Source organism: Rana temporaria, assembly GCF_905171775.1.
Source record: "Rana temporaria chromosome 3 unlocalized genomic scaffold, aRanTem1.1 chr3e, whole genome shotgun sequence".
Taxonomy (NCBI): Eukaryota; Metazoa; Chordata; class Amphibia; order Anura; family Ranidae; genus Rana; species Rana temporaria.
In genome coordinates, this window is record NW_024404427.1 from 38,747 (window position 1) to 99,694 (window position 60,948).

The following is a 60,948-nucleotide window of genomic DNA, read 5'->3' on the forward strand; positions in this document are numbered from 1 at the left end:
GCCGGTGTCCCGCGATCGTGTCACAGATCTGAAGAATGGGAGATGTCAGTGTAAACACAAACATCTCTCCGTTCTTCCTAGTGACATGTCACTGATCGAATGTTCCCTCTCATCAGGAGCAGCGATCAGCGACATGTCACTCGTAGTCACACCCCCTAACAGTTAGAATCACTCCCTAGGGACACACTTAACCCCTTCAGTTGCCCCTAGTGGTTAACCCCTTCACTGCCAGTGTAATTTTTACAGTAAGCAGTGCATTTTTATAGCTCTGATCGCTGTATAAATGTGAATAGTCCCAAAATAGTGCCCCCAAATAGTGTCCGCCATAATATCACAGTCACGATAAAAATCGCTGATCGCCGCATTACTAGTAAAAAAAAAATATTAAGAAAAATGCCATAACACCATCCCCTATTTTGTAGACGCTAAAACTTTTGCGCAAACCAATCAATATATACTTATTACGATTTGTTTTACCATAAAATGGGGAGAAGAATACGTATCGGACTAAACTGAGGAAGAAATCGTTTTTTTTTTAAAGATTGGAATATTTATTATAGCAAAAAATACTAAATATTGTGGGTTTTTTTTTCAAATTGTCGCTCCTTTTTTTGTTTATAGCGCAAAAAAATAAAAGCTGCAGAGATGATCAAATACCACCAAAAGAAAGTTCTATTTGTGGGGAAAATAGGAAGTCAATTTTGTTTGGGTGCCACGTCGCACGACCCCGCAATTGTCAGTTAAAGCGACGCAGTACCGATCGCAAAATATGGCCCAGTCTGGAAGGGGAAAATCCTTCCGAGGCTGAAGTGGTTAAAGACTAATAGCCGGATTCAGAAAGGACTTACGCCGACGTATCTACAGATACGCCGCGTAAGTGTAAATGTGCGCCGTCGTATCTATGCGCCGTACCCACAGACTAGAACGCCTGAAAAGAGGCTTCCTACGACCGACGTAACTTTCCTACGCTGGCGTATCGTGGGCACATATTTACGCTGGACGCAAGTGGCGCTCCCATTGTTTTTCTATTCACATATGCAAATGAGGGTGATATGGCGATTCACGAACGTACATGCGCCCAACGCAGGCTACTTCACGGTGCGCGTAAGTTGTACGTCTGGCCTAAAGATAGTCCATCAAAAAGCTGGTTTAACTCAGCAAAAGATGTGCGCAGGTCTGCTGGAGAGCAGCTGCAGCAGCACCGTTACGAACGAGCTTGAGCAACCACACTTGCAGGACAACACATCTGAATGCCAACATGCCAGGGGCAGCCATGGTCATAGCACTACTACTGTGTCCACAGGCACGTAGGAGGGCACGGGAGAGGATATACCGAACGCGCATAAACGTCTTTGGCATAGGGGATTCGGAGGTGTATCACATCTTCAGATTCAGCCCTGATGCCATCCTGGAATTAGCAGAACCCCGCATGATGAAATCACCAGCCAGACACGCCGCTCACATGCAGTTGCAGCCACTGATCAAGGTCCTGGCAACACTCCATTTCCTCGCCAGTGGATCTTTTCAGCGTACAAGTGGAGTCGTGTCTGGGATGTCACAATCCACCATGAGCAGATGTGGCACCAGGTTGTCCCCGCAATCCTCAGACGCATGTTCCACCACATCAATCAGACCCACCCAGGAGCATCTGCGGCAGAAGGCAATGCAGGATTTCAACAGAATTGCAGGATTCCTACGCACCGTGAGGGCCATTGATTGCACACATGTGGCACTACGCCCCCCCCTGTGCCACAGAGCACATATACCGCAATCGTAAGCACTGACATTCTATCAACGTACAGGTGATAGCCGATGCCCAATGCCTCATATGGCACGTCTGTGCCAAACACCCCGGGGCCAACTATCTCACATTGGATTAGCCCAAGTCCACCATGCAGGACTTGGGAGCAGCAACGCCAAGGCCCCAATGGTGTCGCTGTCCATTCATACCACATTCACACGGTCGTGGGGATAACTTCTCCCCGACGACCCAGGGTGACACGCAATACTGGCAGGTATGTCACCCTCACATTCACACACCAGTCACAACTGTAGCCTGCACTCCTCACCATGTGCATACACTACAAAATAAATGAGCTCATACTGTGAGCACATAAAAAACATAAAGAAGCTCATACTGTGAGCACAAAAGAAAAAAAATAAACAGCTCATACTTTGAGCACAAAATAAAAAAAATAAAAGGCACTCAGTTGCCCTGTCGTGGGCTGCGCCTGGTGCACGGCTCTGGCTCCTCAGCTGCCTGGGGGGAGCCTCGGGTGGGGGGGTGGGGCATCTGGAGGTGGATAATCTCCAGGTCTGCCACTCCTGGCAGGTGATGGCTGCCTGCCCTCCAATGCCACGGCAATGTGGCTGAGGAACAGATTTGTCTGTGCCTGCATTCTCAGCTGGCGGGTGGTGGTCTGCCGCTGGTGTTTCTGCATCTGCCTCCCCTCCGCCTCGATGGCAGCCCATGTTGGCCTGTACCGCCCACAGTCAGGGGTCTTAACCTCTGCCACAAGGTTTGCTGTGGTGGCCTGCAGCTCCCCAAGGCAGGTGACCACTGCAGCGCAATTGCCACTGACATTCCTGCAGGCAGTCTGAAATCTGTGCCGAGGAGGCCAGGCTGTCTGCCACCTGGTGCAGGTCCCCGGCTATCGCACCCATATGGCAGGTCTGGCGGGCCTGGTCCTTGCAAGATGTTCCTGCAGGGAATCAGGAACAACCCCTGGTATTCTGTGTTGCCTTCCTGGGGGCAGAAGAGGCTTGGGACCGTGTGTATGGGGAGGCCCTTGAGGGGCTTCCCCTGATGGGGGCGGAGCCTGAGGGGCTTCCCCTGATGGGGGCTGAGCCTGAGGGGCTTCCCCTGATGGGGGTGGAGCCTGAGGGGGTTCCCCTGATGGGGGCTGAGGGGCTTCCCCTGATGGTGGGAGGTCTGAGAGGGCCCAGCCAAAGCGGAAGAATCCTCAAAGTAGAGGCAAACCTGATCAATGTTGACTGTCTCCTCCTCAACCACCTCGAGAGGAGAGGTGTGGCCACTCCCCTCCACTGCTGGATCTTGGCTTTCCAGGGGGTCAGGCTGAGCCAGATGTTCCGGGGATAATGGTGTGGGAGGGCCACTGGCAGCAGATGGCCCAGCTCCCTCCAGCACATCTGTGGATGACACAAAGCATTCACATGTTGGTGGACCCACACACTTGTCAGATGTTCCCTTCCACCCCCACACATGCTACACACCAGATAGGGGATAAAAAACACCTACCTGTCCTCGAGGCCTGATCAAAGGAGTCAAAGCTCTCAAGGCCCTCCAAATGTCCTCCTCTGGGGGTCAACCGCACAGCACATGGTGGCCCACCCCCCGTCCCCCCTCTGGTGCTTCCTGATGGCGGCCACTTTATCCCGAACATGCCGCCGCACATCATTTATTTTTTCTTAATGTCCTTGGAGGTCTGGGGACTCATTGCCAAGGGCACTCACATCACTGGCGATCGTCTCCAGGATTACTTCTTTCCTGGCCCTGCTGGTATGGCGACTCTGGGCGCCATGGAGAAAGACATCATACCTCTCTATGGCCGAGATGAGGACAGCCTTCTCCTCTGGAGAGAATTTTTTCTTCCTCCTGTCTTTCTCTGACATCGCACAGCAAAAGTACCTTGCAGTAGGGGGAGAAATAAGCAGGATGTACTTTTGCGCCGGACGGGCGTATGGCTGGGAGTATTAATGCGCTCGGCATAAGCCGGTGGGTCGGTGTATCCCAGGAATTTTGCACCAGCGTAGTTGTGAGCATGCGCACAGGGGATGCGATCATACCTCTATGTCACTGCACATGCTCCGTTCATGATACGCCATGCGTAAGCCACTGCTCCACGCTCAAATCATCATTAGCATAAGGTCACTCCCACTTAACTTACGCCGGATTACGCCTTCAAATTTACGTTACGCCGGCGCAACGTTGGGAGCAAGTGCTTTGTGAATACTTTGCTTGCCTCTCTGTTTTACGTCGGTGTAGCGCATTTGAGCTGCGCTACGCCGGCATAAATATGCGCCGATCTATGTGAATCTGGGCCTGAGGCCTGGTACACACGATAGGATTGATCCGCGGATACGGTCCGCCGGACCGTATCCGTGGATAAATCCTCTGAGGATTTTAATCCGATGGAGTGTACACACCATCGGATTGAAATCCGCGCCGAATTCCCATCGCGGTGACGTGTCGCGCCGTCGCCGCGATGATGACGCGGCGACGTGCGCGACGCTGTCATATAAGGATATCCACGCATGCGTCAAATCATTACGACGCATGCGAGGGATGGGTTCGGACGGATCGATCCGGTGAATCTGTACAGACCACCGGATCGATCCGCTGGAGCCGATTCCAGCGGATAGATTTGTAAGCATGTCTTCAAATTTTTATCTGCTGGAATTCGGAAATATCCGCGGATAAATATCCGCTGGAACGTACACACCAGGGGATCTATCTGCTGAAACCGATCCGCTGAGATTTTTCAGCGGATGGATCCTCTCGTGTGTACGGGGGCCTAAGACTTTTTCTGACACTTGTTAGTTACAAGTTAAAAATCTGTATTTTTTTGCTAGGAAATTTCTTAGAACCCCCAAACATTATATATATATATATATATATATATATATATATATATATATATATATATATTTTAGCAGAGACCCTAGAGAATACAATGGCGGTTGTTGCAATTTTTTATGTCACACGGTATTTGCGCAGCGGTCTTTCAAACACATTTTTTTGGGAAAAAAGACACTTCCATGAATTAAAAAAAAATGAAATAGTAAAGTTGGCAAATTTTTTTTGTATAATGTGATGTTACGCTACAAGAATCGTGATCTTTATTCTAAGCAAAAAATATTGTGATTCTCATTTTATCCAGAAAATCTGAAGATAAATGTTGTCCCTTTATTTTTATTTATCACTTTTATTCCTATCGCAAGAAATGTAAACATCCCTTGTAATAAAAATAAGGGATGACAGGTCCTCTTTATGGAGACATCTGGGGGTCTATAAGACCCCACATTTCTCCTTTACCTTTGAAAGCATCAGATAAAAAAGAAAAAAAATCCTTTAATATGACTGTGTGAGGCTCCATTCACAAAAGTGCGGATTGGATGGATTTTGAAATGCATCCGAATGGCATGACATGTGAATCAAAGCGGGTTTCTATGGAGCTGGTCCACATGCAGTCTGTGTGGTGCCACGTCAGTGCAAATTAAAAAAGAGTCCTACGTGTTTTCTAAACACTGCGGTGCGAATCAGATGTGAATTCCAGGCTCATTGCCTTCTATGGAAACGCATCTGAATTTGATCCAAAAAAAAAACAGCATGGGCGTGGCCCCCCCCCCCCCCCCCCCAATACATACCAGGCCCTTTTGGGTCAGGTAAGAATTTTATGGGGTACCCCATGCCACAATAAAAAAAATTAAAACCGGCGTGAGGTCCCCTCCCGAATCAATACCAGACCTCTTTCCAAGCATGCAGGAAAGGTGGAGGGACGAGCGAGTGCCACCCCATCCTGAACCATACCAGGCCACATGCCCTCAACATAGGGGAGGTGCTTTGTAGCAGGGGGAATTTATCACTCATAAGGGTCTAGTATGGATTTGGGGAGGGACCCCACGCTGTTTTTTTTTTCTTTTAAATTTTGGCATGGGGTTCCCCTTAAAATCCGAACCTGACCCGAAAGAGCCTGGTATGTATTGGGGGGGGGGGGGGATCCCCACGTAATTTCTTTCAATTTTTCCGGCAATGTTTTATTTTTACATTCATCTGTCAGTGGGGGGGGGGGGGGGGGGGCCCACTAACAGCTGATAAGTCATACGTAGTTAGGGATGTAGTGGTCGGCTTCCCCGCCCGCTCCTTATCAACCAGCTAATGTTGAAGACGCCGGTGGTCGCCGGCTGCAAACATTCACATCTGAACCGCATCTAAAATCGCAGCTGAACCGCTAAACAGCTGCTTAGGAGATTTGGAGTGAAAACGGAGAGGAAATTCGCACCCGACATGTGTGATCTTATCCTAAGTGATTGTACTGACTGGAGGTGTCAGGAGGAAGATTGCTTACAGATAATGTGTTGGTGGTGGAAGATTAGATATCAGTGTGTGTATGTTGTTGTTTATTGGACACTACCAGTGTCTGGATCGGGAAACATTGGGGGTTTTACAATAATTTATCAGTGTGCTGGGTGATTTTGGAGAAATGTAACAAACTGCGATACATTGTGCCTCCTCCACCCCTCCCCCACCCATATACCCCCACCCTCCCCCACCCATATACCCCATGAGACCCACCCTCCACCCTCCCCCAGCCATTTACCCCATGAGACCCACCCTCCCCCAGCCATTTACCCCATGAGACCCATCCTCCACCCCTCCCCCACCCATATACCCCATCCTCCCCCACCCATATACCCCATGAGACCCATCCTCCACCCCTCCCCCACCCATATACTCCATGAGACCCACCCTCCACCCTCCCCTAGCCATATACCCCATGAGACCCATCCTCCACCCTCCCCCACCCATATACCCCATGAGACCCATCCTCCACCCTCCCCCACCCATATACCCCATGAGACCCATCCGTGATCCTTGACACCCAGTTATTTCCTTCTGTACTTCTCGCCCTTCCTTTTCTATGGAAAGCCCCCATGAGCAGCTCCTCCTAAGTCTCTTGTCTTCCATTATTTTGTCATTTTACCGTCTCCCTTTGTAGTGTAAATCACGGCACACCTTGTTGGCGCTCTATTAATCCTGAATAATAATAATGATGATAATAAGAGGGTTTTTTTTAAGCCATTATTTTATTCATGTAGTTTATCAAAAATTCAAGCTAAGAAAACATATATTTTTTTAAATAATTATGAGTTTATTCATAAACAATCATGGGGCGTGTCTTATTCTGACATGAAAAGGATTCTGAATAAGTAAACAGAGATCTGAGCTCAGCCTCACCCTGTGTAGGAGGATGTCACCCCTCCCCCATCCACATTCCTCTCCGGTGTCAGAGACTTTGAGTTTCGTTTCTCTTCTGCTGTGAGCGATGGCGTCTGCTGATCTGAGAGCTGAGCTGGAATGTTCCGTCTGTCTGAACATTTATACCGATCCTGTAACCAGGGATGGACTGGCCATAGGGACTACAGGGAGTTTCCCGGTGGGCCGATGGCTCAGTGGGCCATTTTTTAAAAGAGAGATGCTGCTTGGAGGACTTTTTTTAACGCCATGGCAGCACCCCAGTGTGAAAGCACTCAGGCTTTCACACTGGGACTGCAGCGGAAGCGTTTTTCAGTCGCTTTACAGGCGCTATTTTTTGCCCAAAAGCGCACAAAAACGCCTCAGTGTAAAAAGGGGTCCTACACTCACCCCCTCTCTTTTACACTCACTCTCTTTTTCTTACACTCACCCCCCCTCTCTCACCCCCTTTCCCTCAACCCTCCCTCTCTCTCACCCTTTCATGATATACAATAATGGATGTAGGGGCCTTTTGGTGGGCGTGATTTTTCGGGGGGGTGGGGTACAGCATTTTATTGAATTAAAGTGGGCCGGTCTGGATGAAGTCCAGGGCCACATTTTTGTCCCAGTCCAGCCCTGCCTGTAACCCTGAGATGTGGTCACAACTTCTGCCGGGTCTGTATTGATCGTGTGCTGGATACACAGGAGGGGTCTGGAGGATATTCCTGTCCTAAATGCAGAGAGAAATTTCCGGATCGTCCTGCACTGCACAGGAACATAACACTACGTAACATAGCAGAGACTTTCCTGTCTGCTCAGCCAGATCCAGAGGAGTCCGGGGTCTTCTGTACTTACTGTGTGGACTCTCCTGTACCTGCTGTTAGATCATGTCTACACTGTGAGGTTTCTCTGTGTGATAAACACCTGAGAGTCCACAAAAAGTCCCCAGAACACATCTTATGTGACCCCACCTTGTCCATGGAGAGCAGGAAATGCTCCGTCCATAAGAAGATCCTGGAGTATTACTGCACTGAGGATGGGACCTGTGTCTGTAAGTTTTGTGTTACTGGAGAACATCGGGGACATCAGGTGGAGACACTGGATGAGGCTTCTGAGAAGAAGAAGGAGACACTGAGGAATGTTCTGCAGAAACATCTGACAAAGAGAGAGGAGACGGAGGAAAGAGTCCAGAGTCTGCAGGAACACAGGAGGAAAGTAGAAGAAGAAGCAGCTGGTGACACCGAGAGAGTCACTGTCCTGTTTAGAGATCTCAGGAGACGTCTGGAAGATCTGGAGAAGAGAGCCCTGAGGGAAATCTCCGGGAGGGCAGAGCGGATCTCCATCTCCATCCGGGATCTGGAAATGAAGAAGGAGGAGCTGTCCAGGAAGATGCGTCACATTGAGGAGCTGTGTAACATGACGGATCCACTGACTGTCTTACAGGAATCAGACACAGGTGACTTGTGTGATACTGAGGATGGAGATAATGAGGACAGAGAGAGACATGAGAAGCTCCTCCATGATGGAAGGGGTCTGGGTGTGGCGGGGGTCTTACACACAGGTTTATCTGATATAATAACAGAGGTAAATGTATACTTCTATATACAGGGAGCTGCAGACATATTACTGGATGGAAACACAGCTAATTATTATCTACAGATATCAGATGACAGGAAAACTGTATCCTGGTCACATAGAAACCAGAATCACCCAGAAACACCAGAGAGATTCCAGTGGTATCCTCAGGTGATGAGCAGTCAGAGTTTCTCCTCAGGGAGACATTACTGGGATGTGGATGTCGGGGGGTCAAGTGGATGGAGAGTCGGGATGTGTTACTCCAGTATAGAGAGGAGAGGGGGGGAGTCATGGATTGGATATAATAAGAAGTCCTGGGGATTGGACAGGACTGGTAATCAGTATTATGTGAGACATGACAGTAAAGTGACCCCCTTACCTCCCAATCCCTGACAGAGGGGGGAGATGAGACATCACAGGGACAGTCAGTAGGATTGGTTGATTGTTCAGCCAATGATTGGAGAAAGTGGTGACTCCTGGGAGAAGTATTAGGGCTGCCATTGCAGGCCTCCTTCTGAAAATGCTAGTTCCCTGGCTTTGTACTTGTGCCGGGTCAAACACTGGGACAGTATCAAATCCAAAGCATAGACATGACAGCCAGGGAACTAGCATTCTCAAACGGAGAGTTTAGCAATGGCAGCCCCCATAATTCTCTCATGACAGATGTCCTTTTACCCCTTGCTGACCATCATCTGTATATATACAGCCAGTCAACAAGAGGTTATACCAAGGTCATGGCCACAGAAACCGGCGATCGATCGGCTGTTTTGTAAAAGTAATCTGGGTGGCTTTACAATGTCCAATCACTTTTACACAGTGAAAGACCATCCCCCCCTCCCGTCACTTCCCCCCGGCTCTCCCAGTCCTCCCAGAGCCCGGGACTGTGATAAGTGTCCAGGATGGGATCACACTGAGGAGATGGAGGAACATCAGTTCTGCGATCTCCTCTGGGATGAATGAATCCAGAAGTGATAATGATTTTGGGGCTGAAACGATTAATCAATAAAATCGATAATGAAAATCGTTGTCGATGATTTTCATTATCAATACGTTGGTCTGCACGCACCTTCCTCCCTGCCTGTCAGTCCTGCCTCCGTCCGAGTGTTACACAATCCCCTGTGTACAAGCCGCTTTCTCATAGTGTCGCTCATGTGACCGGACACGTCTGCCTCTCTCCTCCTCGCTGACATCAGCGGGGTATTCTCAGCTCCGCCCACTTTGCTGCCCCAAGGGAAAAGAGACAGGAGAGAAGCAGTGGTGAGCGCCGAGCTGCAATAAGGTAGTGGCAAAACATTCATACAATGGCAAAACATTGCTTTTTTTTGGGGGGGGGGGGGGAATAGTGCCCCATTATTGGTGTTGGGGGAGGAATAGTGCCCCATCATTGGAGTCCAGAGGGGAATAGTGCCTCATCATTGATGTTCTGGGGGGAAAAGTCCCCCTGTGTTTGGTGTTTTTGGGGGGTAGTGCCACATTATTGGTGTTCTGGGTGGAATAGTGCCCCATCTTTGGTGTTCTGGGGGCGAATAGTGTTCCGTGTTTGGTGTTTTGGGGGGGATAGTGCCCCACCATTGGTGTTCCTGGGTGGAGATAGACCCATCATTGGTGTTCTGGGGGGAATAGTTCCCCATTATTGGTGTTCTGGGGGGAATAGTTCCCCACCATTGGTGTTCCTGGGGGGGTTGTACTATAAACCCCATCATGACAGGATACCTGTATATGATCTGTGTATATCTGTGTAACACTCCGTTTTTTCATTACCATTTTAAATAAACAAAAAAATAGCTAATCCATTATGAAAATAATCGTTAGTTGCAGCCCTAAATGATTTCATCACTTCCAGTTTCAGAGCTTCTCTTCTGCCCTCTGGAGGTCAGGAGAGACATTGCAGGGTGGAATAGACCATAAAGAGGACCTGTCACCTGCCAAAAGCTATCACAAGGGGGCTCTCCGGTGACGGTTATTTTATTCCTCATTTTCTATGAATGTCGGCAGTTTTCAGTCCTGGAAATCCACGTCTCCTTCATACAGGAGAGAATTCTGGGAAATCTCTGGCAGGAAACATGATGAGGAATGAGTCTGCCCAATCTCCTGTTATATGATAATAGCAGACCATTAGCTGGGACTCTCCCTGGCTTGTCTTATGTTATCTCCGCTTTATCACATAATGATGATACAAAAGTCTACATTGTAATGTAAAGTGATGTTTTATTATATTATGGGGAGGGGGATGGGGGTGTAATATAGAGATATGGGGGGGGATACTGGAATGTTCTTGGGGATTCCTTTTGCTCACATCGTGTTGTTGGGTCATTTAACCCCTTCAAGACCAGAATGTTTCACCCCCTTCCTGCCCAGGACATTTCTCAGGTTTCAGCGTTGTCACACTTTGAATGACATCTACTCAGTCATACAACACTGTACCCAAATTATATGTTATGTATTTTTTTTAACCAGATAGAACTTTATTTTGGTTATATTTAATCACCATTGTTTTTCTTCTAAGTAATGGGAAAAAAAATAAAAACTTTCTTAATTTCTGTTATAAAATTTTGCAAATAAATAATCTTTTTACATTTCCGGTCAAAATGTATTCGGCTCCATTTCTTTGGTAAAAAGATCAGAATTCTTGTATATTATGTAGTCTGTGTCAGGCTGGGGTCACACCTAATACCGATGCGGCTCTCAGCAGGGGTCCGGTGTGGCCCCGTTCCCCGTTCTAGGTTCCGATTTCACCCCAAATTTCTGTCTGAATTCGGACCTGAAACGGCCCAAAAGACGCACAGGACCCCCCCTGTGCAAATTTCCCCCCGGAGCCACAGTGGAAATATGTGAAGCGGCTCCATAGAGAGTCGGTCAAAATCTCCTGCTATTACAAATTGGATGCGGGGAGCCCACATGCAATTCACAATGGTGTGAACCCAGCCTGAAAGATAAAGAGTCTACAGACTATGGCAGTGATGGAGAACCTTGGCACTCCAGATGTTTTGGAACTACGTTTCCTATGATGCTCAACTACACTGCAGAGGGCATGAGCATTATGGGAAATGTAGTTCCAAACCATCTGGGGTGTCAAGGTTCGCCATCACTGGACTATGGGATATATACGAGCAGAGGCGTATCTAGTGAAAATGGCGCCTATGGCGAGCACTGAAACTGCTATAAAAGAAAAAGGAGGGCGCACCGACCTAGTGCATTATCACTTAAAGGGATTTTATTAGCTAGAGTAAAACAATGGTCACACTCACAAACAGAGTTGAAAGACAGCGCTTATCAGACAATTGAACTGGTATACAGTATCGCCCAGCGACCACGGTAACGACACCGATCAGATGGCATCAGAGCGCCATCTATGGCTTACGCGTTTCAGAGGCGAACCTCTTTCATCAGAGCCTCGGTGGTCAGTAGTCGCTAGGTCGGTGCGCCCTTCTTTTTCTTTTCTTTTATAGCTTTATGAATTCCCGTGATTCTGAGGAGGGCTGAAAGATTTTAGACTTTACACTGAAACTGGATGACATTGCCCCATAGCGGGAAAACACCGGAGCGCAGGAGAATTTTTTGTGTGTTTTTAACCACTTCCCGCCCAAGGACGTCATATGACGTCCTGGACTTTCAGTGGGGATATCTGAATGATGGGGCAGCTACAGGCATCATTCAGATATCCATCTCTTCAGCGGCGATCCTGTGCACCATAAGAACGATCATAGCGGCAGTTCCGCCCCTTGATCGTTCTTATAGGCGACGGGAGGGGACACCCCCCCTCCCGCCGCGATCCGGTGCTTCTCTGGGCTCTCCTGTGCCATCAGAGACCCGGAGAAACGATCTGCCGGTGCCGGATGGGAGGCATAGAGATGACTGGTGACCAGACGGTCACCGGTCATCTGTATGATCGTCGGAGGCCTGGGCGCGATTTTATGACTTCACGCCCGGGTACCGGAATGTAAACAAAGCTGCAATTGCAATCGAGATCCGTGATTTGTTTTTTCTCACAATCTCATGCTTTCCAGCCTGGAGGAGAGATGTGGGGTCTTATTGACCATCTCTCAATAAAGAGGACCTGTCACGAACCATTCCTAATTTCAAAGGATGTTTACATTCCTTGTAATAGGAATAAAAGTGATCAAAAAAAATGAATTAAAAAAAAGTGTAAAAATAAAATAAATTAAGTAAAATAAAAAAGAAAATAATTAAAACATTTTTTTAAACGCCCCTATCCCCAGTAGCTCGGGCCCAAAAGCGAACACACACATAAGTCCGGCCCACATATCTAAACGCCGTTCAAACAACACATGTGAGGTATCACCGCGTGCGTTTGAGCGCCAGCAACAATTCTAGCACTAGATCTCCTCTGTAACTCTAAACTGGTAACCTGTAAAAAAAAACATTAAGCGACACCTATTGAGATTTTTAAGTACTGAAGTTTGGCGTCATTTCAATGAGTGTGCGCAATTATAAAGCGTGACATGTTGGGTATCTATTTACTTGGCGTAACATCATCTTTCACATTATACAAAAAAATTGGGCTAACTTTACTGTTTTTGTTATTTTTTGATTCATGAAACCGTTTTTTTCCCCCCAAAAAAAGGCGTTTAAAAAATTATTGCGCAAATACCGTGCGAGATAAAAAGTTGCAATGACCGCCATTTTATTCTGCTAAAAAAAAAACATATATAGTGTTTGGGGGTTCTGAGTAATTTTCTAGCAAAACACTTTAAGTGTACAGGGCGGTGTTTTCACTGCGAGAAATGCACACAGATATTCAGGACATCCACAGGCAAGCAGACCAATTCATATCAATTGGGATCCAGCAGCTGCATGAACACAGCCCCTGCTTTCACCTTGATATGTGTTTGGGTGGCGGAAGTAAAAGGCCCCCGAGCACAGACAGTGTGCATTCAAGGACACGCACCCGCACCCAAATGGATGTCATATTGGGAAAAATAACCCTCCCTTCCCCCATCCAACAACTCTAGTTCTACATGAAAGTATGAAGGAGACCTGCCCCCACCCCAGGGAAGGTGCCCTCCATGACGGGTACCTGAGCAGGGTTTGGAGATCTCAAAGAGCACAGCGCCAGTCTCCAGGTCCTGGGTCTTGAAGCAAGTGAAGTCAATGCTGAACACATTCTCCTCAGGTCTGCACAGATAATCTGATGACAGAAGACGAGGGCTGCAACTAACCGTTATTTTCAGAATCAATTCGTTGGCCGATTATTGTTTCCATTAATCGGATAATAGCCTTAAAAAAAATTTGCATTTTTAAATTTTTTTTGGGCCAATTTGTTGCTGGGCAGATTACAAAACACAAATTGCCGCAAAAACACATTCCACGCTTTTCTGCAGCTTCTCCATTGAAGTATATTGAACCAAAAAACAAACAAAATAGCACCGTTTTGCGTTAAAAAGTCCCCGCCCCTTTCCAAATACGCAGCAGCTGAAAAAAAAATCCCGGATGTGAACGTGTCCCATAGGAAAACATGGAACTGAACTGTAGTGTGTTTCTGCAAAAAGCACCAAAACACAGAGGTGTGACCCAGGCCTGAGATGTTTAGTTACATAATGGGGGGTAAAAAAAACAAAAATTAGTACAAAAAGCGCAAATAATCGCTACTGTAAGGGGCTCATTTTGTTACTGTGGGACAGTGAAAGTGATATTTACAGGAGCCATTTGCTTTTTTGTACTATAAAGGGCTAATTTTAGTTTTTTTAACCCCATTATGTTACTGGCCGATTAATCGATTATGAAAATTGTAATCGATTAATTTCATAATCGATTAGATGTTTCGGCCCTACAAGTGACGTTAATGACGCACAGCGCCTAGCACAGGCCGGTGACAGGTCTCCTGACAGTAAGAGCGTTCTATTACACTGCCAGCGCCTGAAAAACGCTGGTAAAGCGCTGATAAAACTCGCAGCACTTTACCAGCGTTTTTCGAACCCTAGCAGGGCGCTTTTACCCCCCGCTAGTGGCTGAATAAAGGGTTAAAAGCATGGCTGCCAAGGCGTTTTGCAGGCGCTTCCCTTTGATTTCAATGGGAAGGGACACTTTAGGAGCCGTGTATTCACCGCACCAAAAGCGCTGCAAAGAAGCGGCTCGCAGGACTTTTTTTGACACCCTGCCAGCGCAGCGCCTCGGTGTGAAAGCACTCGGGCCTTCACATTGGGATTGCAGATGCGGCTTCTTTCAGGTGCTATTTTTAGCGCTAAAGCGCCTGAAAAACGCCCCAGTGTGAAAGGGGTGTAACTTATTCTCTGTGATCCGGCTCAGGCCTAGGACATGCTTCCGGTCTCGGCTCCTTCAGGCCTAACAACTCCTGTTTGATTGACCGCAGCCACCCCCGGAGCTCCCCATCACCCCCCTCCCTCCCATGCATGCGCCTTTCTCACCGTCACACAAGGACTGCCATCAGCAGGGTCACAACAAAGCTGCCAGTGGGTCCCTCTGGAATCACTCCCATCGCTAGTGACCAACATTCTGTAGTATTCTGAGAGGAGGAAATTCCACAGAGGTAGGTGGAAGGTTCTGTGCCACTGAACCTTTGTCACCTAGCAACAGAGTCTCCCACCTGACATGAGCCTGAGAGGAAGGGGCTTCTCTGAGAAATGATACTGTGAGGAAACAGGAATCATTCATACAGACTGTGAGGTAGAATGGAAGCTCTGACCCTATCACTGCCTACCTGAGTCTCTGTCCCTCTCTGTCCTCCTCAGTTCAGGACCTCCAGGATTCTGCTAGGAAGACAAGTTCCAGCGGGTCTATGGCTGGCTCAGTCATATCTGTGGGGGGGTCTATGGCTGGCTCAGTCATATCTGTGGGGGGGTCTATGGCTGGGTCAGTCATATCTGTGGGGGGGTCTATGGCTGGGTCACTCATATCTGTGGGGGGGGTCTATGGCTGGGTCAGTCATATCTGTGGGGGGGGGGGGGGGGGGTCTATGGCTGGGTCAGTCATATCTGTGGGGGGGGGTCTATGGCTGGGTCAGTCATATCTGTGGGGGGGGGTCTATGGCTGGGTCAGTCATATCTGTGGGGGGGTCTATGGCTGGGTCAGTCATATCTGTGGGGGGGTCTATGGCTGGGTCAGTCATATCTGTGGGGGGGTCTATGGCTGGGTCAGTCATATCTGTGGGGGGGTCTATGGCTGGGTCAGTCATATCTGTGGGGGGGGGGGTCTATGGCTGGGTCAGTCATATCTGTGGGGGGGTCTATGGCTGGGTCAGTCATATCTGTGGGGGGGTCTATGGCTGGGTCAGTCATATCTGTGGGGGGGTCTATGGCTGGGTCAGTCATATCTGTGGGGGGGGTCTATGGCTGGGTCAGTCATATCTGTGGGGGGGGTCTATGGCTGGGTCAGTCATATCTGTGGGGGGGTCTATGTACACATAACTTTGTGGCCCAGAGCAGCCTCAGCCGTGGAGTGATAAGCAGGCACATCTAGAGGGATCCCGGGATGCCAAGCTCCATATAAACTGGGCAGTGTTGTCACTGATTGTATCCCGTCCTGCTGCTCTGTGTGTGCGGGGGATGCCAGATTTTCTCTCACCGGCTTTATTACCCCCCTCTCCTTCCTCCGATATCGGCCTCCCTGCACACACAGCGCCCACAACTTTACATTAACAGCCGGGACACCCTGCAGACTGACCGTCTCCACTGCCAATCTGTGTGGAGCTCGGCACGTGCCGCCCCGGCCGCTTTCCTCCGCCTGTTACTTGTCAGAAGCATGCCACCCAGGCCCATCGCAACAGGACAGGCAAACCAAGCAATTGCTTGGGGCCCCGAGCTAGGAAAGGGCCCCCAAGCTGGCTCGTCTGTCTGCCTGCTGCTACGGAGAGCCGCACAGCTGAATCCTGGAGTTCAGTGCCGAAGCGCGCAGTTGCACTGAACTCCAGGATTCAGCTGTGCGGCTCTCCATGCGGGAGGAGGGGGGTTCGCAAAGTGGCGCGGTCACCCGGGACATCTGCCGCCCAGGGTCCCGCAGCGTCATTTGGCTACAGTGCAGCCGTCCCTCTCTCCACTGACTGCAATACACAGTCACACTTTGGCTCCTTCCCCCCTCTTGGCTCAATGTGTACACAGGAGAGACACGAGTGACTGAGAGAGCCGTGCTGCACACAGTAACCAGGAGGTAAGGGGGGGGGGGGAGCAGATTCGAGGTGAACGAATGAAGTGATGGGAGAGGAGAGGGTGGTATGGGGATATGTGCTGGGGAGTGATTTGAGAGGGAAGATATGTGCTAGTGGGGGGTCCGATCCCCCCCCCCCCCACACTAGCACAACCTCTCCTCATCCCACCCTCTGCTCATCCCACCCTGTACTCATCCCACCCTCTGCTCATCCCACCCTGTACTCATCCCACCCTGTACTCATCCCACCCTCTGCTCATCCCACCCTGTACTCATCCCACCCTGTACTCATCCCACCCTGTACTCATCCCACCCTCTGCTCATCCCACCCTGTACTCATCCCACCCTCTGCTCATCCCACCCTGTACTCATCCCAACCTCTGCTCATCCCACCCTCTGCTCATCCCACCCTGTACTCATCCCACCCTCTGCTCATCCCACCCTGTACTCATCCCACCCTGTACTCATCCCACCCTGTACTCATCCCACCCTCTGCTCATCCCACCCTGTACTCATCCCACCCTGTACTCATCCCACCCTCTGCTCATCCCACCCTGTACTCATCCCAACCTCTGCTCATCCCACCCTCTGCTCATCCCACCCTGTACTCATCCCACCCTGTACTCATCCCACCCTCTGCTCATCCCACCCTGTACTCATCCCACCCTGTACTCATCCCACCCTCTGCTCATCCCACCCTGTACTCATCCCACCCTCTGCTCATCCCACCCTGTACTCATCCCACCCTGTACTCATCCCACCCTCTGCTCATCCCACCCTGTACTCATCCCAACCTCTGCTCATCCCACCCTCTGCTCATCCCACCCTGTACTCATCCCACCCTGTACTCATCCCACCCTCTGCTCATCCCACCCTGTACTCATCCCACCCTGTACTCATCCCACCCTCTGCTCATCCCACCCTGTACTCATCCCACCCTCTGCTCATCCCACCCTGTACTCATCCCACCCTCTGCTCATCCCACCCTGTACTCATCCCACCCTGTACTCATCCCACCCTGTACTCATCCCAACCTCTGCTCATCCCACCCTGTACTCATCCCACCCTGTACTCATCCCAACCTCTGCTCATCCCACCCTGTACTCATCCCACCCTCTGCTCATCCCACCCTGTACTCATCCCACCCTCTGCTCATCCCACCCTGTACTCATCCCAACCTCTGCTCATCCCACCCTGTACTCATCCCACCCTCTGCTCATCCCACCCTGTACTCATCCCAACCTCTGCTCATCCCACCCTGTACTCATCCCACCCTGTACTCATCCCACCCTGTACTCATCCCACCCTCTGCTCATCCCACCCTGTACTCATCCCACCCTCTGCTCATCCCACCCTGTACTCATCCCAACCTCTGCTCATCCCACCCTGTACTCATACCACCCTCTGCTCATCCCACCCTGTACTCATCCCACCCTCTGCTCATCCCACCCTGTACTCATCCCAACCTCTGCTCATCCCCACCCTGTACTCATCCCACCCTGTACTCATCCCCCCTGTGCTCATCCCACCCTGTACTCATCCCACCCTGTACTCATCCCAACCTCTGCTCATCCCACCCTGTACTCATCCCACCCTCTGCTCATCCCACCCTGTACTCATCCCAACCTCTGCTCATCCCACCCTGTACTCATCCCACCCTGTACTCATCCCACCCTGTACTCATCCCACCCTCTGCTCATCCCACCCTGTACTCATCCCACCCTCTGCTCATCCCACCCTGTACTCATCCCAACCTCTGCTCATCCCACCCTGTACTCATACCACCCTCTGCTCATCCCACCCTGTACTCATCCCACCCTCTGCTCATCCCACCCTGTACTCATCCCAACCTCTGCTCATCCCACCCTGTACTCATCCCACCCTGTACTCATCCCACCCTGTACTCATCCCACCCTCTGCTCATCCCACCCTGTACTCATCCCACCCTCTGCTCATCCCACCCTGTACTCATCCCACCCTCTGCTCATCCCACCCTGTACTCATCCCAACCTCTGCTCATCCCACCCTGTACTCATCCCACCCTGTACATCCCACTCATCCCACCCTGTACATCCCACCCTGTGCTCATCCCCCCCTGTGCTCATCCCACCCTGTACTCATCCCACCCTGTACTCATCCCACCCTGTGCTCATCCCACCCTGTACTCATCCCACCCTGTCCCCCTGTGCTCATCCCACCCTGTGCTCATCCCACCCTGTCCCCCTGTACTCATCCCACCCTGTGCTCATCCCACCCTGTCCCCCTGTGCTCATCCCACCTTGCCCTCATCCCACCCTGTCCCTCTGTCCTCATCCCACCCTGTCCCTCTGTCCTCTTCCCATGAAAATGACAGGACGAGTCTTAAAAAGGAAGGGGCGCGTGAGTTTCACCAGGCCTAGGGCAGCACAAAACCTAAATACACCCCTGGGCGCGCCGCACACGAGTCTGTCCCGGCCTTCGGTAAGATCGCCGCCGCCATTTAGCAGCCACTACCGTCGGTCTGTATCCATGCGCAACTCGTGTCCTGCCTGGCTCCCTCTCCCCTCCTCCTCCCTCTCCCCTCCTCCTCCCTCCCTCACAGTCCGGAGCCGCCAGGAGGAGGCCGCCCACCAGTTCCTATAGGCTTTGTGTGCGGTGCAGGGGGGGGTTGGGGGGCCTCTATGTCCATTTTGCTTGGGGCCCCCAAATTCCTTCAAACGGCTCTGATGCCACCTCACATCTCAGCACCTGAGTACAGGAGAAGGGCGGAGAATCACTCCGCCGGCCAGGACTAATTGAGGAGCGGGGCGGCATGATGTAAATGAAGAAAAAGTCCCTCCTTTACGCTCACCTCCTGGGCCCCTATGTTGTCCTGATGGGGCCCAGGAAAATGTAATTCCATCCCCACATAGTAGTAGGAAGGAGAGAAGTGTCATTCCGGGACACTGCATTGTCCTGGAATGAATGTGCCCGGGACAGACCTGCAAAATGCGGGACTGTCCTGGGAAATCCGGGACACGTGGTCACCCTAGTCTAGAGAGGACAAAACTAACTATCCCGTAACAGGAACAGATGAAGACATCGAAAATCACCATAGAAAGTAAGTTGCAGTGACCTAAAACTGCCACTAGATGTCATCATACTACAAAAAATAAAAAGATAACCTCATGCGGTTCAATACAAGACACAGAAATACATGGAAGTGGGCGGAGTAACTACTATGTACAATATGTGAGATTTTAGGTCCTGTTCACATGTCGTAAAGAGGGAACGAGCGATTTTTGTTATGTGTGATTTTCATGCGACTCCGCGTGTCACGCATTGGGCAGTCCATTCACATCAATGGGCCGCCTTATCCGTGTTTGTGACCCAAAAGAAGCTCCTGCTCCCTTTTTTGGGCAAAAAGCTTATCGCGATTTTTAAGCACGTTTCTTTCAGAGCCGTTCAGTTCTCGTGACATAATTGCACCGTGTTTGGGGTACAATTAGTAATGCCCCCCCGGACACGCGATTTTGGAGTCCCGGGCAGAATTGTGGTGATTCCAAATTGTGTGATGTGAATGGGACCTCAGTGATGGGGAATACATCTACTATACTGTTATTATTATTATTATTACTATGAGGATATGAGGGAGTCTTCTGGAAGGGGGTGTCAGGTAATTATTACATCCTCTTCTGCCCCCCCTCCCCCCTAGACTTTATGAGTGTGGGAGGAGCCTACTGCAAGGGGTATTTTTTGTGCCCAGAGGTGGGAATTAATTCCCAGAGGAGGTGAAGAAACGTCTCCCAAGGTGATTTTTGTTGTTGTTGTTGTTTTTTTTATCTCTGTTTAGATTTTAACCACTTCCATACCGGACCTATTCTGACACTTCTCTCCTACATGTAAAAATCATAATTTTTTTGCTAGAACATTACTCAGAACCCCCCAAACATTATATATGTTGTTTTTTTTAGCATAGACCTTAGGGAATAAAATGGCGGTCGTTGCAACTTTTTATGTCACACGGTATCAGCTCAACAATTTTTTTAACGCTTTTTTTTTGGAGAAAAAACTGTTTCATGAATTAAAAAATGTAAAAAACACTGGGCTAGATTCAGGTAGCTGCGCTTGATGTTACCGCGGTGCAGCGTATTGTATTTATGCTACGCCGCTGCAACTTACAGGCGTAGCGTAAATGGGGTCGGCGTAAGTGCGCGTAATTCAAATGTGGAAGGGCGGGCGTGTTTTATGTTAATGTGTGATGACCTGACTTGATTGACGTTTTTTACGAACGGCGCGTGCGCCATCCGTGTACATATCCCAGTGTGCATTGCTCCCAAGTACGTCGCAACGACGTATTGGTTTCGACGTGAACGTAAATTACGTCCAGCCCTATTCGCGAACGACTTATCCAAACGATGTAAAAAATGCAAAAATCAAAGCAGGAACGACGTCCATACTTAACATTGCGTGCGCCTCATAGAAGCAGGAGCAACGCTACGCCGAAAAAGCCTTACGCAAACGACGTAAAAAACTACCGCCGGGCGCACGTACGTTTGTGAATCGGCGGAACTAGGTAATTTGCATACTCTACGCCGAAAACGACGGAAGCGCCACCTAGCGGCCAGCGTGAGAATGCACCCTAAGATACGGCGGCGTAAGACTTACACCAGTCGGATCTTAGGCTAATGTCGGCGTATCTTGCTTTCTGAATACAGAAAGAAGATACGCCGGCGCAGCTTTGAATTTACGCGGCGTATCTATGGATACGCCGACATAAATCATTGCTGAATCTAGCCCACTAACGTTAGCCCAATTTTTTGTATAATGTGAAAGATGATGTTACGCCGAGTAAATAGATACCCAACATGTCACGCTTTAAAATTGCGCACACTTGTGGAATGGCGCCAAACGTTTGGTACTTAAAAATATCCATAAGCGACGCTTTGAAATCTTTTACAGGTTACCAGTTTAGAGTTACAGAGGAGGTCTAGTGCTAGAATTTTTGCTCTCGCTCTCGGTGAAATCTCACATGTGTGATTTGAATGCCGTTTATGTATGAGGGCGTGACTTATGCGTGCGTTCGCATCTGTGACAGGGGAGGTTTACATTTATTTATTAATTGTTTATTTATTTTTTTACATATCTTTAATTTTGTTTTCTCCAATAAACCACAAAATGTTACAATTGTGAATACATATTCCACACATTTTCATCTATCAGTACCTTTTTCCTAGTCCATCTTCGTTCATATCTCATCTTAATCTCCCTCCCTACCCAAAAACCCCCACCCCCCCAAGAAAAAAAAAAAAAAACCCGATCCCCCCCCCTTCCCCTCCCTCTCTCCTCTCTCGAGATGTAGGGCTCAGACTTCTCAGTTCTTTCCCGTCCGCCTCTACCTTAATTCCTTCTCTCTAAAGTTCTTAGTTTTCCTCCAACAACCCCTTTCCTTCTTCTGATCTAATAAATACCTTCCACCCCGACCATGTTTCTTCATACTGTGTTTTCCTGTTCTGCGCTGCATGCACCAAATCCTCCATTGCTCCTACCTCATCAATCCTTTTAAGCCAACCTGCAATAGATGGCGGGCGTACATCCCTCCACCTCAACGTAATACCTACCCTTGCCGCGTTTATCATATGGCACACTACCGACCTCCTATACTTCTGCACTGGTATCTGTGAGCTATGTAACAGGAAGAGTGCAGGATCGTCCGAAATCAATTCTTCCGAAAATTTTTGAGAGATTCTTCTCACTTCCTCCCAGTAATGTCTCATTTTTTGGCATGACCAAAAAATATGAAACAGAGTTCCTTGTTCTCTACCACATCTCCAGCACATTTCATCTACTTCTTTATCAAATTGATATAATCTTTCTGGAGTGTAATACCATTGTATAAGGAGCTTATAATTAGCTTCTTGCATTTTTGAACATACCGAGGAGTTGACTGCCAGGTATATTATTTGTTTATGCTGAATTGGGGTGAATATTCTCCCCAAATCTTTCTCCCATTTCTGAATACCTGGCATCACAAATTCCTCAGCTGGCATGTTCAAAAACCCATACATTTTAGATAATGTCCTTGATACTGGTTCCACCCCACTACAGCATTTTTCCAATATTGTCAGTTGCCTATGAAATTCTGTTACCGGGCCCAAAGATCTTAAAAAATGGCTTACCTGAAGTGCCTGCCATATTGCAAGTTCAAATGTACCTCCTACTTCTGTCAGGTCCCCGATTGATGGCCACGCGTTTGGCCTCAAAAAATCTGAGACCTGACAGAGGTCCTTTTCTTTAAATTTTTCTTTTATATTTTTTTCCATCCCTGGAGTAAAATTAGGGTTACCTATTATAGGTATCAATGGCGATTTACTTGGTGTATATTTCTTATCTCCACATATTCTCGCTGAGATTTGCAATGTAGGGCCTATTATAGGATGTCTCTTGAGGTATCTGGGAAGAACCGCGTAACACCAAGGTGCTCTAGCCAAAGGTATCTGACTCACATACTGCTCTATATTTACCCAGCATTTAGACTCCCCATATCTACACCAATCTACCAACCTAGTTAAATGCATTGCTCTGTAGTATTTTATTATATCCGGGACTGCCATCCCTCCTACATTTTTCGGCATTCTCAGCAGTTCTTTTTTAATTCTGGCTTTTTTCCCTGCCCATATGAATTTCATGAACAGAGTGTTTACCTGTCGAAGGAAGGTCATTGGTATGGAGATTGGCAGTGCCTGAAACAAATACAATAACTTTGGCAAGATACACATTTTAACTATACTTCCTCTCCCAAACCAGGGGTGCATTCCATGTCTCCACTTTTCTAGCAGTCTTCGTATTTCATTGTACAATGGGGGAAAACGCATAGATATTTTTAATATCTGATGATATATATGTGCCTAGATATTTTAATACCTTCCCCCATTTAAACCTAAAATTCTGTTTAATTATATCCCCCATAGGTTCTGGTATCGCCACCTTCATTGCTTCAGATTTTGTGTTGTTTATTTTCAAATGAGATATTCTACCATATTCCTCCATTTCTCTTACGAGATTAGGGAGTGATACATGGGGATTGGTCACTGAAAAAAGCAGGTCGTCCGCATATGCTGCTACTTTATGTGTCTGATCTCCCATCTGAATTCCCTGAATGTCTACATTTTGTCGAATCCTATTTAATAGGGGCTCTAGTGTAAGGGCAAACAACAAGGGTGATAGGGGGCATCCCTGTCTTGTTCCATTTGTAATTTTAAAAAGGGGTGATATTACTCCGTTAACCCTTACTGAGGCACGTGGGCATGTATATACACTCATAATCCATCTGACCATCTGTTCACCTATTCCCACCTGTCTCAGTACTTCCTCCAAAAAATGCCAGCTCACCCTATCGAACGCTTTTTCTGCGTCGGTGTTCAAAAACACACAGGGGATTTTTTTTTCTCCAACATAATGCACCAGGTTAAGTATTTTAGTCGTATTGTCTTTAGCTTCCCTTCCTGGGATAAATCCCACTTGGTCCATATCTACTAACTCTGCTATCCATGGTTGAAGCCGAGACGCTATTATCTTGGAGAAAAGTTTAAGGTCTGCGTTTAACAATGAAATAGGCCTATAACTGCCACATTCGGCCGGATCCTTCCCCTCTTTAGGAATGACAGTAATATGGGCCAGAAGTGCCTCCGGGGGGGGATACCGCCGTGCTTCCGATTGCATTAAAAAACTTTGCCATCTGTCTGTTTAATATCATGGAAAATTCCCTATAATAACTTACTGAGAATCCGTCTGGGCCGAGAGATTTCCCTAACTTCACTTTCTTTAAAGTTTCCCCTACTTCTTCCACAGATATAGGACTCTCTAACTTCTTTCGGACTGAAGATGTCAGTCTAGGTATGCCTGCCACAGATAAATATTCCTCTATCTCCAGCTGTTTGTCCCCTACTGTTGGTAAATTGTATAACGCCGAGTAATATTCCCCGAATGTCTGGGCTATCTCTCTGGGTTTTTTTTTAAGCTGTCCTTCTTTCCCTTTAATCTGTGGAACATATACCGACCTATTCTTTTCCTTGAGTTTCCCTGCAAGTAATTTACTGCACTTATCCCCCAGCTATTAATTGTTTATTTACATTTTTTTTCATTTTTACACTTTCTCAAATTTTTTGGGATCAATTGTATTCCTGTAGCGCCCCCTTACTTTCAGTATGGGCACTACGCTAAAGTTAGTGGGGAATGGGAGAGTTATTTGCTCCCATTCACAATTTTCTAAATTATGGGCTGCTGTCATCCCTGAACTGTCCTGTAGGTTAGTCTGTGTTGCAGGGGTGTTGATTCCACCCCTGGGCGACAGGTGGCGCTAAAGGGGTTCTGGCAGAGCCACTTTTCCCCAGCAGCCAATTAGAGGAGTTTTCCCTCGCAGGGCATGCTGGGGAGGGGTATATCTGTGACAGACGCCATCTTTATTGGTTCTTCCTGCGGGTTCCAGGTGCGGCATCCACCTTTAGGGTGCACGCCTCCAACGGACCCTGGCGATGGCCTTCCAGGCCGGGGTCGCATGCTACGCGGAGCTCCATATTGCAGAGAGGGGCCCCAGCGACTTACTGGGTCCCCCACTTTACTGAGAAGATCCCAGGCTGGGTGCCGCTTGATTGGGGGGGTTGGCTTGAGGGGAACCCGGAGGCAGGTTGTCCAACAGAGCTTGAATGAACCATCGGGGATCTGGTGACTGGAATGCTGACAGGTACTCTTTGCTGTCATCCGGTGACTTATGTTCAATCTACATTCGTCCATTTGGCTCATTCAAGTAATAGGCCTGTGGCAGAGGCCCTAGAGCCGGGTCTGTGGCAGAGGCCTGTTCCTCCCAGCAACACTAAGTGACACTTCGGCTGCCAGGCTTGTGGCAGAAGTCTGTCCGGGGGCACTTCACCCACTCTGGCTAGAGTGGCGACGAGCGGTCACTACTATTGCTGTGCTGCTGAGAGCGGGATTGCTCTTTCCGTCTCTATATCCAGGCCCGATACCGCAAGTTCTCTATCGCTTCATCAACCTTTCCTTCCTACTGCATGTTGATGTTGGCCATGTTGGGCCTGAAATAAAGCATTGAAAACTTTCCTTCATGTACTGGACATTCGCTCACTACTTATCAGCTACACCCCTAGAGAACACTGGGGTAATTTAATATGCCGATCCCAACAACAAACCAGCGGCTCCTCCGGGGGTAGCGCTACATTCCTATTACAGGGAATCAGGGCCATCTTTAATATGGTTTGGGCCCTGGGCAAAAAAATTTTTGGGCCCCCCTCCAGCTTATTTTGGGCCTGGCTGGTTCACATGTATGTTTTGGCGGTCCTCATTTGTGCAGAGACAGCAGCCCATTGATTTGAATGGGCTGCCATGCCTTTGTTTCCTGCAGAAAAAAGGTGCATTCGGCATTTTAAAAATACAGTTGCCTTGAAATCCATTCTGCTTTTGCACCATGCTACTTACCTGCAGTTCTTGCACACACAAACGCACTGTGTTTTTAAAAGCGTGACCTAAACGTCTAAAAATGCAGCAAGTTTGACAGTGCGGGAACTGTAGATAAGTCACAGCAGACAGCAGAATGGACAGACAGTGCTGTATTTCAGTGCTTGATGGGCATAGGTGTGCCGTGTGAGCAGCCTATTACATGAGGCATGCACTTTTCTTTGCAGGAAATGCAGGCATGGCGGCCCATTCAAATGAATGGGCTGCTGTGCCTGCGCAAATGTGGGCCGCCAAAACACATACATGTGAACCAGCCAGGCCCAAAATAAGCCCATCAAGCAGTTAAATACAGACAGTAATGCCATGTGCTCTGAGGCCTTACTCAGCCTGGACTGCAGGTCTGGTCTGTGATTTAAAGAGTTCCTCTATTTTACACATGGCATGGCATGGGGTCCCATGGTGCTAAAGCAGAATGGACAGACGGTGCTGTGACCCCCATGCCATGCCATGTGTAAAATAGAGGAACTTTTTAAAACACTGACCAGATCTGCAGTGAATCAAATATTATAAAGACTTTGGGCACACAGAAAACTTCTATTTACAATATAGATTAGCAAACAGTGACATACCTTGAGGAGCAGGACATGAAGAAGTCAGCCTCGGGAAGAGCAAACTGGGGATGTTATAAAATCACATTCTGATTCACTTTTATATACAAGCAGCACCCAGTGGCAGGAAGGGAGAAGTGCACGTCTAAAGGGAAGCCAGGGGTGCTGTACATTTTAAAACACTGGGAAGGGAAGCAGTACTGTCACTGGCTGTGTGCCGCTGATGATTTTCAGCCTGATTTGTGGGCAGCACAGGGGCTTAACGGGCGGCAGGGCCGCCATCAGGAATTATGTGGCCACTTACACAGCTTCAGGTATTGGCCCCCTGGAGCAGAGAACCGGGATGGGGGGGTGCTGCCACCTGAAATTGAGAAGCGGGGGGGGGGGGCTGCCGCGAATTTAGAAGCGGGGGGCCCTTTACAAAAAAAGAAATAAAGAAAGAAATAAAGAAAAATATATATAAAAAAAGGGGTGTAGCCATCCGGGGCCCTGGGGACCTCTGGGCCCTTTAATAAAAAGAAAAAAAGAAATAAAAAATATATATAAAAAATATATTTTAAAAAGGGGGTTGCCATCTGGGGCCCTGGGGACCTCTGGGCCCTTTAATATTTTTTTTTTAATAAAAATAAATTACAAAAAAAAGGGGGTTGCCATCCGGGACCTCTGGGCCCTTTAATAAAAAAATATATATAAAAAAGAAACATTTATAAAAAAAAAGGGGGTTGCCATCCAGGGCCCTGGGGACCTCTGGGCCCTTCAATAAAAAAAAATATATATATAAACAAAAATAAAAAAATAAACATTTATAAAAAAAAATAAAGGGTGTTTGCCACATGGGGCCCTGGGGACCTCTGAGCCCTTTAATAAAATATATATTTTTTTTTTTAAAGGGGGTTGCTTTGGGCCCCCAACAGTGACAGGGCCCAGGGCACCTGCTCCATTTGCCCTGCGGTAAAGACGGCCCTGCAGGGAATGTAAACATCCCTTGTAATAGTAATAGTGCGTGACAGGTCCTCTTTATGGAGATATAATAGAAAGTCCTTTGCACTACTAAATAGAAGTAGTAGAAATGTGTATAGAACAAATAGTGATAATAAACAAATCAAAACCAGCTGCAAAACCGAATAGTGTTCACAATACACAAATGCGCAGTGATGAATTATCACAAAAAATACAAATATGTGACAAAGATGAATAAGTTGAATAAAGTATCCAAGTAATTCATGTCTAGTCCGTGTGATTATCCATGTTCAGACCGTCGCAAATAAAAGTTCATTACATCCGGCTTGTTGTGTGCTCTCAGAACTCTCACCTCAAGAAAGTCAATAAACGGCATCAACTAGTATAGGAACCTTCAACCCTCATAGGATTCCGTCCCGCAATCTTTACTGGGATCTTCACGTCTTTATATGACCGGCCCCCGGTCACCACACATCCCAATTCCAGATAACAGGTAAGCACAGCGGCCCAGAATATAATAACTCCAGCAAGGACATGAATTTTGTATATAACATGTGTCAATTAGTCCAGGGGTTCCGCTCAATACATTTTCACAGATGTCTCCTTTCTCAACATGTTTCACATATCCAGCTTCATCAGGAGAAAAAGGAGAAGGAAATTCAAACTTCAGTTCTGGATTGTAACATACAGTTTCTTCTCATGCATGGGATAGATCCAGTTCACCTTCTTAATGATAACCCCGGGGTCTGACTGTTAGCCATGCATTCTGCCATACCAGATCCTTATCCCAGCATGCAGCCTGGCAGGCCAGGAAAGGAGGAGGGACGAGCAAGCCCCACCCCCCTCCTGAACCATGACAGGCCTCATGCCCTCAACATGGGAGGGTGCTTTGGGGCAGGGGAAACCTGTTTTAACCACATCTAAGGGTCTAGTATGGATTTGGGGAGGGACCCCACGCTTTTTTTATTTTACATTTTGGCATGGGGTTCCCCTTAAAATCCAAACCTGACCCAAAAGGGCCTGGTATGTATTGGTGGGGACCTCTGCGCCATTTTTTTTGCAGGTGTTCTGTCGAGAAATGCCCGCCCGGATCTGCACATGCGCATCGCTTGCGCAGTATGGAGCCGCCGAAAGCCTCCGAACATCGGAATTTACGATCAGTTGTAGACGGCGCCTGCGCACAATAGCCGACATTGTGCCACACGCTCCCGATGCTCGTGCAAGCCTGCAAGGGGTGGATTTCTATATCTCTGCTATTCTTCCTACACGTGTTTGCGGGGCGTGTTTAGCAGAGATATATTTGTTTAGGAGATGTGTTTGAGTTTCGTAAAAAAAATTCTGCCCCCTACTTAGCAGCTCTGCCCATCATTACAAAATACTCCCCCTTCTGTAGGCATCTGCCCCTCACACGCACCCATCATGAAGAAATCCGCCCCTTGCAGACTTGCATGAGCATCGGGAGCGTGTGGCACAATGTCGGCTTTTGTACGCAGGCGCCGTCTACAGCTGATCGCAAATTCCAATGTTCAGCGTTTTTTCGGCGGCTCCGTACTGCGCATGCCCTGTTCTAGGTGGGCAGTTCTCGACAGCGGGCATTTCTCAAATGGACACTGGCAATGTTTTATTTTTACGTTCATCTGTCAGTGGGGGGGGGGGGGCACTAACAGCTGATAAGTCATACGTAGTTAGGGACGTGGTGGTCGGCTTCCCTGCCCGCTTCTTAACGACCAGCTAATGTTGAAGACGCCGGTGGTCGCCGGCTCCTAAAATTCACATCTGAACCGCATCTAAAATCGCAGCTGAACCGCTAAACAGCTGCTTAGGAGATTTGGAGTGAAAACGGAGAGGAAATTCGCACCCGACATGTGTGATCTTATCCTAAGTGATTGTACTGACTGGAGGTGTCAGGAGGAAGATTGCTTACAGATAATGTGTAGTGTTGCTCACGAATATTCGCATTGCGAATATTCGGCTCGAATATAGCATATTCGAGAAATCGCGCTATATTTCGAATTTCGCGGTGAATATTCGCAATTCCGAATATTCGCATTTTTTCAATTTGATTTTTAAAACAGATCACATCCTATCGACGTCTAAAAGCATTGCTGGTATGATTAGAGACCCTGGGCAGAGTAGCTAAGCTGAGGCGATCCTTTTATGTTGCCAAATTGAAAAAAAAAATATTGCGATTTTTCGCTATTGCGAATGCGAAAATAATTGCGAATTTTCGATAACTGTGGTAGGAGAACTCTGATTGTCTCTGATGCAAAAGGGGGGGGCTTTGTGTATGTGTATGTTATGAATATTTGTATGTTTGATATTATTATTTTTTGTAAGAAGGAAAAAATTGCGCATACCTTAAAAAAGGGGAGAATACAGCAGCAACTCAAAAATGTTATACAACATAAATTAATACAAGACAGAAAATGGAGTCGCTCTACAAGAATAAAAAATATGTCTAGTGACAAGACATGTGGGCAAATTATAAAATAAGCAAGCGCAAATAACTTGTGAAATATACAGTGAAACAAATATATAAAGAAATATAGTCCCAATAATAGAAAAATAATCTTTCATAAAAATGTCTTTGATATGTGAAGTGAAAAAAAGTCCAAAGCATGCAGCATGAACGTGTTCAATCTTTAAGGTGTTTGATTGACAAACGGCTGTGACAGATGGATAGAGTAAATAATCACCACCAATGCAAAACACTTTTTATTTTCTATTGTAAAATATCAAGAATATTCTGAGCCAATCAGAGTGCTCCTTCTGCATTTGCCGAATATTCGCAATTATTTTGTATTGTAAAATATCAAGAATATTCTGAGCCAATCAGAGTGCTCCTTCTGCATTTGCCGAATATTCGCAATTATTTTGTATTGTAAAATATCAAGAATATTCTGAGCCAATCAGAGTGCTCCTTCCGCATTTGCCGAATATTCGCAATTATTTTGTATTGTAAAATATCACGAATATTCTGAGCCAATCAGAGTGCTCCTACAGCATTTGTCGAAATTGCGCAATAAATATCGCATTCGCATGTTGCGATATTTCGATAAAATATCACGAATATTCTGAGCCAATCAGAGCGCTCCTCCAGCATTTCTCGAAATTGCGCAATAAATATCGCATTCGCATGTTGCGATATTTCGATAAAATATCACGAATATTCTGAGCCAATCAGAGTGCTCCTACCGCAGTTATCAAAAAATCGCAATTATTTTCGCATTCGCAATAGCGAAAAATCGCAATAATTTCATTTCGATAAAATATCACGAATATTCGAATTTAGCGAATATATCTCGAATATTCGAATATATATTCGAGATATATCGCGAAATCGAATATGGCATATTCTGCTCAACACTAATAATGTGTTGGTGGTGGAAGATTAGATATCAGTGTGTGTATGTTGTTGTTTATTGGACACTACCAGTGTCTGGATTGGGAAACTTTGGGGGTTTACAATAATTTATCAGTGTGCTGGGTGATTTTGGAGAAATGTAACAGACTGCGATACATTGTGCCTCCTCCACCCATATACCCCATGAGACCCATCCTCCACCCTCCCCCACCCATATACCCCATGAGACCCATCTTCCACCCCCCCATATACCTCATGAGACCCATCCTCCACCCTCCCCCACCCATATACCCCATGAGACCCATCCTCCACCCTCCCCCACCCATATACCCCATGAGACCCATCCTCCACCCTCCCCCACCCATATACCCCATGAGACCCATCCTCCACCCTCCCCCACCCATATACCCCATGAGACCCATCCTCCACCCTCCCCCACCCATATACCCCATGAGACCCATCCTCCACCCTCCCCCACCCATATACTCCATGAGACCCATCCGTGATTCTTGACACCCAGTTATTTCCTTCCGTACTTCTCGCCATTCCTTTTCTATGGAAAGCCCCCATGAGCAGGTCCTCCTAATTCTGATGATAATACGAGTTTTTTTAAGCATTTATTTTATTCATGTAGTTTATCGACAATCCAAGTTAAGAAAGAAAACATTAAAGTTTTTTTCCTTTGAATTAATTATGAGTTTAAATATAATCAGGGGGGCGTGTCTTATTCTGATATGACAAGGATTCTGAATAAGTAAACAGAGATCTGAGCTCAGCCTCACCCTGTGTAGGAGGATCTCACCCCTCCCCCATCCACATTCCTCTCCGGTGTCAGAGACTTTCAGTTTAGTTTCTCTTCTGCTGTCAGCGATGGCGTCTGCTGATCTGAGAGCTGAGCTGAAATGTTCCGTCTGTCTGAACATTTATACCGATCCTGTAACCCTCAGATGTGGTCACAACTTCTGCCGGGTCTGTATTGATCGTGTGCTGGATACACAGGGGGGGTCTGGAGATTTCTTCTGTCCTGTATGCAGAAAAAGGTTCAGGAGTCGTCCTGCACTGCAGAGGAACACAACACTACATAACATAGCAGAGACTTTCCTGTCTGCTCAGCCTGATCAAGAGGAGTCCGGGGTCTTCTGTACTTACTGTGTGGACTCTCCTGTGCCTGCTGTTAGATCCTGTCTACACTGTGAGGTTTCTCTGTGTGATAAACACCTGAGAGTCCACAAAAAGTCCCCAGAACACGTCTTATGTGACCCCACCTTGTCCATGGAGAGCAGGAAATGCTCCGTCCATAAGGAAGTTTTAAAGTATTTCTGCACCAAAGATAACGCCTGTATCTGTGTGACCTGCAGTTTGGCTGGAGAACATCGAGGACATCAGGTGGAGACACTGGATGAGGCTTCTGAGAAGAAAAAGGCGACACTGAGGAATGTTCTGCAGAAACATCTGACAAAGAGAGAGGAGACGGAGGAAAGAGTCCAGAGTCTGCAGGAACACAGGAGGAAAGTAGAAGAAGAAGCAGCTGGTGACACCGAGAGAGTCACTGTCCTGTTTAGAGATCTCAGGAGACGTCTGGAAGATCTGGAGAAGAGAGTCCTGAGGGAAATCTCCGAGCGGGCAGAGCGGATCTCCATCTCCATCCGGGATCTGGAAATAAAGAAGGAGGAGCTGTCCAGGAAGATGCGTCACATTGAGGAGCTGTGTAACATGACGGATCCACTGACTGTCTTACAGGAATCAGACACAGGTGACTTGTGTGATACTGAGGATGGAGATAATGAGGACAGAGAGAGACATGAGGAGCTCCTCCATGATGGAGGGGGTCTGGGTGTGGCGGGGGTCTTACACACAGGTTTATCTGATATAATAACAGAGGTAAATGTATACTTCCCTATACAGGGAGCTGCAGACATATTACTGGATGGAAACACAGCTAGTAATTATCTACAGATATCAGATGACAGGAAAACTGTATCCGAGTCAGATAGAGACCAGAATTACCCAGAAACACCAGAGAGATTCCAGATTTATCCTCAGGTGATGAGCAGTCAGAGTTTCTCCTCAGGGAGACATTACTGGGATGTGGATGTCGGGGGGTCAGAGAGATGGACAGTCGGGATGTGTTACCCCAGTATAGAGAGGAGAGAGTGGGAGGAGTCATTGATTGGAGATAATAAGAAGTCCTGGGGATTGGTCAGGACTGGTGATCAGTATTCTGTGACACATGACAGTAAAGTGACCCCCTTACCCACCAATGTCTCCAGAAGAGTCAGGATAGATCTGGATTATGAGGCCGGGCGGATCTCCTTTTATGATCTGTGTGACCCGATCCGACACCTCCACACCTTCACCACCACCTTCACTGAGCCCCTCCATGCTGGGTTATGTGTATGGAAAGGTTGTATAAAGATATGTGGGGGGAGGGGGAGATGAGACATCACAGGGACAGTCAGTAGGATTGGTTGATTGTTCAGCCAATGATTGGAGGAAGTGGTGACTCCTGGGAGAAGTATGAGGGCTGCCATTGCTGGCCTTCTTCTGAAAATGCTAGTTCCCTGGCTTTGTACTTGTGCCGGGTCAAACACTGGGACAGTATCAAATCCAAAGCATAGACATGACAGCCAGGGAACTAGCATTCTCAAATGGAGAGTTTAGCAATGGCAGCCCCCATAATTCTCTCATGACAGACGTCCTTTTATCCCTTGCTGACCATCATCTGTATATATACAGCCAGTCAACAAGAGGTTATACCAAGGTCATGGCCACAGAAACCGGAGATCGATCGGCTGTTTTGTAAAAGTAATCTGGGTGGCTTTACAATGTCCAATCACTTTTACACAGTTGAAAGACCATCCCCCCCTCCCGTCACTTCCTGCAGAGCTACCCCCCGGCTCTCCCAGTCCTCCCGGGAGCCCAGGACTGTGGTAAGTGTCCAGGATGGGATCACACTGAGGAGATGGAGGAACATCAGTTCTGCGATCTCCTCTGGGATGAATGAATCCAGAAGTGATAACGATTTTGGGGCTGAAATGATTAATCAATAAAACCGATAATGAAAATCGTTGTCGATGATTTTCATTATCGATTCGTTGGTCTGCACGCACCTTCCTCCCTGCCTGTCAGTCCTGCCTCCGTCCGAGTGTTACACAATCCCCTGTGTACAAGCCGCTTTCTCATAGTGTCGCTCATGTGACCGGACACGTCTGCCTCTCTCCTCCTCGCTGACATCAGCGGGGTATTCTCAGCTCCGCCCACTTTGCTGCCCCAAGGGAAAAGAGACAGGAGAGAAGCAGTGGTGAGCGCCGAGCTGCAATAAGGTAGTGGCAAAACATTCATACAATGGCAAAACATTGCTTTTTTTGGGGGGGAGGAATAGTGCCCCATTATTGGTGTTGGGGGGAGGAATAGGGCCCCATCATTGGTGTTCTGGGGGTGAATAGTGTTCCGTGTTTGATGTTTTGGGGAGGAATAGTTCCCCACCATTGCTGTTCCTGGGGGGGTTGTACTATAAACCCCATCATGACAGGATACCTGTATATGATCTGTGTATATCGGTGTAACACTCTGTGTTTTTTTCATTACTATTTTAAATAAACAAAAAAATAGCATATTACATTTATTTTATGATTTTCGGCCAACAAATTGATTATGAAAATAATCGTTAGTTGCAGCCCTAAATGATTTCATCACTTCCAGTTTCAGAGCTTCTCTTCTGCCCTCTGGAGGTCAGGAGAGACATTGCAGGGTGTAATAGACCATAAAGAGGACCTGTCACCTGCCAAAAGCTATCACAAGGGGGCTCTCCGGTGCCGGTTATTTTAGTCCTCATTTTCTATGAATGTCGGCAGTTTTCAGTCCTGGAAATCCACGTCTCCTTCATACAGGAGAGAATTCTGGGAAATCTCTGGCAGAAAACATGATGAGGAATGAGTCTGCCCAATCTCCTGTTATATGATAATAGCAGACCATTAGCTGGGACTCTCCCTGGCTTGTCTTATGTTATCTCCGCTTTATCACATAATGATGATACAAAAGTCTACATTGTAATGTAAAGTGATGTTTTATTATATTATGGGGGAGGGGGATGGGGGTGTAATATAGAGATATAGGGGGATACTGGAATGTTCTTGGGGGTTTCTTGTAACAGAAAAAAAGACAAAAAAAATTGAAATAAATAAAAACTTTCTTAATTTCTGTTATAAAATTTTGCAAATAAATAATCTTTTTACATTTACGGTCAAAATGTATTCGGCTCCATTTCTTTGGTAAAAAGATCAGAATTCTTGTATATTATGTAGTCTGTGTCAGGCTGGGGTCACACCTAATACCGATGCGGCTCTCAGCAGGGGTCCTGTGTGGCCCCGTTCCCCGTTCTAGGTTCCGATTTCACCCCAAATTTTTGTCTGAATTCGGACCTGAAACGGCCCAAAAGACGCACAGGACCCCCCCTGTGCAAATTTCCCCCGGAGCCACAGTGGGAATATGTGAAGCGGCTCCATAGAGAGCCGGTCAAAATCTCCTGCTATTGCGAATTGGATGCAGGGAACCCACATCCAACTCACAAGCCCAGCCTGAAAGTTAAAGAGTCTACAGACTATGGGATATATACGAGCAGAGGCGTATCTAGTGAAAATGGTGCCTATGGCAAGCACTGAAACTGCGCCCCTGTCAAAACATTTTAAGTGTACAGGGCGGTGTTTTCACTGCGAGAAATGCACACAGATATTCAGGACATCCACAGGCAAGCAGACCAATTCATATCAATTGGGATCCAGCAGCTGCATGAACACAGCCCCTGCTTTCACCTTGATATGTGTTTGGGTGCCGGAAGTAAAAGGCCCCGAGCACAGACAGTGTGCATTCAAGGACACGCACCCGCACCCAAATGGATGTCATATTGGGAAAAATAACCCTCCCTTCCCCCATCCAACAACTCTAGTTCTACATGAAAGTATGAAGGAGACCTGCCCCCGCCCCAGGGAAGGTGCCCTCCATGACGGGTACCTGAGCAGGGTTTGGAGATCTCAAAGAGCACAGCGCCAGTCTCCAGGTCCCGGGTCTTGAAGCAAGTGAAGTCAATGCTGAACACATTCTCCTCAGGTCTGCACAGATAATCTGATGACAGAAGACGAGGGCTGCAACTAACCATTATTTTCAGAATCAATTAGTTGGCCGATTATTGTTTCCATTAATCAGATAATAGCCTTAAAAAAAATAATTGCATTTTTAAATTTTTTATGCCAATTGGTTGTTGGGTAGATTACAAAACACAAATTGCCGCAAAAACACATTCCATGCTTTTCTGCAGCTTCTCCATTGAAGTATATTGACCAAAAAAAAAAAAAAAAATAGCACCGTTTTGCGTTAAAAAGTCCCCGCCCCTTTCCAAATACGCAGCAGCTGAAAAAAATTCCCGGATGTGAACTAGGGTTGCCACCTTTTCTTCAAGCCAAACCCGAACACTTTCGCGGCACACGGCAATTCTTTTGTAGAACACGCTATAGGATTATAAAATACCTGGGACACCTTTTGGTTTACTCAAAGAGAGGTGTGCTACAGTGAACAGTGGCTGTGGCCAAATTGCATTAACAGTGGGGGGACTTAAAGGGGCCATGGCTAAATAAAACAAAAGCATTAGTAGTGTTACCATAAAATATGATTCGATTAATAAAAGAAATGTCAGTAAAAATATGAAACTAGCCTACCTTAAAAATGGACACTGTTAGCCAGTGGGGCAGTGGACGGTGTCAGTGGGGCAGTGGATGGTGGTAGTGGACGGTGTCAGTGGGGCAGTGGACGGTGGCAGTAGAGCAGTGGACGGTGTCAGTGGGGTAGTGGACGGTGTCAGTGGGGTAGTGGACGGTGTCAGTGGGGCAGTGGACGGTGTCAGTGGGGCAGAGGACGGTGTCAGTAGAGAAGTGGACGGTGTCAGTAGAACAGAGGACGGTGTCAGTAGAACAGTGGACGGTGTCAGTAGGGCAGTGGATGGTGTCAGTAGGGCAGTGGACGGTGTCAGTGGGGCAGTGGACGGTGTCAGTGGGGCAGAGGACGGTGTCGGTGGGGCAGTGGACGGTGTCAGTAGGGCAGTGGACGGTGTTAGTGGGGCAGTGGACGGTGTCAGTGGGGCAGTGGACGGTGTCAGTAGGGCAGTGGACGGTGTTAGTGGGGCAGTGGACGGTGTCAGTGGGGCAGTGGACGGTGTTAGTGGGGCAGTGGACGGTGTCAGTGGGGTAGTGGTTGTGTCAGTGGGGCAGAGGATGGTGTCAGTGGGGCAGAGGACGGTGTCAGTAGAGAAGTGGACGGTGTCAGTAGAACAGAGGACGGTGTCAGTAGAACAGAGGACGGTGTCAGTAGGGCAGTGGACGGTGTCAGTGGGGCAGTGGACGGTGTCAGTGGGGCAGTGGACGGTGTCAGTGGGGCAGTGGACGGTGTCAGTGGGGCAGAGGACGGTGTCAGTGGGGCAGTGGACGGTGTCAGTGGGGCAGTGGACGGTGTCAGTGGGGCAGTGGACGGTGTCAGTGGGGCAGAGGATGGTGTCAGTGGGGCAGTGGACGGTGTCAGTAGAGCAGTGGACGGTGTCAGTGGGTCAGAGGACGGTGTCAGTGGGGCAGTGGACGGTGTCAGTGGGGCAGTGGACGGTGTCAGTAGGACAGTGGACGGTGTCACCCGGTGAGAACTACCTATATGAATGAATGAATGAAAAACTTATAAAGCGCGGCGCATGCGAACTGAATCGCTTCTGGGCGCTAGTTGTTCGTGTCTCATGACATCAAAAGAGCAGAGTTTTGATCCGTCTTCTGAAAGTCAGATGGTTTTCCTCCAACCGAATGCTGGTTGGTAAAGCATTCCATAGTCTAGGACCCTGAAAAGCAAACCTTCTTTCTCCTTTGGACTTGTATTTGGTTTTTGGTACCCTGACCAGATTTTGGTCGGTGGATCGCAGAACGCGATTCGAATTGTGAGGTTCTATCTTGTCACAAAGATATTGCGGAGCCTTCCTATGGATGCACTTATGTGTCAGGCAGAGTGCTTTAAATGCAATTCTGTCTTTTACTGGCAGCCAGTGAAGGGTTCTCAACGAAGGTGAGATTGATTCCCATTTTTTTTCCCAGTCACCAGTCTGGCGGCCGTATTCTGAACGACTTGCAGACGGGAGATTTGGTACTTTGGGAGTCCGAGGTACAGGGCGTTAGCATAGTCCAGTCTGGAATTTACGATTGTTCCCACCACGACTGCTACGTCTTCTTTGGGGATAAATGGAATCAGTCTGCGTAGTAGGCGCAACAGATGGTGCGCTCCGCTGACTACTGACCCTATTTGTGCGTCCATTGTCATGAAGGTGTCGAAGATGACCCCGAGACTTTTGACTTTGGAGCTAGGGTTGATGATTTGGCCCAGAATGGGCGGGGGTGTCCAGGTTGTTGCCAGTTGACTCTTTCGGCTGGCGTGAAACATAAGGAGTTCTGTTTTTGAACTGTTGAGTTTAAGATAACTCTTAGTCATCCAGTTTTCTATCAAAGAGAGACATTTCTCTAAACTGAGATGATGATCCTTTTTGTTGCAGATGCGAAAATACAGTTGCGTATCGTCTGCATAAGAGTGATAGAGTAGTTCTTGGCTGCTGATAATATCAAAGAGAGGGCGAAGATAGATGTTGAAAAGCACCGGTGACAGGGGGGATCCTTGGGGGACTCCACATGACACTGTGCGCTTTTCCGACGTGAAACAACCCAATTTAACTGTTTGTGATCGGTTTTCAAGAAAGGAAGAAAACCATGGTAAATCACCTTCTGCGATTTCTGCTACTTTGGCTAATCGCATCAGTAACAGTTTGTGGTCTACCGTGTCAAAGGCTGCGCTTAGGTCCAGCAGAACCAGGAGACAAGATTCTCCTTCGTCTGCGGCCTCGAGGGCATCGTCCCATATTTTGAGTAAGGCCGTTTCTGTCCCGTGTCTGGGACGGAAGCCTGATTGTAATGGATCCAGTAGATTGTGGGTATCTAGATGCTGTTGCAGCTGTTGTACCACTACTTTCTCCATTATCTTGGAGAGAACATTTAGGCCTGTTATGGGACGGCGGTGAGTTGGGTCCTTGGGATCCAGGTTAGGTTTTTTCAAGATGGGCTGGATTGTGCCCTCTTTCAACAGGGATGGCACTGTGCCTTCCTTAAATGACTGGTTTATAAGCTGTGTGATGGGTGGTGCCAGGATGTCGGCACATTCCTTCAGCAGTTTGGTGGGGATGATATCATTGGGCGATGTGCTGTTCCGCAAAGCACCAATGATGTTTTTTGTGGTATCGATGGAGATCGGTTCCAGAGTGAACTTTGTTGATTGTAGAGCGTTTCTGTGGGTGTTTTGTGGTTGATTGACGGTGGGGTTGAGGGGGGTATTGTTTTGCATGATGCTTTCCCGGATTCTTTCAATTTTGTTGATGAAGAAATCCGATAGTTCATTGCAGAACTCTTGGGTGTCTGAGTTGGGGACTTCAAGACATCCTGGATTCATGGTCTGGGTGACCATCTTGAAGAGTTCGCGGGGGCGGTTTAGGGCGCTGTTAATCGCCATAGAAAAATGGTGTTTCTTGGCTTTGAAGATTTCTTTATGATATCGTGTTGTTATTGCCTTGTAGATGATGAGGTTATCCTCTGCAGGACTTCTTTTCCAGGCGGCTTCCGCCCTTCTGCGCTCTTGCTTCAGAAGCGACAGCTGGTTGTTGAACCAGCTGGACTTTCTTTTTCGGATGCAGGCTTTGCGTTTCGGTGCTACTAAATCGGCTGACTGTAGCAGGGCTGCGTTTATGGCATCCAGTGTATCTGTGGCTGTTTGATGTGGATGGATTGTTTTGATTCTGTTTCCCAAGGTAGATTTGAAGAGTTCAGAATGGAGCTTCTTCTGAGATCTAGCCCAGTGTATTGTCACCGGCTTGGGTGCTTTTATCACTGGGGGAATTTTGGAGATTATGAAATTAATTGCATGGTGGTCTGTCCATGGCAATGGTTCATTTTCTAAAATGCTTATTTTCAGATTTTGTCTGAAAATTAGGTCGAGTGTGTGACCTGAAGCATGTGTTGGCCCGCATATAAGTTGCTGTAGCCCTAATCCCTCCAGGTGATCAATGCAGGCGTCCGCAATGGGATCCTGTGAGGAGTTGGCCCACAGATTGAAGTCCCCGAGCAGCAAAAGGTGTTTGCTGTTAAGGGTATAAGTGGATATAAACTCCGTTAATGATGGCAAAAACTGCGATTTTGGCCCAGGTGGCCTATAGCAGAGGAGAATGTGAACAGTCTCCTGGGGGGAAGTTTGAAGTTGAAGAGTAAGGGTTTCCATGAATGGAAGAGGATTTTGAAGGGCTGGCTTAGTGATTGTAATGCGATTCTTGTGGATCACCGCCAGGCCTCCTCCTCTTTGCCCTATTCTGTTTTCCGTTATAATGCGATAGTTTTCTGGCACCAATTCTCCGAGAATGGTGTTGCAGTCGTCTGAGAGCCAGCTTTCTGTAATAAAGAGGCAGTCTAGATCGTTTTGTAGTAAGAAATCGTGGATTTCTAATCGGTGTTTTACTGCCGATCTTGTGTTGATCAAAGCACATGATATGTGCTCGAGCTGGGTTAAATGGTTAAAATTTTTGATGGTCGATCGTCGATCGAATCTCAAAAGTTGCTCTATTTTTAAGGCCTTTTTGGTGACGGCTGGTAATGCTGTTGCGAATTGTCTCAGACCCCGAATAGAGTCCGCAGAGTATCGCAGATTAGCCATTGTCGCCAGTCACATTGTCGTCAGTCTTTCCTAATTGCGGCGGCCGCGAATGAGGCCTGGTCTGGCGCGGATGCGGGAAGACCCGCTAGACGCCGGACGTGATGGGTGGAAGACTGTCCAAGTGAGCCGTCACTCGTTGAGTCTTCTCTCCCAGATTGGTCCAGAGGAAGGCGAAAAACCCCAGGCGTGCTGTGCCAATTTGCAGCGATCGGGGGAAAAAATTCCTTCCTGACCCCTTAACGGCGATCAGTGCAACCCTGGATCAATTGGCTAGGGGGGTGTGGTGGACCCTGCCTGGCTGCACTATCCCTGGGGAGAGCCGACTCGTTTGAGAGCGTCCTGCTCTCACTATCCCTGGGGTGAGCAGACTAAGATGAGAGCGTCTGCTGCACCGCTGAATCTATATAGCAAGAGTTCCAACTTTATTAGCTGCAAGCTTGTTCTGGATCAGTGAATGAAAAAAATAATGAAGACTCCTGTCTTACCTCCTGTTTCAAACTCCTGGTTTTTAACTCGCACTTTTGATCAAAGAATGCACTTCTGATCAGAGTCCACATGTGAAGCCACCATCAACTGGGAGCCAGCTCCTCTGGGAGCTTGTACAGCCACTTTATACTTTATATGAATGGTTTATGGCGGGGGAGAGAACTGTATATATGGGGGGGGGGGTATATATATGGATGGTGTATGGAGGGGAGAACTTTATATATGGGGGGCTGTATATATGGGGGGAGAACTGTATATGTGGGGGGGGGAACTGTATATATGGGGGGGGCTGTATATATGGATGGTGTATGGGGGGAGAACTGTATATATGGGGTGGCTGTATATATGTATGGGGGGAGAACTGTATATATAGGGGGGGCTGTATATATGGATGGTGTATGAGGGGAGAACTGTATATATGGGGAGGGGGGAGAACTGTATATATGGATGGTGTATGGAGGGGAGAACTGTATATATGGGGGGGGGGAGAACTGTATATATGGATGGTGTATGGGGGGGGGGAGAACTGTATATATGGATGGTGTATGGAGGGGAGAACTGTATATATGGATGGTGTATGGAGGGGAGAACTGTATATATGGATGGTGTATGGAGGGAAGAACTGTATATATGGATGGTGTATGGAGGGGAGAACTGTATATATGGGGGGGGGGAGAACTGTATATATGGATGGTGTATGGAGGGGAGAACTGTATATATGGATGGTGTATGGAGGGGAGAACTGTATATATGGGGGGGGGGGGAGAACTGTATATATGGATGTGTATGGGGGGAGAACTGTATATATGGGGGGGGAGAACTGTATATATGGATGGTGTATGGAGGGGAGAACTGTATATATGGATGGTGTATGGAGGGGAGAACTGTATATATGGATGGTGTATGGAGGGGAGAACTGTATATATGGATGGTGTATGGGGGGAGAACTGTATATATGGGGGGGGGGGACTGTATATATGGATGTGTATGGGGGGAGAACTGTATATATGGGGGGGGGGGGACTGTATATATGGATGTGTATGGGGGGAGAACTGTATATATGGATGTGTATGGGGGGAGAACTAGATGAATGGTATATGAGAGGGGGGTGGCAGAACTGTATATATGGGGGGAGAACTGTATATATGGGGGGGGGGACTGTATATATGGATGTGTATGGGGGGAGAACTAGATGGATGGATGGTATATGAGAGGGGGTGGCAGAACTGTATATATGGGGGGAGAACTGTATATATGGGGGGCTGTATATATGGGGGGAGAACTGTATATATGGGGGGGAGAACTGTATATATGGGGGGGGGACTGTATATATGGATGTGTATGGAGGGGAGAACTAGATGAATGGTATATGAGAGGGGGGTGGCAGAACTGTATATATGGGGGGAGAACTGTATATATGGGGGGGACTGTATATATGGATGTGTATGGGGGGAGAACTATATGGATGGATGGTATATGAGAGGGGTTGGCAGAACTGTATATATGGGGGGGGACTGTATATATGGGGGGGGGACTGTATATATGGATGTGTATGGGGGGAGAACTGTATACGTATATGGGGGGAGAACTGTATATATGTATGGTGTATGGGGGGAGAACTATATGGATGGATGGTATATGAGAGGGGGTGGCAGAACTGTATATATGGTGTATGGTGGGGGGGGGGGGGGAGTGGTGAGGACTGTATGTATAGTGTATGGTGGGGGGGGGGAGTGGTGAGGACTGTATGTATAGTGTATGGGGGGGGGGGGGAGTGGTGAGGACTGTATGTATAGTGTATGGTGGGGTGGAGGGGGGGAGGGGAGAGTACTGACATACTAACTTGGCAAAAACTGACCTTACAAGCTGAGCTCCAGTCTCAGAATGATCTCTTCACACTTTCCTACAGAGCAGCAGGGAATAGGGAAGCTCCGCCTTCAACCCCACCTCCTTGTCCCTTCTGCAGCCAACCAGAGGAGAGTACCCGGGAACATGGAGCCTCTGTGTCCCATCCATCTGCAGCACACAGAGCGGACAGAGGTGCGGTGACAGGGCGAGGGGGGGGGGGGGGGGGGGGGGATGGTAAATAGAGAGGGGCTCGTAGTCAATTCAGGCAGTAGGAGAATAGGTCAGGCGGGACGAATCTGAAATGCACACGGCTGTGGCAGCAGAGACCCGGGCACATGTTTCAAAACCCGTACTGTCCGGGTGAAACCCGAACGGGTGGCAACCCTAATGTGAACGTGTCCCATAGGAAAACATGGAACTGAACTGTAGTGTGTTTCTGCAAAAAGCACCAAAACACAGAGGTGTGACCCAGGCCTGAGATGTTTAGTAACATAATGGGGGGTAAAAAAACAAAAATAAGTACAAAAAGAGCAAATAATCGCTACTGTAAGGGGTTCATTTTGTTACTGTGGGACAGTGAAAGTGATATTTACAGGAGCCATTTGCTTTTTTGTACTATAAAGGGGTAATTTTAGTTTTTTTAACCCCATTATGTTACTGGCCGATTAATCGATTATGAAAATTGTAATCGATTAATTTCATAATCGATTAGATGTTTCGGCCCTACAAGTGACGTTAATGACACACAGCGCCTAGCACAGGCCGGTGACAGGTCTCCTGACAGTAAGAGCGTTCTATTACACTGCCAGCGCCTGAAAAACGCTGGTAAAGCGCTGATAAAACTCACAGCACTTTACCGGCATTTTCCGAACCCTAGCAGGGCGCTTTTACCCCCCACTAGTGGCTGAATAAAGGGTTAAAAGCATCGCCGCCAAGGCGTTTTGCAGGCGCTTCCCTTTGATTTCAATGGGAAGGGGCACTTTAGGAGCCGTGTATTCACCGCACCAAAAGCGCTGCAAAGAAGCGGCTCGCAGGACTTTTTTTGACACCCTGCCAGCGCAGCGCCTCGGTGTGAAAGCACTCGGGCCTTCACATTGGGATTGCAGATGCGGCTTCTTTCAGGTGCTATTTTTAGCGCTAAAGCGCCTGAAAAACGCCCCAGTGTGAAAGGGGTGTAACTTATTCTCTGTGATCCGGCTCAGGCCTAGGACATGCTTCCAGTCTCGGCTCCTTCAGGCCTAACAACTCCTGTTTGATTGACCGCAGCCACCCCCGGAGCTCCCCATCACCCCCCTCCCTCCCATGCATGCGCCTTTCTCACCGTCACACAAGGACTGCCATCAGCAGGGTCACAACAAAGCTGCCAGTGGGTCCCTCTGGAATCACTCCCATCGCTAGTGACCAACATTCTGTAGTATTCTGAGAGGAGGAAATTCCACAGAGGTAGGTGGAAGGTTCTGTGCCACTGAACCTTTGTCACCTAGCAACAGAGTCTCCCACCTGACATGAGCCTGAGAGGAAGGGGCTTCTCTGAGAAATGATACTGTGAGGAAACAGGAATCATTCATACAGACTGTGAGGTAGAATGGAAGCTCTGACCCTATCACTGCCTACCTGAGTCTCTGTCCCTCTCTGTCCTCCTCAGTTCAGGACCTCCAGGATTCTGCTAGGAAGACAAGTTCCAGCGGGTCTATGGCTGGGTCAGTCATATCTGTGGGGGGGTCTATGGCTGGGTCAGTCATATCTGTGGGGGGGTCTATGGCTGGGTCAGTCATATCTGTGGGGGGGTCTATGGCTGGGTCAGTCATATCTGTGGGGGGGTCTATGGCTGGGTCAGTCATATCTGTGGGGGGGGTCTATGGCTGGGTCAGTCATATCTGTGGGGGGTCTATGGCTGGGTCAGTCATATCTGTGGGGGGGGGGGTCTATGGCTGGGTCAGTCATATCTGGGGGGGGGTCTATGGCTGGGTCAGTCATATCTGTGGGGGGTCTATGGCTGGGTCAGTCATATCTGTGGGGGGGTCTATGGCTGGGTCAGTCATATCTGTGGGGGGGTCTATGGCTGGGTCAGTCATATCTGTGGGGGGGTCTATGGCTGGGTCAGTCATATCTGTGGGGGGTCTATGGCTGGGTCAGTCATATCTGTGGGGGGGTCTATGGCTGGGTCAGTCATATCTGTGGGGGGGTCTATGGCTGGCTCAGTCATATCTGTGGGGGGGGGTCTATGGCTGGCTCAGTCATATCTGTGGGGGGGTCTATGGCTGGGTCAGTCATATCTGTGGGGGGTCTATGGCTGGGTCAGTCATATCTGTGGGGGGGTCTATGGCTGGGTCAGTCATATCTGTGGGGGGGTCTATGGCTGGGTCAGTCATATCTGTGGGGGGGGGTCTATGGCTGGGTCAGTCATATCTGTGGGGGGTCTATGGCTGGGTCAGTCATATCTGTGGGGGGGTCTATGGCTGGCTCAGTCATATCTGTGGGGGGGTCTATGGCTGGGTCAGTCATATCTGTGGGGGGTCTATGGCTGGGTCAGTCATATCTGTGGGGGGGTCTATGGCTGGGTCAGTCATATCTGTGGGGGGGTCTATGGCTGGGTCAGTCATATCTGTGGGGGGGTCTATGGCTGGGTCAGTCATATCTGTGGGGGGGGGGGTTTATGGCTGGGTCAGTCATATCTGTGGGGGGGTCTATGGCTGGGTCAGTCATATCTGTGGGGGGGTTTATGGCTGGGTCAGTCATATCTGTGGGGGGGGGTCTATGGCTGGGTCAGTCATATCTGTGGGGGGGTTTATGGCTGGGTCAGTCATATCTGTGGGGGGTCTATGGCTGGGTCAGTCATATCTGTGGGGGGGGGGGGTCTATGGCTGGGTCAGTCATATCTGTGGGGGGGTCTATGGCTGGGTCAGTCATATCTGTGGGGGGGTCTATGGCTGGGTCAGTCATATCTGTGGGGGGGTCTATGGCTGGGTCAGTCATATCTGTGGGGGGGGGGTCTATGGCTGGGTCAGTCATATCTGTGGGGGGGGGGGGTCTATGGCTGGCTCAGTCATATCTGTGGGGGGGGGTCTATGGCTGGGTCAGTCATATCTGTGGGGGGGTCTATGGCTGGGTCAGTCATATCTGTGGGGGGGGGTCTATGGCTGGGTCAGTCATATCTGTGGGGGGGTCTATGGCTGGGTCAGTCATATCTGTGGGGGGTCTATGGCTGGGTCAGTCATATCTGTGGGGGGGGGTCTATGGCTGGGTCAGTCATATCTGTGGGGGGTCTATGGCTGGGTCAGTCATATCTGTGGGGGGGTCTATGGCTGGGTCAGTCATATCTGTGGGGGGGTCTTTCTCTGTACACATAACTTTGTGGCCCAGAACAGCCTCAGCCGTGGAGTGATAAGCAGGCACATCTAGAGGGATCCCGGGATGCCAAGCTCCATATAAACTGGGCAGTGTTGTCACTGATTGTATCCCGTCCTGCTGCTCTGTGCGGGGGATGCCAGATTTTCTCTCACCGGCTTTATTACCCCCCCTCTCCTTCCTCCGATATCGGCCTCCCTACACACACAGCGCCCACAACTTTACATTAACAGCCGGGACACCCTGCAGACTGACCGTCTCCACTGCCAATCTGTGTGGAGCTCGGCACGTGCCGCCCCGGCCGCTTTCCTCCGCCTGTTACTTGTCAGAAGCATGCCACCTCACATCTCAGCACCTGAGTACAGGAGAAGGGCGGAGAATCACTCCGCCGGCCAGGACTAATTGAGGAGCGGGGCGGCATGATGTAAATGAAGAAAAAGTCCCTCCTTTACGCTCACCTCCTGGGCCCCTATGTTGTCCTGATGGGGCCCAGGAAAATGTAATTCCATCCCCCCATAAGGAAGGAGGAAGGAGAGAAGTTTCAGGAAAACAAGAACTGCAATGCTGGTGTCCCTGCTCACTAGCGCCCCCTTATAATGCGCCCATGGCACTAGCCATATGTGCCACGCCTTGGATACGCCACTGTATACGAGGGGTCTTCAAATGGTTTCCGCACTTTTATATTTTTGTTGGAAACGGTGAGGGGGGGAGGAGAAGTCATTGGTGGTGTATGAGAGCGTCATGTGACTGGTCTGTCTGGCAAGCCGGCTGACCTTGCGCTTTAGTATAAGAGTTGTCACGCTGTGGTGAAGATGGCTGGGAAAATTGGTCACTCCTGATGTACTGACGGCCTCATCTCATTTCTTGAGGCCCTAAAATGCCAGGACAGTACAAATACCCTCCTAATGACCCCTTTTTGGAAAGTAGACAGTCCAAGGTATTTAGTAAGAGCAGTGGCGTCACTAGGTTTAGTGTCACCTGGTGCCGAAAAATGTGGTGACACCCCCCCCCCTTATCAGACCAGCTCCGGGTTGGCGGCTCTGCTACTATATATATATATTATAGCTGTGTCCAGCAGCACCCACCGTTATCAGACCAGCTCAGGGGGGCAGCTCAGCTACTATATATATAAAACATATAGCTGTGTTCAGCAGCAACCCCTCACCCCCCCCCCCGCTAGCACACCATCTCTGGGGGGCTCCACCAAACCACCCACCCCTACTTATCACAGCAGCTCACCTCGGGTTTGGGCAGCAGAGGACACCCCCATTTCAATCCATCTCCCCCTGCCCGTTACACCAGCTCAGGGCAGGTGGTCAGGAGTGACAGCAGGAACACACAGGGACATTGTGGTAGAGCAGGCCCGGCACAGCAGCAAGTGATATGATAACCCCTGTGGAAGGAGTAGGGTCAGACTGGGTAGACAAGGTCCAAGATCCAAGCTGGGGTCATACACAGGAGGTCAACAGGATGTGAAGCAGAAGCATAGTCAGGAACGGAGCCAGGGTCATGCAGAGGAATAAGGAGAAGGCATCAGAGAGGTCAGGAGGCAAGCCAGGGTCATACACGGGCAGTCAGAAGGGGCGGAGTCCTTTACACAAGCCGAGGTCACAACAAGAGGTCAAGCAGAGGGAAAGTCCAGAGGTTGGCTCAGTAGTGAGGAATCAAGATAATGTAGGATACACAGGAACAAGGGGCACAGGTACGCTGAAGATCATCTAGAAGTCCTCTGTCACTGCTTCCCTCCTTAAATAGGGTGTTTGGCGCCAGTTCTGGAATTTGGGTATGTGCACGCCCAATGCGTCTGCACACATATTTGTGCAAACGGCCACCTCCATGTAGGATACTGGCAGACGTGCCAGGTCTGTGTCTTTGCGCATGCGCAGCTCTGTTCTGGGCAATGACACCATTTTAATGATAGCTGCAAATATAAAAATATTGAATTACATTTCTGTTCTATATGAAATGTTGCTTTCTGCATTGTCATCATCGGCACCCGCTCATATGGGGTGCAGGGGCGCCATCCCCCCATCAATGCGCCTGACCCCTAATCTACATGGAGGGTGCCTGACACATATAGGTAGATTCAGGTAGAGTTAGGCCGACTTATCAGTAGATAAGTCGACCTAACTCAAAATCTACGCCGGCGTTTGTTTAAGCGTATGCTCAAACAGAGATACGCTTAAACATATCTAAGATACGACGGCTTGCGCCGTCGTATCTTAGATTGCAATGTTTCGCGTGGCCGCTAGGTGGCGCTTCCATTGCGGCCGGCGTAGATTATGTAAATGAGTTTCTACGATTCACGAGCATACACCCGACCGCCGCAGTCGAGTTACGTTGTTTCCGTAAGGCCTTAGGCGGCCTAAAGTTATTACGTTATTACGTCCACGTCGAAATCAATAGGCCCGTGCGGCGTACTTAGCCGCAATGCACACTGGGAGATGTAGGCGCCCGGCGCATGCACAGTGTCAAAAAAACGTCAAAAACGTGAGGTCAAGCCTCATTTCCATACTACACACCCCCCTCCAACCAATTTGAATTAGGCGCCTTTACGCCCGCTCGGTTTAGGCTACGCCGCCGTAGATTAGCAGGTAAAATGATTTAGAATCATTACTAGCCTAGCTAATTTATGGCGGCGTAGCCTAAACAGGCTAAGCTACGCCGCTGCAAAGATTAAGCCGATCTACCTGAATCTACCTACTAGAGTTCAATGGGTTTTGTTTTTAAGCATATTATTAGAGCCTGGCTTCAAATTGGCTTAAAAAATGGTGGGCTCGAGGCGCAGAGCCCACCCAGTTGTGTGACATTAGTGAATTAATATTCGCTAATGTCTTCCTGTTTCTCCTCCAGGCCAATCAGCAAGCGGGTCCTGAGAACCGATTGGCCGGGAGTCCTTAGACCCCATTGGCCACAAGTCCCAAGTCCTGATTGGCCCGGGAGGAGAAGAGACAATCGGGACTTGAGGGGATATGTAAAGGGGGAGCTACCGAGGGCACGACCTGGTTGGGGTAAGTGCGGGGCTGGTGGGCAGCCTGGCAGGCGACTGGCTCTGCAGGGGGGGCTGCTCTGCAAGAAAATTGTCTTAGGCCCCGTACACACGAGAGGATCTATCTGCTGGAATTGATCTGCGGATCAGTTCCAGCGGATAGATCCGCTGGTGTGTACATCCCAGCGGATCTTTTTCCGCGGATTTTTTTCGGCCCGACCGATTTCCAGCAGATAAAAATTTCTTAGCATGCTAAATTGCTAAGAAATCTATCCGCTGGAATCGGCTTCAGCGGATCGATCCGGTGGTCTGTACAGACTCACCGGATCGATCCGTCTGATTCCCTCCCTCGCATGCGTCGTAATGATTCGACGCATGCGTGGGTATCCTTATATGACAGCGTCGCGCACGTCGCCGCGTCATCATCGCGGCGACGGCGCGACACGTCATCGCGAAGGGATTTCGGCGCGGATTTCGATCCGATGGTGAGTACACTCCATCGGATCCAAATCCGGGGAAATCCTCTCGTCTGTACCCGGCATAAGGAGAAAATGGGGAGTATTTACTAAAGACAAATAGACTATGCAGTGTGCAAGTGCAGTTGCATTTTACATGGGATGTAGAAAGTAATTGAGGTGAAGTTCTGCTGACTTCCATCAACCAATCATGTGCAAGAAAAAATGCTTTTTTATTACATTATCTTTGCATGTGATTCAGTTTATTTTTTTATTTTTTTTGCAAGTGAAGCGTCACCTCATTTACTAAGCTGCCCTTGCAAAGTGCACAGCCTGTTTGCCTTTAATAAATCCCTCCAATGACTTTCCTGAGCCCCGTCTCTATGAAGTGCCGACACCGACTGAGAGAACATGGAAGAAACCGGGAGGGTCTAGAGAAGACTAAACTAACTATCCCGTAACAGGAACAGATGACGACATTGAAAATCACCATAGAAAAGTAAGTTGCAGTGACCTAAAACTGCCACTAGATGTCATCATACTACTAAAAATAGAAAGATAACCTCATGCGGTTCAATACAAGACACAGAAATACATGGAAGTGGGCGGAGTAACTACTATGTACAATACGTGAGATTTTAGGTCCTGTTCACATGTCGTAAAGTGGGAACGAGCGATTTTTGTTATGTGTGATTTTCATGCGACTCCGCGTGTCACGCATTGGGCAGTCCATTCACATCAATGAGCCGCCTTATCCGTGTTTGTGACACAAAAGAAGCTCCTGATCACTTTTTTGGGGCAATAAGCTTATCGCGATTTTTAAACACGTGTCTTTCAGAGCCGTTCAGTTCTCGTGACATAATTGCACCGTGTTTGGGGTACAATTAGTAATGCCACCCGGACACGCGATTTTGGAGTCCCGGGCAGAATTGTGGTGATTCCAAATTGTGTGATGTGAATGGGACCTCAGTGATGGGGAATACATCTACTATACTGTTATTATTATTATTATTACTATGAGGATATGAGGGAGTCTTCTGGAAGGGGGTGTCAGGTAATTATTACATCCTCTTCTGCACCCCCCTCCCCCCTAGACTTTATGAGTGTGGGAGGAGCCCACTGCAAGGGGTATTATTTGTGCCCAGAGTTGGGAATTAATTCCCAGAGGAGGTGAAGAAATTCTCCCAAGGTGATTTTTGTTGTTTTTTGGATCTCTGTTTAGATTTTAACCACTTCCATACCGGACCTATTCTGACATTTCTCTCCTACATGTAAAAATCATCATTTTTTTGCTCAGAACCCCCCCAAACATTATGTATTTTTTTTTAGCAGAGAATGGACCTTAGGGAATAAAATGGCGGTTGTTGATCCTTTTTATACCACACGGCATTAGCTCCACATTTTTTCAAACGTTTTTTCATAAATTAAAAAATTAAAAAACGGTAACATTAGCCCAATTTTTTTGCATAATGTGAAAGATGGTGTTACACCGAGTAAATAGATACCTCACATGTCACGCTTTAAAATTGCGTAAACTTGTGGAATGGCACCAAACGTTTGGTACTTAAAAATATCCATAGGCGACGCTTTAAAATCTTTATCAGGTTTTAGAGAGTTACAGAGGAGGTCTAGTGCTAGAATTATTGCTCTCGCTCTAACGCATGCGACAATACCTCACATGTGTGATTTTAACGCTGTTTACGCATGAGGACGCGACTTAAGTGTGCGTTCGCATCTGTGCGCGAGAACACAGGGACAGGGGAGGTTTACATTTATTTATTGTTTATTTAAATTTTTTCAATTTTTACACCTCTTATTTTTTTGGATCAATTTTATTCCTATTACGAGGAATGTAAACATCCCTTGTAATAGGAATAGTGCGTGACAGGTCCTCTTTATGGAGATATAATAAGAAGTCCTTTGCGCTACTAGATAGAAGTAGTAGAAATGTGTATAGAACAAATAGTGATAATAAACAAATCAAATCTAGCTGCAAAACCGAATAGTGTTCACAATACACAAATATACAAAAGAGGATAAACGGGCGATTCTGCGCAGTGATGAATTATCACAAAATATACAAATATGTGACAAAGATGAATAAGTTGAATAAAGTATCCAAGTAATTCATGTCTAGTCCGTGTGATTATCCATGTTCAGACCGTCTCACATAAAAGTTCATTACATCCGGCTTGTTGTGCGCTCTCAGAACTCTCACCTCAAGAAAGTCAATAAACGGCATCAACTAGTATAGGAACCTTCAACCCTCATAGGATTCCGTCCCGCAATCTTTACTGGGATCTTCACGTCTTTATATGACCGGCCCCCGGTCACCACACATCCCAATTCCAGATAACAGGTAAGCACAGCGGCCCAGAATCTAATAACTCCAGCAAGGACATGAATTTTGTATATAACATGCGTCAATTAGTCCAGGGGTTCCGCTCAATACATTTTCACAGATATCCCCTTTCTAAACATGTTTCACATATCCAACTTCATCAGGAGAAAAAGGAGAAGGAAATTCAAACTTCAGTTCTGGATTGTAACATACAGTTTCTTCTCATGCATGGGATAGATCCAGTTCACCTTCTTAATGATAACCCCGGGGTCTGACTGTTAGCCACGCATTCTGCCACACCAGATCCTTATCCGAGCATGCAGCCTGGCAGGCCAGGAAAGGAGGAGGGACCAGCAAGCCCCGCCCCCCTCCTGAACCATGCCAGGCCACATGACCTCAGCATGGGGGGTGCTTTGGGGCAGGGGGAACTTGTTTTTTTTTATCACATCTAAGGGTCGAGTATGGATTTGGGGAGGGACCCCACGCTTTTTTTTTCTTTTGAATTTTGACATGGGGTTCCCCTTAAAATCCGAACCTGACCCGAAAGGGCATGGTATGTGTTGGCTGGGACCTCCACGCAATTTTTTTTGCAGGTGTTCTGTCGAGAAATGCCCGCGCTTGCGCAGTACGGAGCCGCCAAAAGCCTTCGAACATCGGAATTTACGATCAGTTATAGACGGCGCCAGCGCACAATAGCCGACATTGTGCCACACGCTCCCGATGCTCATGCAAGCCTGCAAGGGGCGGATTTCTATATCTCTGCTATTCTTCCTACACGTGTTTGCGGGGCGTGTTTAGCAGACATATATTTGTTTAGGAGATGTGTTTGAGTTTCATGAAAAAATCCGCCCCCATCTTAGCAGCTCTGCCCATCATTACAAAATACGCCCCCTTCTGTAGGCATCTGCCCCTCACACACACCCATCATGAAGAAATCCGCCCCTTGCAGACTTGCATGAGCATCGGGAGCGCGTGGCACAATGTTGGCTTTTGTGCACAGGCGCCGTCTACAGCTGATCGCAAATTCCAATGTTCAGCGTTTTTTCGGCGGCTCCGTACTGCGCATGCCCTGTTCTAGGTGGGTATTTCTCGACAGGGGGCATTTCTCAAATGGACACTGGCAATGTTTTATTTTTACATTCATCTGTCAGTCACTGTAACAGCTGATAAGTAATACGTAGTTAGGGACGTGGTGGTCGGCTTCCCCGCCCGCTCCTTAACGACCAGCTGATATTGAAGACGCCGGTGGTCGCCGGCTCCAAACATTCACATCTGAACCGCATCTAAAATCGCAGCTGAACCGCTAAACAGCTGCTTAGGAGATTTGCAGTGAAAACGGAGAGGAAATTCGCACCCGACATGTGTGATCTTATCCTAAGTGATTGTACTGACTGGAGGTGTCAGGAGGAAGATTGCTTACAGATAATGTGTTGGTGGTGGAAGATTAGATATCAGTGTGTGTATGTTGTTGTTTACTGGACACTACCAGTGTCTGGATTGGGAAACTTTGGGGGGTTTTACCTTAACGTACAGTGTTTTAGAATATAAAAAAAGACACATCAAATAGATAATAGAAAAAAAAAAATTTTTGTTAGACATCACCCAATCAGGAAGCTTCAAGCCAGCCATAGAGGTACTAAAAGACAAGGCATGCAGAGCCTACTATGCCATCAGGAGACGGCTGTACCACCTAAAACCACCCGTGAGAGTCCGGCTCAGAATATTTGATAGCGTCATCGCCCCAATTCTTCTTTATGGCAGTGAAGTTTGGGGTCCTGTCACCTACCCAGACAATTCAAATGGGACCCCAGCCCAACAGAAATATTCCATCTTGAATTCTGCAAGCACCTCCTCCAAGTCCATCGGAGCTCCTCCCACAGTGCTTGCCGGTCCGAGTTGGGCAGATTTCCCTTACTTCTCGCAGTACAGAAGAGGGCGCTATCATACTGGGACCACCTACAAAACAGCAGTCCCAACTCCTACCACCATACAGCCTTACTGGACAGTAAGAACCAGTCCAAGCCGTGTGGCCTGCACCAACTCATCAACACCTTGTCTACCCAAAACTCTCAGCAATGCGGCCTGATAAAATCTCAAATAAAAACCATAATAACTCCAAAGAAAAACATGTTGGAGAATGGAGACACGAAATAAAAAACTCCAAAAAACTAACAATTTACCAGTCACTGCAGAGAGAATACAAACTGGCCCCGTACCTGGAGGTGCTACAAGACCCCAAAGACAGACAGACAATGAGCTGTACAGACTGAGCGCCCACAGCCTGGAAATGGAATTAGGACGGCACAGACAGACCTACAAGCCCAGGGAGAGGAGACTGTGCCAGCAATGTGACCAGGGGGTCCCGGAGGATGAGGAACACTTCCTGCTACATTGCACCAAGTACTCATCAGTGAGGGACACTCACTTCCAGAGACTCTCCGCTCTCATCCCGGACTTCAACTCTACAGAAGAGAAGAGGAAACTCCAATTTCTACTGGGAGAAGAGGAGCCAATGGTGAAGATAGCTGCCCAATATGTGACAGTGTGTCACAGACTGAGAGGGACATGAGAAACTGAGGACTTTCACAGACTTATGTCCATTCCCCTTTATATTACCCCCCTTCCCCTTTTCCTATACAAACTCAACTGCTTTGGCAATGCTAACATGTATTTGGTCCTGCCAATAAAGCTTATTTGAATTTGAATTGAGAGAAGGGGGGAAGAGAGAGAGAGAGAAGGGGGGAGAGAGAGAGAAGGGGGGAAGAGAGATTGAGAGGGGGGGAAGAGAGATTGAGAGGGGGGAAGAGAGAGAGAGAGAGAAGGGGGGGAAGTAAGAGAGAAGGGGGGGAAGAGAGAGAGGAGAGAGAAAGGGGGAAGAGAGAGAGAAAGAAGGGGGGAGAAAGAGAGAGAGAAGGGGGAGAGAGAGAAGGGGGGAAGAGAGAGATAAGGGGGGGAGAGAGAGAGAGAGAAGAGGGAGAGAGAGAAGGCGGGAGAGAGAGAGAAGGGGAGAGGGGGGGGGGGAAGAGAGAGAGAAGGGGGGGGGAGAGAGAGAAGGGTGGGGGAAGAGAGAGGGAGGGGGTATACAGAGAGAGAGGGGTATACAGAGAGAGAGAGCGAGAGAGAGGGGTATACAGAGAGAGCGGGGGGTATACAGAGAGAGAGAGAGAGAGAGAGAGATAGAGGGATATACAGAGAGAGAGAGGGGTATACAGAGAGAGAGAGGGAGGTGTATACAGGGAGAGAGGTATACAGAGAGAGAGGGGGGTATACAGAGAGAGGGAGAGAGATAGAGGGATATACAGAGAGGGAGGGGTATACAGAGAGAGAGAGAGAGAGGGGGTATACAGAGATATATATATATAGAGAGAGAGAGATAGAGATAGAGAGAGAGATTGAGGTATACAGAGAGGATATAATATAAAAGAAGATGAACGGGGGAGGGAGAGATCTTCAGGGTGAAAACGTCTGCTCTGCTCTGCTTGCAGCCTCCTATTCACTTCTATTCACTTCATGTTCCCGCCCCCTATTTCCTGCTTCCTGGTCACATGTTTCCTGTGACATCACAAGGTTAATCTGGAGGATGGGAACTAGCTGCTACCCTGAGCTCAGCCTCACCCTGTGTAGGAGAATCTCACCCCTCCCCCATCCACACTCCTCTCCGGTTTCAGAGACTTTGAGTTTCATTTCTCTTCTGCTGTGAGCGATGGCGTCTGCTGATCTGAGAGCTGAGCTGGAATGTTCCGTCTGTCTGAACATTTATACCGATCCTGTAACCCTGAGATGTGGTCACAACTTCTGCCGGGTCTGTATTGATCGTGTGCTGGATACACAGGAGGGGTCTGGAGATTTCTTCTGTCCTGTATGCAGAAAAAGGTTCAGGAGTCGTCCTGCACTGCAGAGGAACACAACACTACATAACATAGCAGAGACTTTCCTGTCTCCTCAGCCAGATCCGGAGGAGTCCGGGGTCTTCTGTACTCACTGTGTGGAGTCTCCTGTACCTGCTGTTAGATCCTGTCTACACTGTGAGGTTTCTCTGTGTGATAAACACCTGAGAGTCCACAAAAAGTCCCCAGAACACGTCTTATGTGACCCCACCTTGTCCATGGAGAGCAGGAAATGCTCCGTCCATAAGAAGATCCTGGAGTATTACTGCACTGAGGATGACACCTGTGTCTGTAAATTTTGTGTGACTGGAGAACATCGAGGACACCAGGTGGAGACACTGGATGAGGCTTCTGAGAAAAAGAAGGAGACACTGAGGAATGTTCTGCAGAAACATCTGACAAAGAGAGAGGAGACGGAGGAAAGAGTCCAGAGTCTGCAGGAACACAGGAGGGAAGTAGAAGAAGAAGCAGCTGGTGACACCGAGAGAGTCACTGTCCTGTTTAGAGACCTCAGAAGACGTCTGGAAGATCTGGAGAAGAGAGCCCTGAGGGAAATCTCCGAGCGGGCAGAGCGGATCTCCATCTCCATAGTGGATTTCATCTGGGATCTGGAAATAAAGAAGGAGGAGCTGTCCATGAAGATGCGTCACATTGAGGAGCTGTGTAACATGACGGATCCACTGACTGTCTTACAGGAATCAGACACAGGTGACTTGTGTGATACTGAGGATGGAGATAATGAGGACAGAGAGAGACATGAGGAGCTCCTCCATGATGGAGGGGGTCTGGGTGTGGTGGGGGTCTTACACACAGGTTTATCTGATATAATAACAGAGGTAAATGTATACTTCCATATACAGGGAGCTGCAGACATATTACTGGATGGAAACACAGCTAGTAATGATCTACAGATATCAGATGACAGGAAAACTGTATCCAAGTCAAATAGGAAACAGAATTACCCCAAAACACCAGAGAGATTTCAGCAATGGCGTCAGGTGATGAGCAGTCAGAGTTTCTCCTCAGGGAGACATTACTGGGAAGTGGATGTCGGGGGATCAGATGAATGGAAAGTCGGGATGTGTTACCCCAGTATAGAGAGGAGAGAGTGGGAGGAGTCATTGATTGGAAATAATAGGAAGTCCTGGGGATTGTATTGGAATGGTAATGATTATTGTGTGATACATGACAGTAAAATGACCCTCTTACCCCCCAATCCCCCCAGTAACAGAGTCAGGATAGATCTGGATTATGAGGCCGGGCGGATCTCCTTTTATGATCTGTGTGTTCCGATCCGACACCTCCACACCTTCACCAGCACCTTCACTGAGCCCCTCCATGCTGGGTTATGTGTATGGAGAGGTTGTATAAAGATATGTGGGGGGAGGGGGGAGATGAGACATCACAGGGACAGTCAGTAGGATTAGTTGATTGTTCAGCCAATGATTGGAGGAAGTGGTGACTCCTGGGAGAAGTATGAGGACTGCCATTGCTGGCCTCCTTCTGAAAATGCTAGTTTCTTGGCTTTGTACTTGTGCCGGGTCAAACACTGGGACAGTATCAAATCCAAAGCATAGACATGACAGCCAGGGAACTAGCATTCTCAAACGGAGAGTTTAGCAATGGCAGCCCCCATAATTCTCTCATGACAGATGTCCTTTTACCCCTTGCTGACCATCATCTGTATATATACAGCCAGTCAACAAGAGGTTATACCAAGGTCATGGCCACAGAAACCGGCGATCGATCGGCTGTTTTGTAAAAGTAATCTGGGTGGCTTTACAATGTCCAATCACTTTTACACAGTGAAAGACCATCCCCCCTCCCGTCACTTCCTGCAGAGCTACCCCCCGGCTCTCCCAGTCCTCCCAGGAGCCGGGGACTGTGGTAAGTAGGGATGGGCTTTGGTGTATTCGCACACTTCACGTGTAGAGCCCGCCAGGAAGTCGGCACGGCGCTGCGCTAATCACAGGCAGGGAGACAGGGAGACATTGTCCCGATGCTCGGCTGCAGAGATCGGGAAATGTCTCACTGCCTGTGATTAGCGCAGCGCCGTGCCGACTTCCTGGCGGGCTCTACACATGGAGTATGCGAACACACCAGAGCCCATCCCTAGTGGTAAGTGTCCAGGACGGGATCATGCTGAGGAGATGGAGGAACATCATTTCTGTGATCTCCTCTGGGATGAATGAATCCAGAAGTGATAACGATTTTGGGGCTGAAATGATTAATAAATAAAATCGATAATGAAAATCGTTGTCGATGATTTTCATTATCGATACGTTGGTCTGCACGCACCTTCCTCCCTGCCTATCAGTCCTGCCTCCGTCCGAGTGTTACACAATCCCCTGTGTACAAGCCGCTTTCTCATAGTGTCACTCATGTGACCGGGCACGTCCGCCTCTCTCCTCCTCGCTGATATCAGCGGGGTATTCTCAGCTCCGCCCACTTTTCTGCCCCAAGGGAAAAGAGACAGGAGAGAAGCAGTGGTGAGTGCCGAGCTGCAATAAGGTAGCGGCAAAACATTCATACAATGGCAAAACATTGCTTTTTTTGGGGGGAGGACAAGTGCCCCATTATTGGTGTTGGGGGGAGGAATAGTGCCCCATCATTGGAGTCCAGAGGGGAGTAGTGCCCCATCATTGATGTTCTGGGGGGAAAAGCCCCCCTGTGTTTGGTGTTTTTGGGGGGTAGTGCCACATTATTGGTGTTCTGGGTGGAATAGTGCCCCATCTTTGGTGTTCTGGGGGCGAATAGTGTTCCGTGTTTGGTGTTCTGGGGGGAATAGTTCCCCATTATTGGTGTTCTGGGGGGAATAGTGCCCCACCATTGCTGTTCCCGGGTGGAGATAGACCCATCACAGGTGTTCTGGGGGGAATAGTTCCCCATTATTGGTGTTCTGGGGAGGAATAGTGTCCCATTATTGGTGTTCTGGGGGGGAATAGTTCCCCACCATTGGTGTTCCTGGGGGGGTTGTACTATAAACCCCATCATGACAGGATACCTATATATGATCTGTGTAACACTCCGTTTTTTCATTACCATTTTAAATAAACAAAAAAATAGCATATTACATTTTTTTTTATGATTTTCGGCCAACTAATCCATTATGAAAATAATCGTTAGTTGCAGCCCTAAATGATTTCATCACTTCCAGTTTCAGAGCTTCTCTTCTGCCCTCTGGAGGTCAGGAGAGACATTGCAGGGTGTAATAGACCATAAAGAGGACCTGTCACCTGCCAAAAGCTATCACAAGGGGGCTCTCCGGTGCCGGTTATTTTATTCCTCATTTTCGACGAATGTCGGCAGTTTTCAGTCCTGGAAATCCACGTCTCCTTCATACAGGAGAGAATTCTGGGAAATCTCTGGCAGAAAACATGGCCAGGAATGAGTCTGCCCAATCTCCTGTTATATGATAATAGCAGACCATTAGCTGGGACTCTCCCTGGCTTGTCTTATGTTATCTCCGCTTTATCACATAATGATGATACAAAAGTCTACATTGTAATGTAAAGTGATGTTTTATTATATTATGGGGGTGTAATATAGAGATATGGGGGGGATACTGGAATGTTCTTGGGGGTTCATTTTGCTCACATGTTGTTGGATCATTTAACCCCTTCAAGACCAGAATGTTTCACCCCCTTCCTGCCCAGGACATTTCTCAGTTTTCAGCGTTGTCACACTTTGAATGACATCTACTCAGTCATACAACACTGTACCCAAATTATATTTTATGTATTTTTTTAACGGATAGAGCTTTATTTTGGTTATATTTAATCACCATTGTTTTTCTTCTAAGTAATGGGAAAAAAAAAACTTTCTTAATTTCTGTTATAAAATTTTGCAAATAAATAATCTTTTTACATTTACGGTCAAAATGTATTCGGCTCCATTTCTTTGGTAAAAAGATCAGAATTCTTGTATATTATGTAGTCTGTGTCAGGCTGGGGTCACACCTAATACCGATGCGGCTCTCAGCAGGGGTCCTGTGTGTCCCGTTCTAGGTTCCGATTTCACCCCAAATTTTTGTCTGAATTCGGACCTGAAACGGCCCAAAAGACGCACAGGACCCCCCCTGTGCAAATTTCCCCCGGAGCCACAGTGGGAATATGTGAAGCGGCTCCATAGAGAGTCGGTCAAAATCTCCTGCTATTGCGAATGGAATGCGGGGAACCCACATCCAATTCACAATGGTGGGAACCCAGCCTGAAAGTTAAAGAGTCTACAGACTATGGGATATATACGAGCAGAGGCGTATCTAGTGAAAATGGCGCCTATGGCGAGCACTGAAACTCCGCCCCCTGTCAAAACATTTTAAGTGTACAGGGCGGTGTTCTCACTGCGAGAAATGCACACAGATATTCAGGACATCCACAGGCAGGCAGACCAATTCATATCAATTGGGATCCAGCAGCTGCATGAACACAGCCCCTGCTTTCACCTTGATATGTGTTTGGGTGGCGGAAGTAAAAGGCCCCGAGCACAGACAGTGTGCATTCAAGGACACGCACCCGCACCCAAAATGGATGTCATATTGGGAAAAATAACCCTCCCTTCCCCCATCCAACAACTCTAGTTCTACATGAAAGTATGAAGGAGACCTGCCCCCCCCCAGGGAAGGTGCCCTCCATGACGGGTACCTGAGCAGGGTTTGGAGATCTCAAAGAGCACAGCGCCAGTCTCCAGGTCCCGGGTCTTGAAGCAAGTGAAGTCAATGCTGAACACATTCTCCTCAGGTCTGCACAGATAATCTGATGACAGAAGACGAGGGCTGCAACTAACCATTATTTTCAGAA

General features: G+C 48.2%; 2 protein-coding genes across 2 annotated transcripts; both read left to right on the forward strand.

Annotated features, from left to right (window-relative positions):
• The first annotated feature begins 31,864 nt into the window (after positions 1–31,864).
• LOC120921704 (E3 ubiquitin/ISG15 ligase TRIM25-like) lies at positions 31,865–35,181 on the forward strand. Its single transcript, XM_040334245.1, has 2 exons — positions 31,865–32,710; positions 32,789–35,181. The coding sequence occupies exons 1-2, from the start codon at positions 31,901–31,903 to the stop codon at positions 33,467–33,469; spliced, it is 1,491 nt and encodes a 496-aa protein (XP_040190179.1). The 5' UTR covers positions 31,865–31,900; the 3' UTR covers positions 33,470–35,181.
• Positions 35,182–55,754: 20,573 nt separating this feature from the next.
• Positions 55,755–57,869, forward strand: LOC120921697 (E3 ubiquitin/ISG15 ligase TRIM25-like). The gene has a single exon (XM_040334237.1). It carries the CDS (start codon positions 55,966–55,968, stop codon positions 57,568–57,570), a length of 1,605 nt encoding a protein of 534 aa, XP_040190171.1. The 5' UTR covers positions 55,755–55,965; the 3' UTR covers positions 57,571–57,869.
• Positions 57,870–60,948: the final 3,079 nt, after the last annotated feature.

Excerpts from the sequence above, each read along its gene's own strand:
- LOC120921704 (XM_040334245.1), top strand. The coding sequence starts at position 31,901 with ATGGCGTCTGCTGATCTGAGAGCTGAGCTGAAATGTTCCGTCTGTCTG. Across the intron at positions 32,711-32,788 it reads TAAAGAAGGAGGAGCTGTCC|TTGTGTGATACTGAGGATGG; the intron begins AGGAAGATGCGT and ends GACACAGGTGAC.
- LOC120921697 (XM_040334237.1), top strand. The coding sequence starts at position 55,966 with ATGGCGTCTGCTGATCTGAGAGCTGAGCTGGAATGTTCCGTCTGTCTG.